General features: G+C 32.4%; 1 protein-coding gene across 2 annotated transcripts; it reads left to right on the top strand.

Moving 5' to 3' along the window:
- Positions 1-13,832: 13,832 nt before the first annotated feature.
- Neos (nuclear receptor coactivator protein neosin) lies at positions 13,833-65,182 on the top strand. 2 transcript variants are annotated; one of them, XM_035368804.1, is made up of 9 exons: positions 13,833-13,990; positions 22,612-22,752; positions 31,061-31,145; positions 33,265-33,360; positions 33,447-33,608; positions 34,868-34,981; positions 37,242-37,441; positions 60,381-60,704; positions 63,934-65,182. In XM_035368804.1, the coding sequence occupies exons 2-9, from the start codon at positions 22,626-22,628 to the stop codon at positions 65,052-65,054; spliced, it is 2,229 nt and encodes a 742-aa protein (XP_035224695.1). In that variant the 5' UTR covers positions 13,833-13,990; positions 22,612-22,625; the 3' UTR covers positions 65,055-65,182. The 2 variants fall into 2 exon arrangements, with proteins under 2 accessions (XP_035224695.1, XP_035224696.1); XM_035368805.2 differs by having other exon boundaries at positions 13,877-13,990; positions 22,618-22,752.
- The last annotated feature ends 5,359 nt before the right edge of the window (positions 65,183-70,541 follow it).

Raw genomic sequence — 70,541 nt, 5'->3', positions numbered from 1 at the left:
AGCTCAAGCTGTTAATGGCGAAGACGGTTTTCAATCAGTGCTAAAAGCAATAGCCAAAAGATTTCCGCCGAAAAAATAATTCTGCAACTTATTCAAATTCGAAACCGGAAGGGTTTAATTGCTATTTTATATTTTAAAACAAAATAATATAAAAAACTCTATTAAAAATTATCTGTAATTAATAAATGTACATTTTCTTTCTATTCATACTTTTTTACTCAAACTTACAAATAGCGCCAACCTGGTAATACGTAATACGTAAGTACCATCAGTAATGTTAAAAATCTGTCTAATAGGGGCTGTTACATTACAATCAACCACAAAATGCCTAGCATCACCATCAACCTGACAACTATTACATAATTTATTTTCCTGCAGATTAAATCGGTTGAAATAGAACGAAAACCTACCATGTCCAGTTAAAACCTGATTAACATCAATATTGTTCATACATTTTAATTTATTTGTGATTTTAATGAGTTCCATAAATCCTTTGTTTTTAGGTGAAGAGATCCACTATATTTTCCATTTGTTAACGTAAAATTTTTTCATTCTTCGAATTGCAATTCTTTTCGAACCTGTTACTTCAATATCCATTGCACTTTTGAGGAACATTTGAGACCGCCTGCTTGGCCAGGCTGTCGGCCCTCTCATTACCCAATGTAGCTTAATATTTAAATATGAACTTACGTTTCTAAATTACTCTTATTTCGAGGATTAATGGAGTGAAATTATACATTTGGATAGATAATAGTGCTCTGTATAAGAACTTGGAAATATAACTATTTTCATCACTTCAAAGTGCAAAAGACGCCTACAAGAAATAACGGAAATTAATACAATGTATCCTGTACAATAATAATCATCTCATTTCCCTGATAAGCCTTTTTCTCAATATTTTTATATAGGAAACAAGACGTTTAGGTTCACATACTTAGACCAAAAAATCACATTCAAAATTTATTTAAGAGCTTTTCAAAAAAATGTATCATTATTCTAAGGCTATGAAATAAGAAAATCATTAAGAAATTAAAATTAATAACAAGAAATTTAACTGCATGAATGTAATATGAAAAAAATGACATTTTTAATTTTCTTATACTTCAAATCAACAAATTAAGTAAAAAATTTACGCACTTTATGAGTACAATTATATTTTACGTCTAGTGGTACACTTACGTATTACGTACCAATAAATGTATAATTACAGGTATAACTGCACAATTACACATAACTGTATAATTACACAATTACTCACTTTATACGTACAACACTTGAACATTTCAATCGAAATTTTAATTTGCTACAATATTAATTTGGAAAAAGATATGGCGGTTAAATCTCTTTGAAATTCCATCTCTCATTAATACTAATAATTCTATCTGCCATCCATACAAATAACCAAACATTGTTTCGTTCTTTTCTACGTTTCGAGACTTGAGTCTTAAATGACTGCCTCTTTTTCTCTGACACATGTTAGTCTCCCTTGAAATGTGTAAGAGTTTTCTGCTAAATTTGTATTTGAAGAAAATTTTAATTTCATATGATTTTAAATCATACGAAATTATTATTATTTATGTAGTAAGTACAAATTGTTCTCTCTTTCTCTCTCCCCCTCCAACCCCTCTTTTTCTCTTTCTTTTTTTTAACGCTTTAAATAAAGAAAAATATTTTCATTATTTCTTTTATGAACACTGTTTATAATGCATTAAAACATCTTATTATTTCAATAGTTAACGGCTGAAATTAAATACAACTATAGAAAAAAAAAAAATCCGAAAAGTTTAGGATTTTAAATTACGTCCAAAGGGGCGTTTTTTTAACGTTTTGTCGTTTTGTGTGTTACCTTTATTTATTAAATATCATGTTCTTTGCACTTAAACCATAAAATTCAGTTCAATAGCAATGTCGCAAAATAATTTTAAAATGAGCCTATCTTTAGAATTTCCGATACACAGTTCCGTGCGCTAGAGATAAAAAGAGTTCCTCCCCCCGTAGAGTGTTGCCATCGCTTGCTTTTAAATCGTTAAGTTTGTTACTCGAAAATTCGTTAAAGTTTTACAAAATATGAAATCGATAATAAAACTAATTCCGAATTTCAAATTTGGTCTTCCACATGGCCATATCCGTAGGAGGATTACGTCATTGAAAATTCGATGGCTCTATGTACCGTTGTTTTATCACAATGCGAGAAATATACATACATTTGTGCAGACCTTTTTATCATTTAATTTCTTCAAATATAATGCAGGACACTAACATTTGGTGGCAACAGTTTGAAAAGTGAAACGGACATTTATAGGAGTCCGACGTAAAATGCCAAAACGAAAGTAATAGTCCTTCAGGGACAAAGCCCCTTTGGACTAAAAACAATGTTTGCGGCGAATTAATTCAATCATCATACAGCCTGTGAAATGTCGAATGTTGATATTCCCTGAAGCACTAAATCTTTAATTCATCATTCATGCAGCTTTGCAATTGTCAGTTCTCAACGATGGTGCATTTCGACTACACGATATATCATTGACTTAACTTTAAATTTCATAGTAATAAAGTTTGTGATTTAAATACTATTTACAGGAATCTTATTATACCATTATTTATTTTTTATATGAACTTCTAATGTAATTTATAATACATATAATTCACATAACTATTGACTAATCATTCACGTGTTTGTATGTAACTGATGATTTTTATAAACATTTATGTAATTATTATTAGTTCTAAACATTTAATGCTAATATGCTGCCCTAATGTCATTTTGATTAAAGGAGCCGAATCTGTAGCCTTTTGCCGAAGTTCAAATACGGTAGAAGGCACAGATGTTTGTAAGCCTGTAGTGCCTTTGCGGCATGGGGGTTCTTAAAATAACATGGGGCATGGGGGTATCAAGAAGCGAGCGGCATGGAAAAAGAGATGGGGTACCCATGAATCCGGCCCTCGGCACTGTCGCCATCGAAACTGTGACGAAGCTACTCATTTCGTCTTGTGGTGCACCCTGGCAACGTTTTTAGTGATGAGACAGCTAAATGACCGATGGATTTTGACCATTCCCGACGAATGTATTTAGTTGCAAGTGTTCGACCCTTTCAGATTGTAACAGTTATTATGATCAATAAAATATGTTCCTAAAGCCATATATTAAGCACTTCGGTATAGAATAAATATTTGCACTCCAACAACGTTTACTAATTAATGAATTATGGGCGACTAAGAGGTGACATTAAAAATTACGGTACTCTTCCGTTATAGGACCGAATTCAGAAATGTATGTATGCATGTATGGATGGATGGATGTGTTCATGTGTGCAAGCCTATATGTTCGTACATATGTATGTGTGTGTATACACCCATGTATATATACACTGCTGGCTATTAAAACTGCAATACCATGAAGGAAAGCAAATACAAAATAAGACATTTATTGTACGTAAACAGTATGGCATGAAGACAAAATGATTAAATTTGTAAGCAGTTTAGGGGTTTACAGGGATGTGCAATTAGTAGAAATAGCTGCCACTCCTAGCAGGTAAAACGGCCCTTACCCGGTTAGGCATGGAGTCGAACGGGGCTTGCATGACAGAAACGGGCAACTCATTCTATGCTGCTTCAAGTCTATGCCGCACTTCATCAACCGTATTAGCTGGCGATGAGTGGCAAGCTAGTCTCTCAGCAACCCAGGGCCAGATGCTTTTAGTGGGTGACAGATCTGGAACTCGTACAGGCCAGGGCAACAATCAAACCCCCTGTGTATCGAAGAAGTTCAGAACACGACGTGCAACATGCGGTCTTGCATTATAGTGTTGGAAGATGGCGTTTGGCAGTCCTCGAAGATAGGGCACAACCACTGGACGTGAGATGCCAGAAATGTACCGATCTATATTCAAATCATCATCGATCCGAACTAAAGATGTGCATGTCGTGTACCCATTGGCTGCCCAAACCATCACACCAGGTGCAGGGCCCTGTGTCGATATCGAATGCAAGCAGGCGACGTGCGGTCTCCACAGAGCCGAACATTAGAATACTGCACCAGAACCAGGACTCGTCTGAACATTCCAGCTTTGCAGCTCGGCGCACAATTGTCGCCGTCTCCCTCTATGCTGCATTGACAAGGAAAGACGAAGTAATGGTCGCCGTACTGATAGTCCACTGCTGCTGGAAACGTTGATTTACTGTATGAGCGGATACTGGGCGTGCTGCAAACATGCCCATTTCCTGACTAATGGTCCTGATGTGGTCACACAATTTTGCAGGGCTGACCTCACAATGTGTCTGTCCTGTCGGGCGTTAGTCATGAGAGGGTATTGAGATCCTGCATTCAGTATGACCCTCAGTAACCCATTGTTTCCATATTCGCATGACAGTGGTTGTATGTCAACCATTGCGACGAGCATATCACGGAACGGTAATCCGCAGGATCGTAGAGGTAGACGCAGGATCGTTGCCTATCGAGAGTGTGGCTACCGAATTCCAATACTTGCTTCTTATTATTCGAGGCATAACACGATATTCTGAGTAAACTCCGACCTTACAAAGCGCTTTCCGAACGAGAAATCCTCTACACAAATTTTCTTTTATGCGGGCTTCAAATGCCGTTTCTTCCTCCTGTACCAGCTAAATGCGCTAAAATACTAATTGTTAAAAAATTTTATCAACTTTGTACTATTAAAATTTTTTGATCATTAAATAGATAAGTGAAAGTTCACTTACCTTCTAAATAGGGCTGCCCTGAACTGCCTTCTTTCCTTCTTGTCGGTATCCGTCTCTATAATGAACTTCGATTCATTGCGAAACACAGCCATAAACTTTTTAAGAAATTTTAATTCATATGAAAGATATCTACAAAATATTTACAAGTTATAATGATTACAAGCATAATTTATACGGAGACGGTCTATCGTTATACATCTGTTAGACGCGTCAGCCGTTCAACTGACTACTTTTAGTCTCTTTTGCCAGAGGGGGTTCGTGGAAGTAAAGTTTTAGTAAGCAAACGCGACACTAATCATTTGCATATCGAAACCTCGTCATCCTTTCATGTGATGTTGACATTCATCACATCATTCCTTCCTGGTGTTGCAATTTTAATGGCCAGCAGTGTATTTGTACGCACATACATGCACACATGCAACATACATACACACACTCATACACACATACATACACACATACATTCATGCACACGTGCAACATACATACATTTCTGAATGCGACACCGGTAACAGAAAAGTACCAAAATTACTTCAGTTATTTTTTTGTTATGTGAATGTAAACAGCCAATAGCAAACTGAATATTGTCTTTTCAAGTGCGAAACCATCAGGAAATATGTTTCATTCCAAAATGAATATGAATTACAAAAATACTGGTTGATAGTATGGCATTCAGTATTGTATTTGTAGAAATCTAGAATAATGCCGATTTTTTAAGTATTTCTATTAAATAAAAATCTAAATTAAAATTCATAAGAAATATTTAAAAATCCTGGGAAAAATGCTTCATGCTTTTCTATTTTTACCATATTCAACAATACTAAAAAAAAGTACGATTAGGATACCATCATATTTTTATATATAGATAAGACAAACAAGAAAGAAAAAATAGCCGATAGGAAAACAAGTGCCAGTTCTTACTAACAATCTTACCGAGCAGTGCCGTATTAAGCCGAGCAGTACTTAGCCGAGCAGTGCCGTATTAAGACCATCAGAAGACCTAAGCACTTAAAAGATTTTGGTGCCCCCCACATATGTTTACGCCAGTTTTTTCTTCATTCATTCTCTCTCTCGGTTTTGGTTTAGCTGCATCATACATTTCATGGTAAAACTGGCGATTAACACCTTTTGGCGAATATTTAAACTGAGGTTTTGGGATTTGAGACAGACAGTATTTCTGGCATCATGTGCACCATGCGTGGCTGGTTTCCTGCCAGTTCTAATATTTGTAATTATTCGGCTTTCCTGCTTCTCGCTGGTGATATTTTAATTCTGAGCTCCGATACAGTTTCTGAGCTAGTTTCTAGTAGTGTATAATTGTGTATTCCTTGACTACTTTTTGACGTTACCGTTACATTGATGTTCTCTGCTAGTTTTTCGTTACCGTGAGTTGTGGTAATTGTTGCAGAAGAGCATACGCTTATGTTCCTAATTCTCTTTTAAAAAAACTTTTGTTTTAACCTTCTCAAAACATCATTGTTCACAGACGTAGGGATAATTCGCTTCACTTCTGTTAGGATTATTAGATTAAAATAGTATTATATAATAGTGTAGTAGTATTATATTAAAACTTATTATCCAAATATAACGAATTTATCAGATCTTAATCATTTCCTTTGCGATTTCGTAAAAAAAATAATAATAACTCTCGTTGAAAGAAAGAGAACAATTAAATAAACTCTCTTATGACACCGGAATTAAAATTCGCTTGTACAGTTTCTACAGGTGGCTAGATAAGTGGAAGAAAACATTGAGATATACAGCAAGTGTGATATATGGATATGTGGAAAAAAACCTTTCAGCAAATGATGACTCGTTGAAAAATTCAGAGATAAGTTTTATTAGTTGTTGGACAAGTAGCGCTTGACTGGTGACCAAATATTTAATTACAAAAGCGATGGGACTAAATTACAAAGTACTGCCTGCTGAAACACTCGCAGCTATGTCTGAGCACTCGGTTGCGAATGAAGTAAAGAACGAGTAACAATCCTTACCTGTAGTGCCACATCAAATCTTAAAAGGAAACTTACTGTTATAGAAAAATAAAAAAAGTCCAATAGCTTTCAAGAATGCTTTCACAAATGCTTATCTAATTAAATATTTTAACGAAAAAGTTCCAGGATGAATTCAGGTATTTTTAAAGAAAGGATGTTTTAATAACTGTACAACGGACCGATAAGTTTTGAAAAAGAATAATTTGCCAAGAAGAGCACTATTGCTTTTGGCTAATGCTTCTTTTCACATAAATGAAGAACTTGAAGATGGAGAAATAAAAGCCATGTTTTTACCTTCAAATGCCACAGCACTTCGTCAGTCCATGGATAAAAAAATTCCGCAGACTTTAAAACAAAATAATCGCAAGAATCTTTAGTCAACTTTTATTGATTCTAGTCATCGATGATAATATGATCGAGACTTTGCGGCATTGTAACTTAAAAGTCATTGCCTACTACTTAGCTTGTAGAGTCATTAGGTTAATTGGAAGCAGGAAAGATGAAAAATATGCAACCGCCTTTGCCGGGAATCGAACCCCGGACCTCTGGAATACCGGCCCAGTGTGCAGAACCACTACACCACGAAGGCTCGCTAAGGACGTGGCAGAAATACCTTATAAGCTCAATAGAGGAAAGTGTCAGCTCAACCTTAACTGAAGAATCTTGGAAAGTTTTGTTACGTGAAGGTGAGGGACAGGATGAAGAATCTCCAGGAAGAGTTGAATTTGAAAAGGCTAATCAGGAAGGCATGTTGTCTATGCTAAAAATAGTGCCTGGATATGATGAAACAACAGTGGGGGACTTAATGAATGGTTTTTTTAGATGAGTAAAGTGGCAGACGAAGGTTATAGTATGGTGCTGGACGAGAAAGATACAAAAAGTAATGAAATGGAAATACTGATGGCAGAAAGAGAGGACAGAATTTCTCACACCGAAGGCAACAAAAGCGAATTACCAACTTTTTCGTTAGTTTCGGTTGTTCTTTGTAGATAGTTATTTTCGTTGCGCACAGTATACATCTGTAGTTTGTTCAGGTTACTGACATGTTATTTTTGAAATAATAAATGTATTTTGTCAGATTAAAATGAGTACTTTTTTACTTTCGGCGTCCTCTGACTGGACCACAGCCCGATAATCGAGGCTGTACTGTGTGAAACTTGTCACTTTTAATTTTGTTTATTTAACTATTTGCATGCTTATTCTTTCAGAATCAGACTTAATAACTTCTTTTGTATTACCTGGGGGCGGGGGGCGTTCGGATCCCCGAGAACAAATGTCCAGAACCGACCGCATAGCGGGAGGAGACCTGGTGTTTGATCTAAGGCCCGAACGCGGGTTTCTGACCCGGGGGTCGGATGTCCGGAACCGGTTGGAAACCACTGTAGGCGGCATGAACCGTGCGCGGGAGATCGTCGTAGGCAGTGGCGGAAGACAGGAGACTCGGCGTTTGATCGATGGCCAGGGACTGTGGGTATGGCTTCAGGTTTGCCTGCTTGCGTTTCCAACAGCTCAGCGTCAGCCTCCTCGTGGCCGCGCTGGAAACTAAACGGTGCCTTGGTCCAGGCCCTGGCTCGTATAGGCTAATGACGCTGAGCAAACCAATCCCAGGGGATCGACTGGTGGGAATTTCCGAAACCGACCATTTATGGGAGGAGACCCGGGGTTTTCCCAGACCACTGGCTGGACTTGTGTCCTGCCAGTTTCGATGTGTTGGGTAAATAATCAGATTTCACAGGACTAGAACCATAGGTCCATCCTATGGTAGGCGCGGGCTTGGCAGGGACCGTACTGGTACTGTCGTGTTCCTTGCCTTCGCTGTGGGGACGCTCTCATGCAGATTTAAGCGCTGTGCCGGGGGGTCAGTGTGATGGATTGTGGCGATGAACATGAGAAGTCCCTGCGTGCTGTTTGGTGGGTTAGCACCCCACCGGCACAGTCAACCGAGGAAAGCCTCTGTATCATGTTAAGGCGCTCTAGAAGCCACCAGGTAATGTTGCCCGACTTGGAGTTAATGTATTACCTGGGAGGCAGTAGAACCCCTTTATATGATCGGGCATGTTACATTACTAGATGTGGATTACTAGATGTGTATATTACCAGATGTGGAACATAGGAAATGTTAAACACCGTTCTGACTCTAAGAAGATTAATATTATTTACATTTTTTGGATATAGAATAATACAAACAGAAAATCAGTCATTGTTCCCTTTCTTGAGGAAAGGGGGAGGCGGAGCATTGTCGGAGGCTTACTGTTGCCACTCTGGCGAAAAGAAAATTGCATGCGATTAGTTTCACAGCTGGCACTTCATTAACGCAAATGATGTCGCCACACACGCCCCTTACCAGTATTCCCCGTTATACCTCGTAATCTTTCAGGTATGCAGGAAATATCACCCTTCGTCCAGCTTTTGTGTTTCTAGGATCTTTGGAAGTATTTTCTAGGATTTTTTGGATCAATATCTTTGGAAGAATCGTTGTCTCCAGGAAGTGGGGGTGAGATTTTGGAGTTTTCAGCTTCACATCTATGGAGATTTGTTGTTTTTCATCTTTGAGACTGTATCTATTGATATCCTTTTCATTTTACCTGAAACTTCCACATCGAAAAATTTCTCAAAATGATTTTTAACTAAATATGATCCAAGATAGCGTGGTTGTAGAGAAGATGAAATTATGTTATTATAGATGAATACGTGTAAACAATTTGCTAAGTCCTTGTAGACGAAATTTTTTTTCATGGCTGGCTGTTGGTGTTGGTTTCAGGTTTTGGATGTGACTTTTGCAATTTTTGTATAAAATCTGAATGCGTAACAGTGGAGGTATTACTGAAAACTTCTCCAGGCAAACAGATTGGTGAACCGTACACAAGTTCAGCAAAAGAACAATGCAAATCCTCTTTAATGGCGGATCGAATGCCAAGAAGAATCAAAGGTACAACTTCAGTCCAAGAATTAGACGTTTGCAGGTGGGATTTAGGCTGTTTTTCAGGGTTCGATGTTGTCGTTCGATAAACCACTTGATTGTGGATGATAAGCCGTGGTGTTGTTAGCCTTGAAGCCTAGGTATTTGCTCAAGAATCTGAAGAGTTAGCTGTCAAATTGTCGACCTGTGTCAGATGTTATCTTCTCTGGAATTCCATATCTCGAAATCCAAGTCGCGACGAGCGCATTTGCGACGGACTCTGCAGTTTGGTCTTCCAAAGGTACAGCTTCGATTAACCTAGGGAATCTATCGATAATGGTAAGCAGGTGCCTAAAACCTTTGCAAGATGGTAAAGGGCCAACAATATCAATATTAAGGTGCTTAAAACGTTGATTGGGAACTTTGAATTCAGCAGCTGGAACATGGGTATGTTTGTGAATTTTGGCTCGTTGGCATTGCAAGCATGCTCTAGACCACAGCACGCTCTTTGTTCATGCCAGGCCAAATGAATCTTTTTGTAACCAACTTTGATGTTGCACGAATTCCAAGATAGGATAAGTTGTGTATTGAAAAAAATACTTGTTCGCGAAATTCTTTAGGAATGTATGGCCTCTTAAAATTAGTGGAGGTATCACAGTAAATTTTCTTATTGCTATCCAGAATAGGAATTTTTACTATTATAAAACTGGAATTTGATTTGAGAATTCTGAGGTCTTCATCCTCCTGGCAATCTGCTATAACTGTATAATCAATAGGAGCTGGGATAGCGATGGTGTCGATTCTCGATAAAGTGTCAGCTACAATGTTTTCATCTCCAGAAATGTAGCGTATGTCTGTAGTGAATTCGGCAATGTAGTTCAACTGTTGTACTTGTTTTGGAGATGCTTTATCTAAATTCTGGTGGAAGGCGAAAGTGATAGGCTTATGATCAGTGAAGATAGTAAATGATCTGTCCTCTAGAATGTGTTTAAAATGCTTCACCGCTAGGTAGATTGCAAGTAGTTCTTGATCGTATGCACTGTAATTTCTCTGTATTGGTGATAGGGATTGGGAGAAAAAGCTTAGCGATTATTTTTCATTATTGGATAGTTGATGAATTATGGCACCCACGGCAGAATCATTTGCATCTGTAGTTAGGGTGATTTGCGCCGTTTGATTGGGGTGAACTAACATTACAGAGTTGCACAGTGCGCTTTTGATATCAGTGAAAGCCTTCTGCGCATCTTAGGTCCAAATTAAAGGCTTTTTTGTTGTTTTTCTTCACTCCTTTAAGCAAAATTGTCAGGGGCTGCTATAGTTTGGTGCAGTATGGAATGAATGAAACGATGGTAAAATTTCACCATGCCCAAAAATCTGCGTAAGCTTGTGAAGAATTCTGGTTTAGGATATTTTTTAATTGCATCGACTTTCGATGGAAGAGGCTTGGTTCCTTCCTTCGATATTTTATACCCCCAAAATTCAACTTTTCTCAGACCAAATTTGCATTTTGCAATGTTTATGCACAGTCCATAGTTATTGAGTCTTTGAAAGATTAATTCAAGATGTTTTTGTGTGTTTCAGTGTCTGGAGAGGCGATGAGAATGTCGTCGAGATAGCAAAATACAAAGTCTAGGCCGCTAAGCACTGTGTTCATAAACCTTTGGAAGGTTTGTGCAGCATTGCGTAAGCCAAATGTCATATAAGAAAATTCAAAAAGTCCGAAAGGTGTTATAATGGCTGTCTTCGGAATATCAGCTTCATGAACAGGAATCGGTTGACAGGCTTTTATCAAATCTAAGGTTGTAAAAATCCTTTTTCTGTGCAGAATATGAGTACAATCCCTTAGAAAGGGTAGTTGGTAACGGTCTGATACATTATTTGCATTAAGGCCACGGTAATCTCCACATGGTCTCCAGTCACCGGATTTTTTTTAAAGTGAGGTGTAATGGACTTGACCAGCTGCTTTTGGATGGTCTGCAGAGACCTTCTTGCAGCATATAATCGAATTCCTTTTTCTCGGCAATCAATTTTTCTTGAGAAAGTCATCTGACTTTATAGGATACAGGGTTACCTTTGGCTTCAATGTAATGTTGCACATCATGCTCCTTAATTTTATTGTTTTATGAATTTAGGAGTGATGCTATTGTTACACAAAGTACCTTTAACCGTTAAAGAGGTGATGCCGTAGATTAATTTTCTGTTTTTACTATCGACTAACAAATTAAAATGTGAAAGAACGTCTATTCCCACGATAGGTTTATTAAAATCTGCAATGATAAAAGGACAGTTAAAAGAGCTGCGTAGCCCTAAATCTAGTTCTAATAATTTTTTAGCTTTGATTGTTGTACCGTTAGCAGCGAATAACTCAAGCTTAGCCACAGTTCTCTTTTTCCGATGGTGATGGTAGAATAACCGATATTTCTGCTCCAGTGTCAATTAAAAAATGGGTTACTGATGCGTTGTCACGAATATATAGATGACTCAGCTGTACCCCTTGACTTTCTGTCTTCATCGAAGATCGGGGATTCAGTTTTCCTGTTTCGGGACTTGGTAATTACATGGTGGGGTGCCTTTGTAGGCTCTCTCACCAAAGCGTTGATGAAAATAACAATTATTTGGGTCATTGTTATTTTTTAAACGATTTCTAGAATTCGACCTGTATCGTCGTCTTTGTGGATTGGAATTTCTACGTCTATTCATTTCTGTTATCTGCAGTGTCAAGTTTTATATCTGTTTCTATAAATCTTCGGCTATAATGTTATCAGATGGAGAAGAAACAATGCGAGCTACCTGGAGTGGATTGGGATTTAATTCCCATATTTTGTCAGCCATTGTCTACAATTTGGACAAATTATCACTGCTTACAGATAAAATGCTCCGCATAATAAGTAGTAGTCGTTGCATCCACAATGTTTTCAAAAATTCATCTGGTACTTTCTCAGCCGCCAAGTTACGAATTTCGCAGAGAAGTTGGGATGGTTTCTCATCACCCAGTTCTAATTCGTTCAGAAGTTTCTGGGTTTTCTGTGTTTCAGAGTCGGCACAAATTTCAATATGCCTCTTTTTAATGGCCGGATATTTGCCGTTGTCTGGTGGTTTGGTGAGAATATCAGAGATTTGTGACAATGTCCCTCTTTCAATAGAAATGACTACATAATCGTATTTTGTTTGATCAGCCGTAATTCCAGCATTGCGCAATAGGGCTTCAATCTGAGGAAACCATATTTTGGGGTCAAGTTTCCAAAAAGGAGGAACTTTGATGCTGACCTTGGCGACAGTTGCAGATATTGCATTAGTTTCGGTTTGTTTACTTTCATCTCCTTCAGCCATAGTAGAATTAGGCTTAACGGAAGTACAGCTGCCTTTATCCAAGTTTTTAATTTTATTTATAGCTTAAGCTCTTCCAACTAAAGTTTGCTTAGTAAAAACTAGTTAATTTATTCTTAACACATTTGATGCATTCTGAAAATTCTGATTGCATTTATTACCGCTGAAGACATATTGCAATATAGAACAAAATTAAAATTATTAAAGTTGACTTACTATTGCAGAAGTATTTCAGTCCCACGTACGCTCGGAGTTTATATTTCAAAGACGTATAAAAAACAATCAAACCATCTATTCTTGATGTAATCCATACGCACCAGAAGCACTTCGAACTCGAAACTATCACTCAATCCACTGTCGAACTCAGGAAAAGAACTGTGGAACTTTAAAATGGGTAAGTAGCTGCTTACGACGCTGTCCGTAACATATATTTGATACAGATGACTATAAACAGATACAGATGACTTATAAAGTGCGTATAATGTCAATATAATGTCAATGACATCTCGTTATATTACAAAAACATCGTACATTCTTTTTCCATCTTACACTTCATAAGTTGAATTGGATCGCATCTGGGTAAACCAGTGTGGAAGTCTGGAACATAGGAATTGTTAAACACCGTTCTGACTCCAAGAAGACTGATATTTATTAACATTTTTTGGATATAGAGTAATACACATAGAAAATCAGTCATTGTTCTTTTTCTTGTCGGAGGCTTACTGTTGCCACTCTGGCGAAAAGAAAATTGCATGCGAGAAGTTTCACAGGTGAATTCTGTGAACTTGCATTGCGTAAGAGATTGAGCTCATTCTTACTTATACAAATGCTTATAACTTCCTTTTCGATAGAACATTTAAACACTCGATTTTTGCTAAATTTATAAATAAAGCCCATTTTAAGTTTCATTCATTTCGCAAATTGACATTTTGGTATTTGTCAAAAATGAAGTGAAGTAACTTTCAACAACACTGTTCTATGGTGTTTTGTGGTGCTTTTACGCGGTGATGCGAATTAAATAAGTGTTTTGAAAAGCCGGATTTGATATATACAGGTAGTAATGAATAATTTTTCGATTAAATAATAAGAATCAAACTGTCTCCATATTATAACTGTGTATTTTTATAAGAATTCTCGCTTTATTGATAGTTATATTTTATTTGATATTGAAATGGCGGTTAGAAATGTTTTAGGCTTACTAATAGTTTCGCTTGTAAAACGCGTCTTTTACTGTATCAATTAATTTTTAAAGCCACCTAATGTTGCTGCAATATTTTTTCTGAACTTTCGAAGTAGAATAATAGATTGTTTAGGAAACGATTGTGAAATGATTTGATTTGATCTCTTTTGATACATACTAACTTTTATCAGTTAGTATGGCAGTTATGTATACTTTTTTAAAATGCTTTGGAATCAGTTATCATAGTCCTGCAATTTGTATTAATATTTCCAAAACTTCAATAGCTTCGAAAACAGATGTAACGGAAAATAATTATATTTTAGATTTTAATGTGAGCCTACCACTTGTAGATAATTTCAAGGTATGCAATTAGTAATTGTAAAGAATTCCGATATAGGCGTACTTTTTATTACCTTTGCGGAAGTGCTTCCAAATTCTTATTTACCATAGGATTTCATATGAAATTTCCAAATAAAATGTGAGACTTTAAAAAAATTATAATTTCTTTCATGTGTCAATGATGGGCATACTTAATTTATGATTACCTGTATTAAGTCTGTCTAAAAGAAACTACATAGATATGAGATTTAAAAGGAATAACTTATATTTTGATGTAAAATTTCATTAACTTAATTATTAAATTATGTAATATATAACTGGATGCTTTAAGTCTATTTTACTTCAATCCTGCAGCTATAGCGCAGTACAGTTTAAAAATTTTTTAAAAAAAATTTTAGCGTTATTTTGCTCAAGGCTTCAAAACACTTATTTTGACAAGCTCTGTTTAAGTATTAAACAAAGGAAATTAATTTTTTTTTTTTTTTTTGATATATACAGATTTCCTAATTTTTATATTTTTTTCTCTTTTAAGTGAAATTTTTTTATTACAATTTTGTAATTTAATTTGCATTTTACCAGTTTGTTTTGTTACACAGAGAAAATAGGATTAACCTTCAAATATTTAATACGGCATTTTCTTTTTCATTCTTGTTTGTGAGATTTTGATTTATTATATATATATGAATTTAATAAATACAATATCTCATTCATATAAGGTATATTAAAATTTTAGGTAGAACTGGATATTACGGTCCAGTTTGCCGAGTTTTCAAAAAATTGCTAAATCGGTTGTTTTCGTGCATTTTAGAAAGTTGCTAACTCATCGTATCACCATATTAGATGGTTGCAAATTTGAATTAATTCTGTAAACATGCAAAAATAGATCATGTAAAGGGGAAAGTGCAGAATCACTCACGGCTTGGTGCATTTTTAAGAATAGCATATACTCGGTATCCATGTACACATCAACCTATTTTCACTTTAAAAAAAATCTCAAAGTTGCACACAAATGGCATTGCGCACTCCTTTGACTTTATCCATGTACACATCGACCTATTTTCATTTAAAACGACAAAGAAAATTGACAAACATCCAGTTCTTCTTACTCTTGTAAAAAGTGCCAACCAAATAAGTGTGCGATTCTGCGCTTTACCCAAAGTATTTGAAAGCTAATAACTATGTATTTTATAGGATAAACAACATTAAAAGTTTTCATAATATCATATACCATTTTTAAGACAGTAGCAAAATGGAGTAAAGCGTTTCATCACGAAATTTAAGAAATTGTAATAAGCAGTAACTGAGCAATAAATGATCAGAAAACATTGATTCATATTTAAGCCAGATTTGGCACGACTTTGGTTCACTTGTTGACTAGATCATAATCTCCAGTCTAGCCAAATTTTAAATTATGCAAATTCAATTCCAAACAAAATAAATTGATTGAAAATTAATCGATAAATTGATTAATCAATGGCTGCAAACTAATTTGCAATATCATTAAATTAAAAAAAACATTAGTAAATAAACTGCAAGTATGTAAATACAAGAAAAACAAACCACAGTCCTAAAATTTTATCTAAACACATTTAAATTAACAAAAAAAAAAAAAAAGAAAAGAAAAATTAATTTACGTAAAGTGAATAATTGTTGAGCAGGCAGTAGACTGATCTTTTCAAAGAGAAGTTTTCCCAAAACCTAACTTTTCAATTACCGTTTCATAATCTATATAGGCATTGGTTAAGAAATACACAAAACAAAAAAGTGTGATATGTAAAAATGAGAAATTTCCTTGAATCTTCATGAATGTATTCTATTTTTCTGACATTGTGAAAAAATGACACCTACAACCCTCAAATTTTGAATAATGTAATCCTTCACCTGAACATGGGCATCTGGAAGCCTGAATTTTGAATTGGATTTATGATCTATTTCAGATTTTGTAAAACTTTGATGAATTTTTAATTTACGAACTTAATGATTTCAAATTGAGCGGTGGCAACATTGTATTGGGGGGGGGAAGTAATGTCCAGTGCACGAGATGCCTATCATAAATTTTAAAGATATGCTGTTTTTAAATAAGGTTAAAGTGTAGAATGAACCACATATTTGGTGCGGTGTGTTTAGCGCTTTTTACAAGGTTGATAAGTATACCAAATGTGGTATCTAAGTTGATTTTGCTGTTCTGAAAGGCAAATTTCGGAGCATTTTCACGCATGCGTAGTATGTATTTTAAATTGAGAATTTCTTTTGAGCACGAAATTTGGAGCATTTTTGCTCGTGCTCAGTATGTATTTTAAAATTTTGAATTTCTAATTGGTGTAGAAAATAATAGATGGTAGAGGTGCAGTTATTTTAAAGAATAATTCGAGAACATTTTGAGAATTCGTTACTTTTCGTTCATTGGCTTAGCGGTGCAGATTACCCCTTTTCAGGTAAATGAAAGTATTTTAAATATTCAATGTTTTGTAACGATTTTAAGTGTTTGAAACTTACTATGTTTTTGAAACGATTTTTAGTTTTTAAAATAATGTTTTTGTAAGGACTGGATTTTCATATTTTAAAATTTTTTGAAAGTATTAATTTTTCAGGGTTTTGTAAGGATTTTATGTTCTTTAAACTTATTATGTTTTTGAAACGATTTTAGTTTTAAAGTTACTAGGTTTTCTTTTAAAGGATTTCCAGTTTTAAAAATTTCCCACTTATTTGTTTGGCACTTTTTACAAGAGGAAGAAGAATTGGATTTTTTCAATTTTCTTTGACTTTTTAAGTGAAAATAGGTCGATGTGTACATGGATAAAGTCAAGCGAGAGCGCAATGCCATTTTTGTGCAATTCTGGGATTTTTTTTACTTCCTTGTATGAAGTAAAAAGAAAGTATTGTAATTGCGAAAAATTTCAGGCAGCATATTTCAACGAAAATATCCATTTTGACCGCTTTCAAATGCAATTTAACAATGTTTTTGCATGATATCTGTACGTAAGGACAGAGTAAAATACTCTTTTCCTTCAAAAAAATTATAAAACTGCTTTAAAATTAATTCTGAAAAGAATTTTTCGTGGCGTCTGTACGAACGTATGTACGTACGTGCGTACGTACGTATCTCGCATAACTCGAAAACGAGTAGCCTCAGAACGTTAAAATTTTCTATATAGGACTGCTATAACATGTAGATGTGCACCTCGTATTTTGGTTGCAATCGGCCGCACCAAACGTATATAAATATATTTATATATATATCCCTATATTACCCGGCTCAGTGATCTGTTTCTTTACTCTTATATGTTTGTAAATTGTACATTTTTTGCTTTAAAAATGATTGAATTATGTTGTTTTTATCATCCGGTTAAGGATTTTATGCCTTTAGTAAATCTGTGTGCAATATTTTTAGAATTATCAGCAATTTTAAAGTTGCTTAATTGCTGCTAAGCCTGTTTTTAATGGCGGCCATTGATGTTTGCATTTGAAACAGGAGACTAGTGGATTTGTTGCTAATCTAGAGAAACTTAGCTTCGCAACAACAAAGATAACGCTTTCATTTATTATTGCCAATTAAATCAGGCTTAATTCTTTCTGGAATTTTTTCGAGGAAATAAGCGTTTGAGATTAATTCATAATTTTTAATAGATATTTTGAGTTTTTATGTATTTTTGCTTTCTCGTGAAGTGAGAACTGAATTAATTAAATAAGAAATACTCAATCGTCTGTGAAAAACTGTTTCTTTTTTGTTGTAGTTGCTTAATTTGTTTTATACATAGTTCTAGCTTTATTATGGTATTTGAATAGAACATGTGGCAACGATTAGATAATTCTTTAAATGATATACATTTTGTGCATTCTGAGTTATAATATGAATGAAATATAATACTGTTAAGTAAACCTAGCGCCAGAGTGTCACTATGGTAAACAAAGTGAATTTTAAAGAATGCATTTATTCTATTGTGGTTTATGCGCTATCAGCGAAGTAGGTTTAATTCAATCTAATAAGTTTAAATAAAATGCAAGAAAAAATGCATATAATTTAATATTCCGTACAAGGAAGTCATGTGGTGTACACATCAGATTTTTTAAGTAGGTTGATGTGTACATGGATACTGAGTTTGTAAAATTCTTAAAAACACATCAAGCAGTGGGTGATTCTGCACTTTCCCCAATTTTTTTATAGGTGAATGTATTTTAATTCTTCAGGGTTTTGTAACGATTTTAAGTTTTTGAAGACTATTTTTTCTTAACCTTGTTTGTTTTTTAAAATTATTATGCTCTTTTTAAAGGATTTCCAGTTTTCAAAATTTTGCTTCAACTTTTATTTTGTATTTATTTTACTTGTTCGCCATTGTAAATGTCACGCCTTGCGTAGTGTCTTCTGGAGGGGTTGTAAATCCAGGACGTGAGAGCGCGCTAAGTTGGCGATTTTGAAAAATGCACCAAGCAGTGGGTGATTTTGCACTTTGTGACTTTGTTGTTGAATTGAATATTATGGTATAAGCACAAAGAATGTGATTTTTAATAAATAAACACACAAAACGTTAATAATAAAATGTTTTAAAAAAAAAAAAAAAAACGTTTTGAAAAGCCATCATAGTAAAAAAAACTGAACATTGATATGATGAACTGAGAAAAGACTGAGGATGGGGAACAGAAAAATGTATGGCAACACATGCTACATCTGGAATTTTAAACATGTACTTCTATGTTAGCTGACTGTTAAAATCTGAAACCTTTAAGATTATTTATTTATTTATTAGTATTTTGTGTATTTTTTAAAACCCAGAGACATGGAATATGGTAGAATAACATGGCTGTTGCCAGAAAGAAAAAGCAAGCATTAAATTTCACGTTTAAAGTGAAATAAAAGTAAATGGTTTCGGGATTTTATTGAGTGGGTTTTGAACTGCATTCCCAGACCAGAAAACCAAATCCCAGGATCCTCTTTGACTGTTCATTGTATTTCAGATTTAATGACGGTCTCTTTATATGGGAAACTTTAAGACAATTTAATTTTGATGAGTATAATAAAATGTTTTTGGAATCATTATTCAGCTATTTTAATCAAGATCAGCTGGCAGAGAAAATAATGCTTGTCAATTTCTGGCATAAATTGCGCTGTAAAATAAAATTTACTCGGTAATATATAAATTTACTCTGGAAATGTTTTTTTTTTCTTTGAAAACGTAAAGTAGTTTGATATCTTGTATTTATAACACATAACCCCTTTTTTAAAAAAATTTTATTGCTGAGCATTGGGACATTATTATCCTCTTAAAATATGGGAGCAAATATAAAAGAAATATTTGAAATATTCTGCCATCATACATTTAAAAATTTCATCTTCTCAAAAATATATTCCAAAACATAAGACTGCAACTACAATGCAATAACTTTTTTTGGTACTTTTCCGTTTTGCCGGCGCAAATCTCGCCAAGCAGACTTTATTGGCGAAAACACATAGTATACACATAAAAAATGTTGACAAATGTTAGTTCTAAGGATTTTTTATTTTGAAGGTATAAGCATTTTAATGTCGCTTAAAATTTAAAAAAAATCTTATAAATAAAGACAATACATTTGTAAAAAGACGTTAATTTAATGATTTACAATCCTTTCATCGTACAACATCCTGATTCGCCGGTTCATATCACGTGACCCCAAGTGATCTCATCTCATGTAAACTACGCTACAAAAATCTAATTCTCTCAGTAATTATCTACATTAATTTCAAATCAAATCTTAATTTGGAATACATGTTTAAATGCCAGAATTATTTCAATTCGTAAAAATAGCTTACTCAGAAATTTTGTAAAACCGCAGTGTTTTACTTCATTAGTGCATTCTAATTATAATTGATTAATTTAACTCTTGACTTTTACTTTTCTATATTTTCGCCATCGGGTGAGCGGTATGATTGCATCGTAATTGACTTCATTACCGCCCGTGATAGTCCTTAGGGCATAAAATTGAACTATCTGGTAAAAATTATATGTAATTTTATACCAGTATTGAAAGAAACAATCAATCTGATAAGAAATGGCTGCGACTTATTTTGAAAATGAGGCGTAAAAGGTTACCAGCGAGGATATTCTCTTTGGCATCAATTGTACCATTACTGGCGACTTTATCGCCTGCGCCGGCAAAACGGAAAAGTACCCTTTTTTTTTATTCATTTCATTATGAAGTTCTTACCAATCATATCATCTTATTTCAGTTACCAAAGTAACTGAAATACCAAAGTAACTGAAATAAGCAATATAAATTTCTTGTATGGATTCATATAAAGCTAATGACTATACATAGCATAGGCGGCAAACTTAGTACATTCGAAAAATTACAAATCCTGATAAAAGACTTCTCAATAATCAGTTTATCCTTATTTCACATCAAGAAGTTTATTTCAATATTTCTACATTTTTAACATTTCTGTAAATTCCTGACTTGTATTTCACATATGTGAAGTAGAGGAATTAAATAGGATAAAATTACTTAAAAATACTGTGATCATATACTGCGTATTACATGGTAGAATATGATCTCGTACTTTATTTATTATGTATTAAAATTTGCCTCCTAGGCTAGTTGTGTGTGCATTTATAATTTTCTTCATAGTAATATCATTGCATAAAGAAAGCAACTTCAATGGTTTTTTTCCTTGAGTGATGTTTTCACCGATAGTTTATGGCATAAATAATTACTGATTGTATACCAGATTTCCTAGATGTCCTAGAGCATTAGAATTTATATGATGCAATGAAATGCATCACTAACATTTCGTCATTTAATTCTTTTCTGAAGCAGATAATACATTCCTGATAATTTTAAGTTTTTATTTTCACAAATTAATTATATTTATCAGATATTTAGAAATGATAGTATACAACATTTGGACATTAATGTTTCAAAATTATTGGAATTTAGTTAATTCTTTGTAAAAGTGAATATTCTAAAACAGTTCCAAGTAAAATTTTAAAACAGTGACATAAATTATCCAACAGTATTTCAGCTACTGCTTTATAACTTATATATTGGCTTAATTATAACATCTTAGATAGCTAAAATATCATTAGAACATTAAAAAGAAAAGTGCAGTTAGCCTAAAATAAAGATTTGCCTGTTGCTGCACTTCATCATAGCTACATTATTATTTCTTGATGTATTCAGCCACAGAAGGATGAAGGACATGCATTGATCCCTGAAAGTATAAGAAGTTTAAATTGTCGTGTGGGCCTTTTACAAAAAATGTATTATTATAGTCAGTTTTTTGTTTCTTGATCTGCTAAAGATTGTTCAGAGGCTGTTTATGGAAGATGATACAATAATGAATAAAACTGTTCCAGAAAGTATTACCAAATTCATATTATTAAAATCACTGACTTTTCTTGCATTCAGGAAGCGAGTAGTGTGAATATAGGGATGTAATAAATATCGAATTTAATTAAATAAAAGTTGTCAAAATTACATATTTAGTTAAATTCATTTTTCAAATTGAACAGTTTTGTAAACAGTAATTTGACAGCGTTGGTTCTTAATTAATGTTTTTTTAATATAAAAGCCATATTTTAGGAGTATGCATTCAGGCATTCAATATAGAGTGCAGTATGTTAAAATGCATTGAAAAATTTTGTCTTTGAAAATTGTAATCAAATAAGGATTTTTCCCTCTGTCTTATTTGGCTGTGAAAGCTATTTTTCTCCTTGGCATTGTTTTTAAAAGAAGTTTATATGATTAGTGATTTATAAGGTATTTCTCATGCCTTCTTGACCTGCCTTGTAGTATAGTGGTCAGCACGCTCGGTGCGTATTTGAAAGGCCAATGGTTCGAGTCCCGGCGAAGGCATTGCTAATTTTTCATCTCCTGCTTCGAAATAACATAATGTCTCTACAGATTTAGTAAAATTCTCTGTGTTTTTGCTTTTGGAAGGGGAATATAGTATCTCAAATAGTTAAAATGAGTTATTGTGGTATAATTATTTTAAATTAGCTCCTGTTTTGTTAGAAACAAAATAACTGACTAATTTTTCATTTCTTAATTTATTGCCTTAATTGAATATTGATATTGTAATTAATTGTAGCGTAAAAATGTAAATAGAGGAATATTTAGATTTTTAAAATTATTGGTTATCAAAAGATAAGTGTTCATGAAATAATTACTTTCTATTATGCCAGTTTTAGGGTTTGCAATGAGTTTCCGTAGCAGGGATGATGAAGGGGGAAGCAAATTAGATGGAAATGAATCTAGAAGATTCGGAGGTATGGATAATGAAAAATCCATGAGAGAGGATTCCGAAGAACGTCTTTCCAGATTTGGTAAGTATATTTCCTTCATTGTTGATATAATTCTTTAAATTATTTTTCTTGAAATATACTGTATTAAACTTTCAGATATATTGATAAATCTCAGACTATTATAAGAAATCTTTAATGTTAAGGTTTATTTAGAATATGTATGAAATATTATCTTGTTTACTCCTATATGAAAGGTTTTACTTAGTTTCTAAAATGGAACAGTTCTGAAAAAGTCTTTCTGTCTGTCGTTAGCATAGTGTAGAGATGTTTAAAGAATATGAAAGAGGATGTCTATAAATTAGAAACTAGAAAAAGGGGCTTCTTTTCTTATATATGAGTTCAAATCATTCCTAGATGAAGATTTGAACATCATTTGTCTTTAAAAATCATTAGTCATAGTCTTTTCCCTCACTGTTACTTGCTATCCCTATTTACAAAAAAAAAAAAAAAAAAAAAAAGAAAGAAAGAAGGAGAGAGTTGTCTTCTCTTTCATAATAGTTAATTTTGCCGAATATTTAAATATTGTTGCAGATTAAATATGTCTATTTTATCTGTCTATTAAAACCAAAAGTAAAAATGAATTAAAATAAATGTATGTATTAAATTTATATTTATAAATTAAATATATACTTAAATTGTGCAAATTTCATTCAATTCAATAATTTAAATTGCGAAAATCTTATTTGAAAAATTAATTTCATTTTATGGCTAAAAAAACAATTACATTAAAATTGCGTTATTTGGTCATTTACAAGGAGACAAGTCGAAGAACAGGGAGCCTTCCATTAACTAGGAGAGTTGGCAGCTACAGAGCATAGGTTCCCAACAGAGGCAGTACTGCCCTGCAGTGGGCATTGGAACCTTCCATGGGGAAGAGGGCAGTAGCGGGTTCAAAAGCCCCATTCACATGCAACGCTCCTTCACACAGCTGCCGTTAGCAAGAGGAGAAAAAGGAGACATGAAAGAGTTTCGTCTTTAGGACCCGTTCAGAAGACCACCCTCTGACTTCCCCTTTACTCCTAAGCCCCTCTGTGAACAATCACGTCTCCGAATTGGCAGATTTCTAATACTGTTTACACATTTTTAACGTTGTTTATTTTTGTTAATTTTGTAATCTGTACTTTCGCAACTAGTACCTGAACTTTCGTAATGGTTCCTGAATAATATATGCTTTTTAATTATTATTATTATATTTTATAAGCTGTTATCTTGGTCCTTGTCGCTATGGTTAAAAGATGGTCATGGATTTTTAAACTGCTTCCCAATAAGATATAGAACTCAAACTTTGTACATACACTACTTGTGGATGTGGTATCACGCTTTTGATTTTTAGAGGATTAGATTTTTTTCAAATTTAAAGTCGAAAAGACTTTTTGCAAATACTAACAAATAAACTGAGAATCTCAGAATATTATAGTTTGCACCATAACGCACTGTGGAGAAAAAAAATTAACTGAAATTTTTAGCGTAATTTTTTTAAAAAATATTTTGGGAGAATTTTTAAAAATCGTTCATATTTTTAGACTTTTTGACGCCCATTAATTTTAAAATTTCATATCTAAAAATATATCGGTTACAAACTTCGACGTTTTCACAGCTTATAAAACAAACTTTTCGCATTTAAAAAAAAAAGGATAAAGGAAATTAATTGGAAGATTTTTTTATTTTTTTGAAAGATATGCAATGAAGCAGAATGGGAAATATTGGTTCTTCTTGGCATCAATTCGAAACATCGGTTTCAAAGTAATAATCTCATCATACCACACTATTTTTATGACATTATTTATGCTATGTAAGTTGTTATTGTTGCCAGTTGTTAGTTCAGCGTGAGATTGGAGATATTTCTGAGTTAACTTTCTCTTAAGATGCGCTTTGCATTCCGTTGTGTTTAACGTTCTTATTAGATTGAAGCATAACTACTGATTATACTTAGTGATATTCTAAACACTTGTACGAGTATTTCTGTGGAAAATTCCAGAACTTTGAAGTGTTTATGTTGATAAAATAAATTTAATTAAGCTATCATCGGATTTGAGTGCAATGACAATCATTTACGAACTATTATCAATCTATTGCAAACCCGTACGCACGCAACAATATTATAATTAATTATGTATTAAAATTGTTTTGAACGTGTTTTACAAAACAAAAACAGGTAAAGAAAAATTCTGCTTGCGTTTTATAAGTTTTTGCAATTTTTCTGGCCGCATAAGGTTTTAAAAAAAGGTTTGTAATTTATGTTTACATTTACCAATTGAATAAATAGCACTAGGTTTGATTTATATACATATGTGTCTATTGAAATTCAGTAATAAAATTTTAAAGATTTGAAATGATTAAATGTCTATTTAGACAGTTTGTATTCTTTAAATTAAAAATGCAAACTGAGAAACTTTTTGCATTTTTTTCAATAAATCCTTTTACTTAAAGTCCTAAAACATATACAGGTATGGACTAAATTTTTTATTAATTTTACTGCTTATTTAAAATTATATACTTTATAGAAACAAGAATGGGTTTTACAAAATACTGAAAGGAAAAATTATTTGAAATCAAAATGTGACTGAGATCATATTTGTTTTAAAGATTTTAGATAAAAGTGTACTTTTATTTTTTCTCAGAAACTAATTCATTAACTGCAAAATCATTCCTTGAAGTTATTAAAAACACTCTAATAAATACAACAAAAAAAAAAACCTGGGGGGAGACATTGAAAATTGTAGGAGAAGAAAAACATTTTAATTGTAAAATTTTTCTTCAAAAATTTAAATTAAAAAAATTACTAGCAAAAACTTTTTTTCAGCTTAAAATTATTTTGTCTCTCAAAACAATTTAATAATATTCATAAAAAGTAGATGAAAATGCTTAAATTTTTTTAAAAAAAATCATTCAAAAGGTATCGAGTTCCTTGTCGCGTTGAAGCCGATATGCACTTGTCTTAACTTTAGATTTAATTTGAGCGATATTTCTGGAATACCTAGCATCAGATAACCTTGTCTGTATTTGTATATAATTTTCATATCTTGTACAATTCTATCTAATTTTTTGGGATATGCTATCGCATCCCCAGACATCTATCAGCGCGATTGTTTCGCTGACAGTCCAGCGAGCAGTAACTAAAATTAAGTGAAGCGCGCAGTATAGTACGGGAAATCTCCCCATTTGACCTGCTCCCGAGAGGTAAGGAATATTCAACCAAGTTCTACCTCCAATTCGGCGAGGCAGTTAATGCTTGTCCCATGTGAACGGGACACGTTGGAAGAACCGGTTTTCACTACCGGTTGAATCTGCTCTTGTGAATGAGGCTAAAAAGAAACCAGAGGTGTTAAAAGATAGTCAAGAGAGTGGCTGTCAAATCTATCTATTTAGGAACATCTAGGAAGCTAAACGAGAATATCTAAATAAATTTTTTAATGCGGGTCCCGATATAACAGAAGAGTACTAGAAATTGCTTTTTAAAAATAAGTTAACAATTTGTTATTTTGGGGTTCTACTTTCGTTAACATCAGTCACAAATTGCTATGTTTAGTAATACTCAGTCTGTTCCTTTTCTTAGACAGTAAATTAGCTACTGTATTAAGTCCATGCTAATCCAAATATAATGAAGAAAAAGCAATTAAAAATTTCCATACTCTTGCCCACAATCCAGGTAGATAGCTGATATTGATTTTAAAAACCAGAAATCTTGGTATCCATTTTTAAATTTAATGAATATGCTGTATCTGCATTCGTGAAAGAATCTAAAACCCAACTGTGTACAGTCATGTTTAAATTATCCTGAAATCACTTCATAAAATCAGGATAAAGAATGTCTAAATGTTAGCAGAAAGTAATTAAATCTTCCGGTTTTGCAGAGACTGCTGATTATGTGGGAATGTAGTTGTATTCACTTTTACCTGGATTTTTTTTAATAATAGATATTTTCCACAAAAGCGGAATGACACTATGACACTTTCTGTTATAATTAAATTCAGCTCATTTCGTTGCAGTTGTAAATTGACTTCATTAAATATTTCAGACTGGTCTGTCAAACAAGTGATGTCATTTTGGGGTTTAATCAAGTTTTTGCAAAGTTTTTCATCTTTATTTTTAAGAAAGTTGGGTAGAATAATAGATTGGAAAAAAAAAAAAAGATTCAGACATTATCTTTTAAGAGCCATCGAATTCCTATATGCAACAGCAGGTGATTGTAATTGTCATCGTTTTCACATTGAAGTTGGTCAAATAATCCGTCATACAAGGAATTGCTTTGAATCTTATTGTTACTGTAGTAATGTAATAAAATGACTTATGCTGGCATTCATTCAAGCTTTTTGCAAGCAAATGGTGGTGATGAATAACAGTGAACAGTGAGTACATTTTGTTTATTTTATTTCAAATGGACTACAAAACCCTTATGATACTCCATCATTGCTGGAACACCATCAGTAGCAGCCAACAACATATTACAAATAGGAATTCCTTTCTCTTGAAAAGAATTGCTCGCAGTGTTAAATATTGATTCTCCCTTTGTATCAGTTTCCAAATTTTTAGTAAATAATAGTTCTTGACAATTTTTTTCAGACCAACATGCAAAGACTTGTAGGACAATACTAAACCAAATTTGATTTATGTTTATTTAATGCCAATTTAAATTTCATAATTCTTAGTTATGCGATAATAATTTTAGATAATTGCTAAAATGTTTATTCATAAAAACAGTAGATATTTTCAAAATATTTTATTACATTAGTTTCCTAAATAGATAGATTTGACAGCCACTCTCTTGACTGTCTTTTAACACCTCCGGTTTTCTTTTGAATCCGCCAGTGCCCACTACGGGGCAGTACTGCCTCCGTTGGGAACCTATGCTTTATAGCATAGCTGTCAACTCTCCTAGTTAATGGAAGGCTCCCTGTTCTTCAATTTGTCTCCTATATGCATATATATGTTACGGTGAAACACCGAAATTTGAAGAATGTCGACTTTCACCGGTGAATGTCAGCATTCACATAGTCGCTTGGTGTATGTCTGAAATATTTTCAAATACTCTTATTTCTGACTTATACCGGTCAATGTCGACATTCACCATGTGCTAATGGTGAATGTTGAACATATAAGAATATCATATTTTCTTCTCCGTAATTCAGTCACGAAAAACACACTTGAGACTTAAAATAAGAACTTAAGAACATAAGTACTTAATACACACAGTATATTCAAAAGGAGAAAGAAAAATAATAGAAGTTAAAAACTTACTTAATTATACAGTACATTCTAAATGAGAAAATAAAATAAGTCATAAAAAACTTTCTAAATTATGTGATTCAAATCTTATTTATTGCAACAACTTAAACTATTATGACACTACTTTGAATTGCACGAGGCCCTTGCTTTTACAACTGCATTTATTTGTGGAACACTTCCTTTTGGAATGACAAGCATGTACATATACTCCTCTATTTTCGACCTACACCAGAGCGTATCTGTGATTGTTGCCATATACTGGTGAGGGTCCGAATTTACAAGAATTTAATGCAATATTTGATCTTTCACCAGCGTATTTGGTGAATGTTGACATTCTCCGGTGAAAATCGACATTCTGCAATTTCAGTCTTTCACGGTAACATATATATTAATGACCAAATCACGCAGATTTTAATTTGTAGCCTTTACTAATGAAACTGTTTTTTTAGCCATAAAATGAAATTAATTTTTTCAAATGAGATTTGTGCAATTTTAATTATTAAATTGAATTAAATTTTCACAATTTAAGTTTTGTTCTCCACCTATAGTGATCTTCAACATAATTTTTTTCATTAAATTTTATTTGATCTGAATTCTCTTAATCTACTGTAGACATTATAAAATTTTATATGATGATTCAGTCAAATGTTTTATCAGTAAATATTTGCATTTAATTTTGTTCTGTATATATTGCGCTACTACATTTATCCACACAATAATATGTACCTTAATTATTAATCTGTTATTTATGTATGTATTTATCTTTGCTATTGAGTATTTTCTGATTATGCCATTATAAAAGTGTAAGAAAATTGCAAAAAATTAAACAAAGAACATACACTTTAGAATATGTAATTAAATAAATATATTTTATGTCAAAATAATGTAATAAATAGTTCAGTAAGTTGAATCATGCATTATAAAATTAATTGTGAGTTCTTTTTAAATGATGCCACACAGAACAGAAACTACTACTCCTTTTTTTTTTTTTTTTTTTTCCCCCCTGTATTTCAAGATTGGCTGCTGTGAGAAATATGTCAGCTTAGCTTAGATGCAAAGAGGTAAATGATGGTGTAGCATCATCTATGTTGACCTGCTTTTTATCAAAGAAATGCTGCATCAATCATAAATGGTAGTATTTGCTAGAATTCTCTAGAGAATAGGCTGGCTATCGCAACCATGCAAAAAGATTACTACTGTAAAAAGCCGTTGAAAGAATGGAATGTTGTAAATTAGAAGCAGCTAAAAGGAACTATTCATTTTACTTACAGACAAGTGCAAAACAATCTGATGTAGTGTTTCTGTCATTGGCAGTGGCCTTTTCTTTTTGTTTGAATAACTGTTGTATGCTGTCTTTGCAAAAACATGTTAGCTTTTATAAAGAAGTAAATAAATGTTTGCTTTATTTGTATTGACTTGCAGTTCATCCGGAGATGCTTTGTTGATCATAAAAGTGATAATTATTAAGAGTAATATCTAGCGTTCTGGAGAATAGACTTACAATAGCAGCAGTTCCTAGAATAAGTTCTTGGATCTTATTGCAGGTCATTTTAGCAGTGTGGGTGTCACTGCGTCTTGCTCGTAAAGTATTCATGTGTACAATTTGAAATATCTACAACAATATTATTCGGGCATTCTAAAATAGAAATCAGGGAAGTAATAATCACTCCCTTTCTTTTGTTGTAATATGTCATAATCAGAGGGCATAGTTTGTTATCTTTACTTCCATCAGTACTTAGAGCAGATGATATATTGGACACTGAATTTACAGTATTGACAACAGTACTCTCTTCGACTGCTGCTAAATGTTTTGCTGTGGCACAGTCTGGAAACGTTGCATCGAAAAACAGTTTCGAATGGTCCGAAACAAATTTGTTATTCTTTAGATTTTGCAGCCATAAATTTATTATGCTTTTGAGAAAGCATGTACCATATACAGTCATCCTTTCCATCCAACTGAGAAGTCTTTGTTGCATACTCTGTAGTATGCATGAATCAAAGAAATTTCAGATGCTTTAATGCATGGGAATTCTGTAGAATATAAATCTTTAAATTTCTGATTTGATAATTTTAGCTAGTTTGAGGCTGCATAATTCAGCTGAATCACAGTTTACAAGATGCACATGCTGCACTCTAACCTAAAAGTAGAAGCACTGTAAACAAGTCCCTCATTGTAGAGAATTCGGTTACAGAGTTTAACAGTCAGGATTTACTGAAATCTTCAAAATCAGCAATACTATTAACACATTATAAGATATCTCCACCTTCCTTTCTGCATGCCTTTGTGGTGTAACGGTAGCACATTCGGCGTATTTGAGGGGGTCCCGCTTTGAGTCCCGGCAAGGGCATAGCTCATTTTTTTTCAAGTCTCCAGCATCAAAATAACTTAATGACTCTGCAGTGGCACCCAAACTAAAAGGTGGTGAACGATGATTCTTCAGCACCAGGATTTGGTGATTCGGTCCCGTAATCCCCAGTAGCCCTTTGAAAGGAGGAGTATATAAAGTGTTATCTCCCTTCTTTCTGCATGCCTTCGTGGTATAACGGTAGCACGCTCTGCATATTCGAGAGGTCCAAGTTCTAGTCCCGGCAAGGGCATTGCTCATTTTTCATGTCTCCAGCATCAAAATAACTTAACGACTCTTATGGCATGACACATGATGTCAGAAGTATTCAACCAGTCCTCAGATGAATTAGTTTATTCCATTTTGCATACTATATCTTTTGTCCTCTTTCTGTAAAATCCATTGATTTTTCCATATTTTCTGTAGTTCATAGTTTTTCAGGAACTTCCGTAGAAACTACAAAGGATCAATGTAGTAGTTGGAGTTTGTTATTATTAATGTTTTTCAAATAATAATATTAAAATTATAAAAAAAACTTAAGCATTACTACATTTTAAAATTATTTATTCTTCAACTATAAGATCTCCATCATATACTCATTAGTGTGATAGTTTCCTACACAGTTTTTCTCAAATCATAAAAATTCATTCATTTTGTGAAATTATATAGTTTCTTTGAACCTCATGCAAAGTGCAGATTTTTTATTAAGCAAAATTTTATTGTTTTATCTTAATCATCTGCTTTATTATTCTATGCAGATTCCAACAGAGGAAGACGGCCTCCATTTGGCAGAGGCAGACGACCATCACCAGGGAAAGAAAAATCATTTAGCGATCGATCCAGGTATTTGGATGTCATTTATGTTATATATGAAAATTCCTTTAATAATTTAATCGCTTCAAAGTTCAACTAATTTCGAGAAAGCCTTTGTCTTAACAAATTGCTGGAAATGTGAAAAGTAGTATCCAAAAGAAATCTTATGTGTCATAGAAAATGAAATGAATAAAGAATTTTTTTAAAAAAAAGTTCGTTTGATAATTGAGTAATGTCATTTATGAATTATCAAAAAGCTAACTAATAAAAATGAAAATCATAATCAAAATACAAGCTTTAAAAATGAATTCCAAATTTTGGCAGAATGACATACATACAGGTAAAAATATTAATTTTTAATAGTTTTTATAATGGTAGGAAAAAACTTCAGCTTGCAGAGGCCTTGAACCATATTTGAAATCTAAAATTAGGCAAAAAAGCACTGATTTCAGGGCTAACTGTACAGAAACCCCCCTTCTTTAACAGGAAATTTTTTTATTAATTTTAAATTATGGGTGTAAGATTTTATTAGAAAATTTTTAACCTGAATTGTGAATGTAGACATATGTATTATCATTATAAATGCAACCTTCATATAAATTCAGATGATCCAAACAAATATCTCTGTTGCCTCTATTTTTCAGAATATATATATATAGAATATCTCTATTTTTCAGAATATGTTGCAATTTAATGATTTTTGCTCCATGCTGCATTAGAACATACAAATTATTGTAATAATATTGGAATGATACCTACATTCTTTACATTCATAATTTATCTTGACAATTTTTCTAATAAAATCATAACACCTGCATGTGATCAAATGATAATCTAATAGTAATGTTTCCCAATCTTATCTATCAATTATAATAATGATATAAGCAAATCTGCATGATTGAAATGAACTACTTACTCTGTACTAAGCAGAAAATTTGTGTATTAACTTCTTTCGAAAATGGCTAAAATTTTAATGTTATTCATTTACTTTTGATTATTTTTAGAATTATAATGAAGATTTTTTTATATATTTATGTGGTGTGTAAATAAAAATATGGTGAAATTAATATAATAATTCAAATTCTTCTGTCTGAATGTGCTTAAGTACATATAACTTTGAATAAAGGTGCCTCTTGTTTATGGAGCAGTATTGTTGGAACCTATGTATTTGTTAAAAGTCTGTACTTTTGATATATTTCAACATATTTTTTAAACGTAATATTGGATCTATCAGTCTATCAAAATGACTGATGTTTTTCCTTGTTATAATAAGTTCATACATTAAATGCCAATTATTCTAGTGTTAAAGATAAATGGTTATTTTTTTTCTTTTACTGTACTTTTGTATGTGTAAAATATGTGATGTATGGGTTTTATGTGGATTCACAAATGAAGTATAACATAGTGTTTACGTCTTCTTCAGATCAAAATACATTTAAAACTAGGGGGAAAAAAACTATCTTTGGAATTTATGGTTTCCAGTTTTTGTCAGTATTGTGTCGCTAACTTTTTAAAGAGAGGGAAAGACGTATGCTGTTTGCCCTTGAGAGAGAATTGCAATATGAAGCATGCTAGGAAAATTCAGTTTATTTTATAAAGGGGAAAGAAATTGTATTAAGATCTTTCATTCATATGTGTTATGAAACCTTTTTATGCAGTAGGTTACAATGTTTTTAGAAATGAGCATTTCTCATTTAACCATAAAAGTGTTTCAGAGTTATGCTATCCATGGGCAAACAGATTACCGACTCTGATCGTAAGTTTCACTAGATGATTGCATTGTGTTTTTTACTGTTGATCGAAGTAATATTTATAAAAAAAAATTCAGTAATTGCGTATGTAGCAAAAAGTTTACCTAATTAGGTAATAGCATATTATGTAAAAATATTCTGTGTAGTATTTGAAAGTAATCATCTTTCCCATGTACAAGAATTCTACTAGTTTAGTGGGGAGCCTCTGTGTTTATTCATTCTTTTTAGTTTGCAGTTTTTTTCTCTTGTCCATACATGAGGTACTTAGAGAATACAAGGTTTTGGTTATTTCAGACAGCCTATGCTAACAATGTAATTTAAAATGTGTATGTATTTTTTTTTTTTTTTCAATAATCATTTCATATGTACTGCCAGTAATTTGTCTTTACTTTTTGCAGAGACTATGGTTATGGAAGAGATGAACCAATGAGAGACAGATCACCAATGCGTGGTCCAGATGATCGTTTTTCTGACAGATTAAAGAGGGATGATGGGTAAGAATTTCATAAAAAATCATTTATTGTCTATTAAAACTTTATATTTTTATTTTGGAATTTTAATTATTGTTTAAAATTTCTAGTTATCCATCAAGGGATGATATTCGTAGAAAAGAATCTGGGCGATCATTTTATGAAGATTCTCCCAGAGATCGCTTTATGGGTATGGAAGGAAGACCAAGGCTTGAAGGTCCTAGAGGCTACAATTCTCGTTTTGATGGACCTGTAGATCAGTTCAAACCTAGGTAATATCATTTTGAAATAAGCATATCATGAAAGAAATATGCGGTTTTCAAGAAAATATGTAAAATTTTAAATGTTAGAGCATATGTTTTAATCAAATTCTCATCATGAAATTTTCCATTAAGATGTGTTTTATTTTTGCCGCCTTTTGTAATTTGTTGGTATTTTTTAAAGTTATTATTTTTGATTTGGGTTATCAAGTGAGATATTTAAATTGAAATGTGTTATGAGGCAACATGGTACATAGTACATTTAATTTTAGTTAAAAGTCAGTAATGATATTGTATGCCATCAACAGCTTTATGAATATGGATGACCTGATGAGTTGCTTGTAAAGTGCTCCAAAATAGTTTTACGGTAAATTTTCATTTTAATGATCCAAGCATTCCCTACTGGACACTAGCCATTTTTTCTATAAAATAGTTTTAGATGAATCTAAGACCAGCTTTCTTTGGGTAATTGCACTATATTAGTAAATACAGTGGTTGAATAATTATTCAAGTTAGTCCTAAGAAGTTCTGTTTAGTAATAAAATGGCAGTTCAGCAAAATCCTAAAATTACTTGTTTGAGATGCATTACATTATTATTTACATCCATGGTAACAAGAATTTCTTTAATCCAGATGTAGCACTTATTTTCTAATGTGCTTGTTATGAGTACATATTACTGCCTAAATTTTAAAATTAGTTTTTATATACTCTAAAAACGAATTCCATCATTATTGGATTATTTCGTTCATTTACCACAAAGATGTTCCTTTGAGTTCCCAGTGGACCTGGGAAAGGACTCTGTGGTGATTAGCCATGGAACTGATGATAGATCTTACATTGTTGCATATAACAATGTTATAGCAAACCTAAAAAGGAGATTTAAGAAGGGCAGAAAATAAACAAATCCCATTTTTGAAACCTGTACATTTAGTCTTTAAATATAAATTTTGTAATGTGCATAGAGTCAGTGAAATTCTTGATGACTAACGCATGAAACTATGCGTTATTACCATAGTGACTACAGTACTGTCTAAATTAGCAGTCATTTTCAAGATCAAATTTTATTAATTATCAGCTAATGCTTAAATTTTTAATGTGATATATTATTACTATTATTTCTCCAATTTTTATGGTAAAATTGCTTTTTTATGAATTTATAATTTACTATCTGTAATAGCAATCTTTTGGGGGGGGTTGTTCATAAAATGAAGCATCTACTTTGCTTTGAGTTTCAAATTACAAAGAATTTAACTCCCCACTTTTTTTTTAGTTCTTTCCCTGATAATCCTATGAGTTATCCAGGTGCTCCTCCTAAATGCTTCTACAATGAAGGATTCCCTAAACCGAATGAATGCGAAATCATTGCTGTTAGTAAATCACAAAGGTATGTGTCTTACTTTTGCTTTGATGTATGTAACTGAAAAATAATAGTAATAATTTTTTTTAAAAAAAAAGAGAATATTTTAGTTATGGTATACTTTCTTCTTTAACTTTGTGTGCATATTTTATTTATTTATTTCCTTTTAAAAAACTGTTATTGAGTTTTATTTATTTCCTTTTAAAAAAAACTTGTTGAGTTTTATTTATTTATTTCCTTTTAATAAATTGTTGTTGATTACAATACTGAGTGAGAACTGAATTGATTGAATGAGAAATATATCTGTAACAAAATTTGAGGAAATAAGTTTAAATGAAATGCAACAAAAAATATGCATAATTTAATAGCTGTAACCGAGACAATCCCTAATAAAATTCACAGCTTCTATCTATAGAGCAATTTGTTATGAAAGAGTGAGTTTTTTTTTTTTTTTGTTGTTGTTGTTCTTTAAAGTGTCTGAAAGTTAAAATTTTATTTTATGTTTTTAATCATCGGTGGGGTGAAGGATGCAGAGTTCCTCATTGTTTGTTTTGGGGAGCCGTTCCACAAAAATTGGATTGAAGCTAAGCAATGTAAAATTTCCTTTACTGTCTATGAAAAATTTGTGTATCACAATCTTATAATATATATTACAAGATATATATTTTATTTATTTAATTTTTTGTCTGATAAATGATTGCTATTTTAAATTTAAAAAAGTAATGTACCAAGGGAATTTTACGATAATAAACCTCGACAGTAAATTTTTGTGGAAAATAACAGTCGTTCATGTAAACATTTTTAAATTTGTATTCTAAAGCATATGCTGAATCAGTTAAAGCTAGAGTTCTCACTCAGTATTGTTGTTGACTTCAATAGTGAGTGAGAACTGAATTGATTGAATGAGAAATATATCTGTAACAAAATTTGAGGAGATAAGTTTAAATGAAATGCAACAAAAAATCTGTGTAATTTAATAAGCCGTAACTGAGACAATCCCTAATAAAATTCACAGTTTCTATCTATAAAGCAATTTATTATCAAAGAGTGAGTTTTTGTTGTTGTTCTTTAGAGTGTCTGAAAGATAAAATTTTATTTTATTTTTTTAATCGTCGGTGGGGTGAAGAATGCAGAATTCCTCATTGTTTGTTTTGAGGAACCGTTCCACAAAAATTGGATTAAAACTAAGCAATGTAAAATTTCCTTTACTGTCTATGAAAAATTTGTGTAAATGGAAAATGGGAAAATTTGTGTATCACAATCTTATAATATATATTTTATTTATTTTTATTTAAATTTAAACAAATTTAAATTCTTAACAAATACGTATAAAAGTAAAAAAGCAAATTTAAATTCTAAAAGAAAAAAGTCAAAATAATTTAAAAATATGCAAACATGTAAAAGATTTAATTCTCGAACTAATCTACAATATCATTTAAATTCAGAAGCATAAAGCAAATCAAGTGCAAAATCTATCCATTTTTTTTTATTATTTTATAAAAAATTTAATTTTTAAAAAAAAGTTTAATTCTTGACTTTACTTGCTTGTTTCTCAAAAGACTTAATTAGTATTTTCCTTTTTGAACTTTAATTATTAAATGTTAATACTTAAATTCTAAGGGTACCACTTTATTGGAATTACTTTTGGTTTTGACTTTTACCCTTGCTTGCTTGAATGACAAAACACGAATAGAATGATTGGAGAGTTAGGTTTGGAGGCAACTTCCCCTTAATAAGTCTGTCTCCTGCCTACTCTACGATCATACACATATGCATTTAAAAAAAAAAAAAAATTGTTTAATTTAATTTTAATTTATTAAATTAGTAGATTTATTTTCATGGATAGATTTTGCACTTGATTTGCTTATGCTTCTGAATTTAAATGATATTGTAGATTAGTTCGAGAATTAAATCTTTTACATGTTTGCATATTTTTAAATTATTTTGGCTTTTTTCTTTTTTTAGAATTTAAATTTGCTTTTTTACTTTTTTACTTTTATACATATTTGTTAAGAATTTAAATTTGTTTAAATTTAAATTTCATTCCTTGCAGCAATGGCGCAAAGAATATTTAATTAAATATGTATTTAAATTTAATTTTTTTAATTAAACTCAATTTATTCTTATGAAACTATTTTATTTATTTAATTTTTGTCTGATAAATGAGTGCTATTTTAAATTTAAAAAAGTAATGCACCAAGGGGATTTTAAGATAATAAATCTCGACAGTAAATTTTTGTGGATAATAACAGTCGTTTACTTAAACATTTTAAAATTTGTATTCTAGAGCATATGCTGAATCTGTTGAAGCTCGAGTGAAAAACCTTGGAATTCTGGTGGATATTCTTTTTCTCAAAGATGAAGCATTGCTTACCCAAACTATAGATGATATTGCTCGCCGTGGAAGTCTTTATGCCATGGTTATTAATCCTCAGAATGAGCAGCACAGATCAGTGACAGTCAATATTCTTCATGGTACACCACAAGGTAAGTATTGTGGTTCATGTGCATTACATAACAGAGTGGTTGCAGTCTATTTTAACATTAGAATTCTTCATTGTGCTTTAATTGGCTATTAAATCATAAAAAACTTGCGTTGTTTACATAAAGCATTAAGATATTGCCAGTAATGCTTGAGCATTAATAGAAAAGGTTTACAGATTTTCATTTCAGTTGTATGAAAGCCATGTCAGAAATTTTAAATTACTGCAGTGATATAAAAGCAGCAATTAAAAACTAAGTGCTGTATACATTATATGTTCTTTTAAAGGAAAAATCTCAGATGGTAAGAAATGTTTTCCTCATTTATAAAATTTAGTGAATTTTCAATAGACTAGTTGTTAAATTATTTAAACCCGTTCAAGTGCGAGAATTTTGTTATCATAATTAAAATAGGTTTTTTTTTTTTTTTTTTTTTTTTTTTTTTTTTAACGTTCAGAATTTGCTTAAAATGTCCACTTAAAGGCACTTATCTACATGAAATTTTTTTATAACTTGAAATTAATAATTACAAAAACATGAAAGTTTAGCTTTTAAAATAAATTTTCATAAATGATGAGTTTAGGAATTTAAAGAATCAAATTTATAAAGGATTTTGCATAATCTGCAGTGCTCAAGGTTTAATCTTAGTAAATAAGATAAAGTTGTATTTGCTGTAAAATATTAGATGCCTCTGCCTTCATTAAATAGTGCAGATATTAAATTTTGTGTTTTATAACTCCTAATGTAATAGTAAAATTTTAGCATTTCTTGTTAAAGTTTGTTCAAATTCATTGCCAATTTTACAACGTATTTTTAATCATAGTAATTGTTTGCATAGAACATTTCATTATTAGAAATGAATGAATTATTTTCTTTTTTATTTTTAAAAATATTTTAATATTTCTGCATGAAAACATATCAAAATTCAAAACCTCAAGTTCTAAATACAGTTGTTTCACTAAAATCTAGCATGCTTGAAGGTTGCCTGTATTAAAACTGTCATCATTTGAAACACCATTGGCATCTAGGACATTTCTAAAAGTGGCAGTTTTATTTGTGTATTTGCATCCCAACTGCTTGGAGTGGATTATATGTGTAATAAATTTTTCTGTACTTATCAATATTCAAAATTATTCTGCCCCCCCCCCTTTTTTTTGCGAAGTTTGTTTGTTAACCTTTTGTTTTAAAATATCCCTAATTTCCATATTATTTAGATTACTGCTCTGAACTTCCTAAAAAATATTCTTTTTTGAAAGTCTTAAATTGCCTGTTTAAAGCTGCAAATTCCTGCAATTTTAATTTTGTTAGATGGCAGGAGAATTAACTGTATTTCCTATAGCATCACTACTCTGTCTTGCTTACTGATTTTGCTGATATGAGATTTATCTGTAATTGCTGTATGACTGTTTTAAGTTAACCTTTTATTCCAAGCACAGTTAGTTTTTTTTTTATTATTATTGCTTGAATTGGTACATTCTATTGAAACAAAAGAAAATTTTGTTGCCAGAGTTATTTTAGTTGGTAATAATTTTAATAGCTTAGTACCAATGTAAGTAAAAATGTCCTCAAAGCTTTCAACATCAATAATAATTTTAGTTGTTCAACAACCAATATTATCGAAAGAGTACCTCTCTACAAACGAGTTCATCATTCTAAATCTGTTCTATCTCCATGCTATTATGCCTGAAAACGATTTGTTACCTAACCTGCTTCATGAATTTTTACAGAGGTATGAATCATCATTTCTTTCCGAATAGGTGCTTTCTCCTTCATGAAGTATTTTCTTAAGTAGTGTGAATCATCATTGCTTTTTCAATGAGTGTAATGTTGTTAAGATTAAAAAAGTATAAATATATCTATATGTTTTTAAAGTATTATATGAATGCAGAGTAGAGAAATGTTATAGATGCAGGTAAGAAATAATAGTATTCTTCTAGAATGTTAAGTTGTCGTTGTACTCACTATGCAGATGATATCTTTGACTTCCATAAGATTTGATTTTAGTATTCAATAATATGCCTAAAATATTTCACAAGTATTTATTTTCAGATTGAAGTCATTCATATGGATTGCTAATTTTTGCTAGAGCTTATCTTTTTTATGTACATTTTTTACGTAAATGCTGTTCAGAACTTGTATAATGTTATAATGAATGAACCTGGACAACTGTGTGTTTAGTGTTAAACTTGGAAATTATATATTCCTAATTTAAAAACATTTTCTTTTAATATTTCTAGGACTTGATAGTAACCCTCCCTTCCCACCAATAAAGAAAATTATTCATAGGGTTTAATATTAAATTCATAAAATTACCTTTAATTTTGAATTTCTTTGATAGATTTCAGTTACATAGCTGTTGAGAACTTGTCATGCAGTTTTATTAAAATTCATTTTTTAAATACTTTATTTCTCTAATTTTATTTATTTTGAATAATTTTAATTCACTATCAAAATTTTTAAAAAATAAATAAAACACCCCAAAAATTATATTTTATATATTACCCTCTCTCAAAAAATTATATTTTTGGAGTCGTCGTATGAATATTTTCATTCATATAGTTGAGTTGTTAAATCTTGAAAAGAAATATCTTTATTCAAATGCATAAGTTAAGTATTATATTTGAAGTTCAGTGTAAAAAAATTTTTAGTAATATGCCAAGTCAAAGTTCCCATCAACAGAATTTCAAAATTGCATATTAGTTCATGTGCATAGAATATGATACCAAATTTTTGCTAACTTACATTTTTCATGTAATTATATAAGATCAAGAACTTTAAAAATGAGATATAAAGATGGTCATTATGGTTATGCAGGTTTTAATGCAAATTTCATTATTATGAACCATAATGACATGTTGAAGTTTTTGATAGACTTGCTAATTTTTCACTTTTTATGTTTAAACAAATATCTGTTCTATATTACCTGCTGGTACTTAATCCTGCAAATTTGGCATTTGCTCCTACTTTTCCTGGTCCACTGGAGTAATAACTGTGGAAAAGTGTTATTTTATTTCACTGTGTTGTTTTGATTTTTAAAAAATTCTATAAGATTGTTATAGTAAAACATACATTCACTATGTTTTAAATTACTCAGCTCTTACTAAGTATGAAATATTCAAATATAGAAGAAGTACAGGGGGATTATAAATGATTGATGTGGTGTTAAGATGCTATTTAAAAAGGAAAAAAAATTCTTACATGTGTAGCAAAGAATGATTCATGAAAATAAATGTAAAATATCCAAAATTTTATTTTATGAGTACAAATTTTCAATGTAGCATTTTCTGGTTACATGATGCACATTTGTGTAGTGTCAGGAGTTTGATCTAAATTTGCTCTTCTAATGGCCATAAATGCATTTTTAAAGTTATGCTGAAGTTCAGCTGTCAATTATTTATTTTGTCTTTTATGTTACTTTTGTTTTTACATGGTTGGGTGTATTAAATTGCAAAAGATTTCTATCCTAAGGTCAAATAATCATTTGCATGAGGAAATGAAAGGGAGTAGGAGTATGTATTAAAAAAAATCAAAGGTGATTATTGTTATTAATTGATGTGTAGGTTGGTTTCCTTCTCTCATAATGAACAGAGACTTAAAAACCACCTTCAAACAAATATTTTTGCATTACACTTATTAATGATCTAAGGAGTCCAAAATGTGCTGTTTAATAGGATGGCTATACAAGATAATACTGAATGACATGCCCGATTTTAAAACACTATATTTCGAAAAATATTGCACATTGAGTATTGACAATGAGAAACAATATCTGAAATATCCAGGTTCGCATTTTCAGTTTTAAAATTCATGTGGCTGCCTCAACCAAGAACTCTCAAATCCTTGGGTTGGGCAGTGCATTAACAATTTGATGCTGTTCGTATGGCCTCTACTATTTGTAAATCGTATGTGTTGTAATGTTTTTGCCTAAAGTTATGTTAAAGAAAGATTTTGTTAATATGATGCGTGTGAAACTTGTATTATATTGTAAAAAATTTTATTTCTTTTCTACTGTAGACAGTTAGGGAATTAACGCTTGTGGAAACTTCGAGTTGGGAACTTGATAAATGTCTGACAAATATTTTACTAGTTTTCTGGTGATTGAAAGAGGAAGAAGATAAGAATTTGAGTTGATGATACTACAGATTGATTTAAGCCTCGTTCACAAGAGCAGATTCGACCGGTAGTGAAAACTGGTTCTTCCAACGTATCCCATTCACACACGAACAAGCATTAACTGCCTCTCAGAATTGGAGGTAGAACTTGGTAGAATGTTCCTACCTCTCCGGAGCAGCGCAAATGGGGAGATTTCCCATAGTGCATTCCACTGTTCACTTAATTTTAGCAAAGAACATGGCTGACGTGCAACTGACTGCTCACTGGACTGTCAGTGAAACAATTGCATTGTTAGATATCTGGGGATGCGATATCATCGAAAAATATTAGATTGAAACGTATGAAATAACAGAAATTTGTAGCGACTAGGGGAATCAGTACCTTTTGAATGATTTTTTTATTTAAGAAATTTCATCTACTTTTTATGAATATTATTAAATGGTTTTGTAAGACAAAATGATTTTAAGCTGAAAAATATTTTTGCCAGTAATTTTTTAATTACAATTTTTGGACGAAATGTTTAATAATTAATGTCTTTTTTTTCTCCTACAATTTTCAATGATTTTACCTCAAATTTTCACATTGTATTTATAATAGTGTTCTTAATAACTTTAAGGATCGATTTTACAATTAATGAATTAGTTTCTGAGAAAAATTAAAAACATATTTTTATGTAAAAACTTTGAAACAAATATGATCTCAATCATATTTTCACTTCAAGTAACTTTTGTTTTCAGTATTTTGCAAATCCCATTCTGGTTTCTATAAAGTATATAATTTTAAATAAGCGGTAAAAATATTAAATAATTTAGTCCATATCTATATAAGTTTCAGGACTTTTTAAGTAAACAGATTTATCAAAAAAATGGAAACTGAGAAAAATGCAGTTTAAAAAATATAAACTGTCTTAAATGGTCATAAAATCATTTCAAATTTCATAAAAAAGATGTTTAAAAACATAAATTACGAGCTTTTGTTTAAAATCTTTGTAAAACAATATATAGATATTACTATATATTTTCTAAAACATTTATAATCAATAATTAAACATTTATAATTAATATTAATTTGTCATTTTATTTAAAACCCATTCAGCAGCATACATGATTTCTTTTCTTCTTTTAACCAATTGATCTTGTATATAAATTGCATTTTAAATTAATTTAGGTGTATTTTAATTACTTAAAGCGTTTAACTCCGATGGGTGGCGTACTATAGCAATAGTAAACAATGTCAAAAAAGATGTAAGCAAACGTTAGAAATCCGCCAATCCGATTCGCATTTGTGACATCATTGCTCGCAATGGGTGAAGGTATGGAAGACGATGTGCATCTGAACCGGTCCTTAAGGTGAAACTGCTTCATATCCCCATTTCTCCCTAATTCAAACAAACGGTGGCTGTGTGAGAGAGCGTTGCATGTGAATGGGGCTTTACAGTTGACAATTCTCCCACCTCCCCCGGATTGGGGAGCATAGATTTTTAAAAGTGTACAAGACTGATTTGAATTTTGCCAACGATCGTTACCATTCGTTTGCTTCAGAGATTGCTCTTAGAACAATCATGCTTTTTGTATTTATGGATATTTTAAATTCAAAATTCCAAACTAGAAAGGTTATATGTAACAGCCAGCTCTCCCAGTCGATCACCGAACCTTCCGTTGTTTATTTTGTAGTCTCTTTATTCCCGCTACCGATTGCACCTTGAATTAGTTGAAGAAAATCACAAAAATGTTCTTATATGAAATATGCTTTCATGTCAAGTAAAAGTGAAACGCGGGAATCGTAACGTAATCAGTATGAACAATTAGACGAAGAAGAATTGTCCATTTTTCTCGTAATGAAACAAGCCTTTAAAATCGACTCCCAAACAAAGATTTTGTGTTAGATTTATTAATGATTTAAGGAGTCCAAAGTGTGCTGTTTCATTGAATGGCTGTAAGTACAAGACAATGCGAAATGATTTGTCAAGTGTAAGACAATGCATTTCGAAAAAGATCACACATTATGGCCATAAGTATGGCACAATACTAAATGATTTGTGTTTTATAACACTGTATTTTGAAAAATATTACACATTGTGGCTTAAGGTAAGGACTAATACTAAATAATTTGTCTGGTTTTAAAGCACTGTATTTCAAAAAATATTACAGATTGAGTATTGACAATGAGAAAAAAATAACTGAAATATCCGAGTTTGTATCTCGGTTTTAAAATTCATGTGGCTGCCTCAACCAGGGATTCGCACACCATTGGCTAGGGCAAAGCACTAACATTGATTTAATGCTACTCGCATGTCCTCTGCAATCTGCAGAACCTATGGTTACTAATTAGTTTTTCTTTAGGGTTATGTTAAAGAAAGATCTCGTTTATGTGATCACTCTGCAACTTGCAGTATCGTAGAAAGTTGGGAAATTAACACTCAATGCAAACTTCAAATTTGGGAATTTGATTAATGTCTGATGAATTTTTTACTAGGTCATAAGCTTGAAAGGGGAAGAAGATAAGGATTTGAGTTTAATGATTCTATGGATTGATTAACAGTTGATAGTAACCCCTTCCTCCAGATGGGGGAGCATAGATTTTCAAAAGTGTACAAGTTTGATTTGAATTTTCCCAGCGATCATTACCAATCGTATGCTTTTTCTAGTGTTTGTGGATATTTTAAATTCCAATGTTAAAAGGTTATACAGTAAAATTCCAGAAATCCGCAAAGCTTGGGACCAGAGGTTGTGCGGATTTCAGGAAAGAAAAGATAAAGTATAATATTCGGACTAAAAGTGCAAAATGAATAAGGCGTATTAGATACATTTAATTAAATTATTATATACATTATTGCAATAATTTATTATATGCATTGAATTATTACATATATAAATTGATTATATTATTCATTGTATTATATGTACACAGCATCGAGGTTTGCTGATTTCGCCTCATGCAAAGATTTCCGTTTTCGGATTCCGGTATATGATGCACAATTCGTGTTGCAATTCCATGCCATACTGCTTTAAATCGAGGAGTAGCACCTGCTTCCATCTTTTGTAGAATTTGCGTTACCGTCAATGCAACGTGTTTACGTTTTTCAACGTTGCAAGCAGTAAAATCATGAGTGCGTTTCTTATCTGTCATTATATTAAAAATGGCTGAAATTTAAAATATTTTTAACTTATCCACAAAATATCCGGATAAAAAAAAGGCAGCACTAAACCATGTCGTGAAATGAAATAACAAAGCTCAGAAAATATAACTACATGAATCGTGAACTTAGCAAAGAGTTGGGTGAATCGTCCGCTTTTTTATCTTGATGCAGATTAGAAGGAAAAAAAACTTATTTTTTAAACTTTTTTATGTCAATAATTTGGTAATTCCGTTTTGACTCGTTATTATTCGGTAATTATGACATCATTATTCAATAAGTATTTTTTTCTTGGATATTTCATACTCAGTGTTGCGGTTTCCAGAACCTGTAAACTGAATGTTTATATTCTGAAAGGCAATGCGGATTTCAGGTTGGCGTATTTTCGGTATTTGACTGTACTTAATTGCGAGCTCTCCCAGTAGATCATCGAATCTTCCAGTGTTTAAGATTTTTAGTCTCTTTATTCCCACTACTGATGTGTCTTCGCCTGAAAAAGGAACGAAAATATACGAATCACGAAAAGAGCTTTAAGTTCGCTATGACCATGCCTTGAATTAGGTGACGAAAACTGCAAAAATTTTATTATATGAAATTCGCCTTCATGTCAAGTTGAAGTGAAATGAGCGAGATCATCGAATCTTCCTGTGTTTAAGATTTTTAGTCTCTTTATTCCCACTACTGATGCGTCTTCGGCTGTAAAAGAAACGAAAATATACGAATCACGAAAAGAGCTTTAAGTTCGCTATGACCACACCTTGAATTAGGTGACGAAAACTGAAAAAATGTTATTATATGAAATTCGCCTTCATGTCAAATCGAAGTGAAATGAGCGAATCGTTAATGAACGGATCCTTTAAAATCGACTCCAAACAAAGATTTTTGTACTGCATTTATTAATGATCTAAGGAGTACAGAATGCGCTGTTTCGTTAAATGGCTTACTACAAAATGATACTGATTTGTCAGGTTTTAAAATACCATGTTTTGAAAAATATTATGCATTATTACTGTAAGTCCGGGGTAATACCATGATTTGTCAGGTTTTAAAACACTGTATTTTGAAATATCTTACACATTATGGCTTTAAGTATAGAATAATACTAAATGATTTGTCGGGTTTTAAAACACTGTATTTTAAAAAATGCTACAGATTGTGTATTGACGATGAGAAAAAATAATTGAAATGTCTGAGTTTGCAACTCAGTTTAAAAATTCATGTGGCTGCCTCGGGCAAAGTGCTAACGATGATTTAATGTATTTTGCATGGCCTCTACAACTCACAGATCTTATGCTTGTATTTTTTTCCCTTAAGGCTATGTTAAAGAAAGATCACTCTGAAACTTACAGTATCACAGAAAGTTGGGGAATTAGCACTTGTGCAGACTTCGAGTTTGGGAATTTGATTGATGTTTGACAAATTTTTTTACCTAGTTCAGAAGCTTAAAAGAGGAAAAAGATAAGATTTTGAGTTTAATGTTACTACACAGTGATTAACAGTTGAGATTGGGGAGTATAAATTTCTAAAAGTGTACAAGTTTTATTTGAATTATGCCAAAGATCGCTATCATTTGTATACTTTAAATCAGTGTTTCTCAACTGGATTTATTCCAAGGACCGGTAAAGTATTTCAGTACGTTCTCGCAGACCGTTAAGTTTAATAATTCGATCCATTGGCACAGTTTTTTCACATAAAAAAATCATGAAAACAAAAATAACTGGCAAATATTTCTTGCAGACCACCGGTTGAGAAGCACTGCTTTGAATTATGTTTTTTGTAACGTTTGTGGGTATTTTAAATGCACAAATGCCAGCTCTCCTGGTCGATCACCGGATCTTCCGTTGTTTAGTTTTTGTCTCTTTATTCCTGTTACTGATACATCTTTGTCTGAAAAATGAACGAAAATGCGCAAATCACAGAACGAATTTTGAGGTTGCCGTGACCACGCCTTGAATTAGGTGAAGAAAATCACTAAAATTTTGTTATATGAAATACGCCTTCATGCCAAGTTGATGTGAAGTGAAGAAATCTTAATGTAATTAATATGCAAAGCATTAGCGAAAAGCGCAAAAGTATTCTTACATCAAATCAAAGTGAACACGATCGTAACGTAACCAATATGAAACAAAGACACTTCATCTGCAAGTACAATAAATAATGTTTTCAATTAGCTGTTTGTTGTAAACTAATTAATTTTACTATTATTTTGCATTAGTTATAAATCTTATTCTCGTAATATTGTTGCGTGTGTACGGGTTTGTAGTTGATTGTGAATGTACAAGTCCAATAAAAAATTAATAAAATTTATTATTATCATAAGAAAGATAACAGAATGCTGCATTTTCATACAATATCATGCAATATGATCAGTAGCTATATTTTGAGCTACTAAAATACAAAATACAACGCAAGAGAAAACTAATCTGATCTTGCTGTGAATTCTCTACAATCAAGAACAACAACTACCAAGTTGAGATATCTCTCTCCAGCTTTTTAATTGGTTGTGATAAAGTTCTGGTAATTTCTGTTTTCTCTAGATTTTTGGAAAGCAAAAGTATAGAATTACGGTTACAGCTAACAAAGTAGTCAATTACATTTATTCAGAATAAATATAAAATATGAGATATCTATTTATTAAATGTTTGATTATGCTCTTGTATTTTTACTTTTCCGGCATAGCTTTCTCTTAAAATATGTCTTGTGCTGCACTGCACGGGGATATAAAGCAGTTTTAATTATAATTCTACTAAAAATAGCTAACTAAATACAAAATCCATAACAAAATTTAAGCATATTGATTAAAAAGGTTTTTCTTTTCTGAACAAGATTTTGTCAGTGTGAAAACTTGGAAAACATTACAGAATGAAATAAATTTAGTGAAAAAACAAACATTTAGAATATTCAATTAAATATTAGTATATATTATCAAAATCATATTGTCATTCAATAACTCTAATCATGCATGAAGTAGTACACCGGTTTCATTCCAGTGTATGGGAAGTAGGCTGTGATTACATCCTCAAGAAAACGTACATCAACAGCCAATTTTTTAAGCATGTAATTTTTGTGGTTGATGAATTTTGTAATCATTTAAGGTGTTTTACTTTCGTATGTTTAACGCCTATGAAAATATGTCAGCTTTTTCATGTATATAAATCTTCCATTATATGAAATGAAAGCTTCTGATTGATATTCAAGTGCATAATAAGTAGATGACTTTTTATAACGTAGATAAAAAAATTTTCAGTTTATTTGGCTATTTTATCATGAATTGCATTTTTTATGCAGAACTATCTGAAATTTTGAAGTACAGTACAAAGTCCGTAATCCGATTTCAGATTAGGGGTTTTTCCAGATTGTAGATCATCAATTTAAATATGTTAAGATGGCATGCAGAAATTATACAATTAAAAATATGAAACCATAATTTATGAAATAAAGAGCAATTATGATCTAAAGGGTATCAAAATTTACACAAGTAAAAGCTTAATATTTATTTGTTTACTTTATTAAACATTTCTTTCAGTGTAAGTTGTTTAAGTTGTTTCATTTTTTGTGCTAATACTTTCTCTTTAATTTTATAAACAGACATAATTTCTTGTTCAGTTCCACTGTTCAAGTCCTGTAATTGCTGTGTCGAGAATACCGACTAACTTGTGAATAGAAATTTTTTCGTTTTCAATAACCTTTCACTATCGAAAGCGGCACATCAAAACATGCTTTAGCTTTGTAGATCCTTTGGCAGCTTCAGAATGGGAAACTCTTTTTGACATAATCAAAAGTTCAAACTTAATTTTGATAAGATTGCTCTACCAGTCTGCAAAAAATAATAAACCGGATCCAATTAGAAGATTAAGGAACAGCGCAATCTGCAACATTAACTGAAATGGTTTAGAATCAGTAAATATAATTTTAGCATGTGGCTTTGAGGTCCGGATTATAGACTTCCGATACTGTATCTGACATTCATCATTTTCTGAACATTCTCGATATTTAAGTTTGATTTTTTTTTTATTGCACCTCACAGCAATGCGCCAAGGATTTTCAGCGTTATGTGGAAGAACTAAGCTGATAGTAAATACAGTGATGTACTAAATGCAATTCTTGTGCAAACATTTTAATTATTTTCTTCAAACAATGCTTGTTATCAGAATAAGTTTATCCCTGAAGAGTTAAAGTTGACCTTGTCTGGTCAGGAATTGTAGCATGAGAAAGTGTATTTTAATTTTTTTTAATCTTTTGTTTAGTTCGTAGTATTATAAGTACCGTAATTTCGCACGTATAGTCCGCAGACACGATTTTACATAAAAAAATTTTTTTAAATTGTCAGATAGTTCGCGGACTATACGTCCGAAATTACATTTTTTTAATACGGCAATATTCCCATGCTTTTTAAACACATCCTTTTGTTTGCGCAAATTTCTCACCACTTTCTTGTCCACTTCAAAATAACGGAGTAAAATCCTAGTATACGGTGCAGCATTGGCGCGACTTTGAAAATTATCGCCAACACCAAAAATGATCCAAAGAACGTCTATATATATACTATACACGCATAGTATATATAAATAGTATATACTATGTTTAACTATATATTTTCTTTGAATGACCCATTAACTACTCATCGTACATGTCCTGTTTTCACTGCTCATCATAAAGTCACCAAAAGTAGTCAAATCCCGTGTGCACCGGATACTAGGATTAAACCATTAATGGCCCGCTTCTCTATATCCATCTTTTTCAGTTTTCTCAACTACCTCTCAGCAGTAAATCTCCGGCGATGTTCCATCAACGTTATCGAAGATGAAAGACAAAATACGAAAACAAAATAACGTGCTATCCTCGTGATAAGTGGTAATGAAATGTGACCTTCGACCCCACTCACTCGGTGTTGCCAAACCATGCTGTAAGTAAACGAATCACGCTTTTTTTTCGTACTCCAGGTACTTGCTACTATGGTTCCTAAAAACCGAGCTGATGCATCAACTACTTTTCCCCCTCACGGCAATTGTGCTAAAGCAGTGCGAAGGATACTTGGAATCTCACGCTTTTTTTATATTTGATCATCGGCAGTTCACAACAGCGTGTTTTTTATTTCAACAATTTTAGCTGTGAACAACCAGCGTATTATCCGCACTGGTGGATAGTCCGCAGCTTCAAAAATTCGCATTTTGAACACAGATAGTCCGCGGACTATACACACGAAATTACGGTAATTTGGTTCGGGTTTGCCACGCTACCTGGAAAACTGGAAAAGTCAGGGAATTTTAATATTTTAGTCAAAATCTTGAAAAGTCTGGGAATTTCGTATGATGATCCCCCCCCCAAAAAAAGAAGCGTGTTTTGCTCCAACATTGGGGTGATCACTTGCATCATTCGGGCAGCAAGCATAGAGCCAATTTTTGCAGCTCGAATCAAATTGTCAAATTTTAGAAGGCAAAGCAAGTTTCCAGTAACCTCAAGAATCGAGAGACTCGCATACACATGTGCAGTGCATGTTGAACTAAAGGAAATGCCTTCCCATTCACGTATAAAACAGAGGGTTTGTCAGCGAGAATTTCTCCCTCCACGGATTTGTACAGGAAAGTGAGGAACATGTTGAAAAGACACGTTCTTTAATACTTTTTTCTTTGACTTTTCATGATAATTTAAACTCTGATTTTTGTATTTTTTGGCTTAAAATAGCTAATCCATTAATTAATTTACTTGCACAAAAAAATATTTGATATATTGAAAAACTATTATAGTTATAATAGTAATGCTTTAGGGATTATTTTATATGTAAGTAATATACTTAAATTTACTAATAATACTGTAATACGCAAATTTTTGTGTTTTCAAGTGGTACCATAATTAATTTACTTCTCAGCACAGCCAACTGGCATTTCACGGTTAGACTGGAACTTTCGTAAAACATGCCTGGAAAAGTCAGGGAATTTCATTCTCCTGTTTAAATGGCAACCCTGTTGATTTTTTGTATGATGTAATATCCATTTGTGTTGAATACTATCCCTGCAGTCTGGTTAATGCATGTGTCATTTTGAGTATTACTAATAAGGGCTAATAATTAATTCTGTTAAGTGTTACTGATAGCTGTACTAAAAGGTTGGTATCTGTTACAATATACTTCATGTCCTGCGTATAAATATATGGGATTCTGATATTTTATCCTAATTCTCGAATGCTGGCAGAGTGATGAAATGTGTTACAAAATGTTTCAGTGGAGGGAAAAGAATAAAAATTCTTTTCTGGCTTAAGAGGGTATAAATATTGATGTATTGGTCTGAATTGTGTCTTTGAATCTGGGCTTATTGTTGGGATTGATTACATATTAAACCACATTATGGTCCGTTTTCATCTGATTGCAATTTTGTAACTTACAGCTTTATTAGTTTAATTTGGAAAAGGAAAAAATTGGCAAATTTAGAATTGCCAACTCCCTATTTCCCACCCTATTCCTGCCAACCTTATTTACAACATATATCTCCTGGCTTTCACTTATTCTTAAAATTTCTCATGATTTTTATGTAACTTCATTTAATACTTTCTTATTTGCACCCCAAGACGTGTGGTTTTTATCATTAAAAATGATTGATTTTTCTCTTAAGTTATGAGTGAAAGGAAACCAAAGTAATTTCATTAGTGAGACGTAATGGTACGTTTCTGCTTTGTGTATGAGAGCATACGTATGTCTGTAAACTTTGAGTTCCAGTTCTCCAATTTGCATCAAGTCCGCTGAATGCTGCGAGTTTCATGTGTTTCGAGAAATAGTTTTAAGAATGTCTTTGTCATGTGTGCAAAAAGGGTAAAATTCTCGTACGTTTCAAAAATCGTATACAGGTGACTTTTCTTCTATTATTTCATCAAGAACATATAATACGTTTGCCATTGCGACTTTTCGGTTTGGCACAATAAGTGTGCTGATGTTCTTAAACGTGCGTGTACACAAAAATACAAGGACAATATGAGTTGTATTCGAAAAATTAAGTTTTTTTGTAATTTATTGATGCGACAGATCATCGTTTGTCAAACATTTTTGGCCTGCAGACTGATAAAATTTGTGAAAACATTTCAAGGACCAGTGGTTCGCTCACTGTCTTTAAAGCGCATGGACAAGCAAAGAGCTGTGCTGGGAACATACCTTTGAATGTTCTCTGGAATGTTTGCCACATTTTCCAACCATTTCATTTACACAGCTGGCCACAATTTACTTAAGCATAGTAGAATTGCTGTAACACATTCTCTGTTCTGAGCTGTCCTTTCGGTTTAAAAAAAAAAAAAGGATGCAACATGTGAAAAATGTACGTGCATGCTAGTGTTTCCAACCTAAAGACAAGATTTTCAACCTCTTTGTGTCGCTTTTCCTATGCTCAAATGGCAACAGCTGAAGTAATCAGAATTGTTATTCTGTTTTCTTGTTAATAAAATTATTTAAAGAAGTTCGTTCTATTTATTACTTATAATACAGGCTTAAAAGAATGATTAGCGTTTCTTCATTGAAAACAAAAATATCATTTAATATGAGTACTCGTCATCCACAAATACATGCTGGTGTCACCACGATAGGTTCCCTAATATTAGTAAATCTAAATTAAACAGACACACTGAGAAAGCTAGAGCTATTGCATTGCACAGTATTCATAATAACACATACAGTTGTCAGATTTTTAATATTTTTTTCGGAAACGATGGTAGGTATATTGTTACAATACTTCTGAGTTTGGAAGAAGTAATGGATAGTGTCTCTGGACTGGCAGTTGAGAAACCTGCATTAGATCATGATACAGCTTTATTTAGAAAAATGTTTCCTGATAGCAAAATTACTAAGAAATACTCAAGTGCAGGGGCAAAAGCTGCAATTGATAAAGAAATTGGTATGAAAAATAAATCTTCAGTTATTGATTGCACCGAGTATGTAATTACATAACACATAAATTTCCAATCAACAATGAAGTGATTTCACATGCATTTTTGCAGATGTATCTGCTCTAGCAAATGCATCTTTTTCTAATATAAGATTTTTTTTTAATAGATCTCCAGTTTTACTTAATTTAATTTTAAAAGACGATGCTTATGTTGCAACTGATAAATTACAGTCGCAGTTTACAATTAGAAAGCTTGGGCAATTTTTTTGTGTTTGGGATGGTATTTCTTTGGGTGGACACACAGACCTTCATGTCTTTCCTCATGAGAAAATGAATGCTCAGGCCTATAGAGGTGACATCCTTGATCCCTATGCACACCCTTACGCCATATTTCAAACCTTATTATGTGTTGTATGCTGCAGGTTAGTTTCATTAATTCTACATGTAAACTTTTCGAATCATTTTTTTTTTTGTGATATTTCCTTAATGATAACCAAAGTATATGTATACATGAAAGTAAATGAAAAACTTTTAATTTGCAAAACACATTTACTTTGGCTATTAAAGAAAGCAAAGTCAAGTCTGTTGTCACTATTAGCAGTTGTATTTTTTCTTGTTAAAAAGTACGAATAATACATTTTTAGATGTAAATTTTGTATTGTTTGGGTTTATGAATTTGCGGCTGCTCTTCGCTGAGAAAATTTTGATTTCTTGAAGAAATCGATCAGTTTTTTAGTTTATTAGATTAGCACTGTTGCGAATGTATTTATCAAAAAAAGAAAGAAACTTTATCTTCGTTTCACGTGATAAAATGCAAACTAAAATTTTATACGATGCCAAAAGTGATACAACCATTCGAAACACTTGTGGGGGCTTTTCTGCCTTACTCTGCCTTTATTTTTACAGTTGTTAAATCATAACTATATATTTTGGATTACAGATATGTTTAAAATGACAGAAATATTCATGTTTTGGCAGCGTTAAATTTTGGGGGGAGGAATATATTTATATTTAAAAAAGATATATTTGAAAAAAAAATAAAAGATATAAATAACAAAAATCTAATGCAATCTCCGGATTCAAAGTTTTATACTTGTTATTAAAAAATAAAAATGCGAGAAGTTTGATTCCTGTGTAACAGAAATTAACCTAAATATCTAATTTCAAAAACTTCAACTTGCCTTGAGGAATCGGTTAATAAAGTTAGAATTATTCAAGGAAATAAGTGTAAATGAAGTACAGCGAAAAATGTATGTGATTCAATAGGCCGTACAAGCAAATCATGAGGTTTTATTCGATTTTTTTTAATGGAAAAAATATTCTCTTTTGTTTTGTAGTACGTAGTTTTCTTAAGTTAACCCACAAATGTACACATTACATGGTTGTAAAATGCATCTCATTTGTTACACTCAGTAAATGGAAATGATAATAATGCATCATAAATTCACAGTCCGTTTCATTTTTGCTTGATCTAAACAAATGAAGATAAAATGGTTGTGTAACATAATTTGGTACTTTTCTGCATAAATTCTTCCAAATTTTCGAATTTTGTGTTCAACATAATTGCATGCTACGCCTAATCATAGCAAAAATCAATGAAGTGAGGAAATCCATCACAAGTGTATTATATTTTATCTTCATTTGAGATAATTCGATGCAGGAAAAAACAATGTGGTCATGAAACATTCCTTTTGCGTTTTCAGAGTAATTATTCTTCCCCTCACTAGAGATTTTCATAACAATGTTAATTTGCGCTACGTATATTTCTAAAAGCTGTTTAGTGCAGGGCTGCCCAGCCTGTTCGTGAGCATGTGCTATTTTTCCTTGTTAAGTGATATGGGAATGTACAGCAATGAAAAAAAGTACAAAATTATGGTATTATAATGAATAGCTTGTGATCGACTTAAAATTGTTGTGATCTGTTGAACATTTTTAGTCCAAAGGGGTTATTTGCCCCGAAGGGCTATTAAGTTCGTTTTGGCATTTTGCGTTGAAAACTATAAATGGTGAATCACTTTTCAAATTGTTGCCACCAAATATCATTGTCGTGTATTATATTTAAAGAAATCAAGTACCAAAGAATCTGCATGAATGTATGTATGTGTCTTGCATTGTGATAAGACAACGGAAGCCCTAATTTGAATTTTCATATTTTCTTAAACTTAAACGAATTTTTATGAAAAAACTAAGCGATTTCAGAGCAAACAATGTACAGGGGAAAAAATTCCATACAAAAAAAAAAAAAAAAAAAGTTATTTAGTGCCAGTAATGAATTAATGTGTCATCGCAACACAGGTGTAACATCTTCTCTTGGTTTGTAAATAGTTATATAAATAAACTGCTATTTATTTTTTTCACATCGCATTTTAAAGAAATGTAAAATGTGAAACCTGCTTTGTATGGAGCAGCATACATTGGAGTATTTTCGAAGTTACCGGACACTAGTATAGAAAAAAATGTACATTAATGGGTAGGATGTGCAATTTTTTTCCAAAATGGATAAACAATGACGGTGCAGCATGAAAAATTATAATAAGGGATTACTTTTTTGTGCAATATTCATAACTCGTAATTGTTGAATATCTAACTAAATAAAAGAGCAATATGTTGTTTAAACTTTTACCGGAATAATTGGTACAAATTTGTCTGAACCTGTACGAATATTCGTTCTTGGCGGGATTTCATCGTCTAATAAAATGTTTTACTTTGTTTAAGACCTATGAAACATATTTACTTTTATGTCTGAAATGTAGGATTGTGATATTTAAGTTGATAAGATGACTGATAATTATTAAAAAATAGTTTTAGGCCACTCATTTTTTTTCTCTCATTCATTTGATGTTTCTACCACGATTAGATTTTTTATATACTTGATTATTCGGAATTTTCGTGTAATCGTCATTCGGCATTCCTTGAACTTTTACCGTATATGTAGTTGCAATAGGTATCTAATGTAAGTTTTGTTTGTCTTTTCGTACGTGTAAGGCTATTTTTCTTTCTGTAGGCAACGTCACAATCTAACAGTGCAAAGAGAATGCGTAAAATAACGATAATTTACATGTGACTGAAAACTATGCTGTGATAAATGGAGTAACCGGTCTCGAACGTATGTAATCGTTGCGAAGGAACATGTAAATTAGAAAATTACGTACTCTTGCTTGAGATCATGAAGTGCAAAATAAAATTTATGCAATACCAAAAAAATAAGACTGTTTGAGATTCTTTGATTCTCTTGCAGGCATGAAAGGCGAATTTACCTACTCCCAGAACGAACGGGGAAGTAGCGACGGAAACATATTGATCAGTGAGCTGAGTGAGCCACTGCTCAAAGTTGTCATTTTTATCGGTATGGATCCCCGAGTGGTTCTGTTTGCATTCGAAATATGTGAAATAAATTACTCCCCTTTCGAGGACATCTGGGGTTCGGTTCTGTTTGCGAAAAAAGTCGTACGAGGTGACTGAAGTCGTGAGCTCCACGTAGTTTGCCAGGATATCACACCTGTGAGGCGGTACTCTTTGAACCTAGCGTCTTGTCCGAAAATCCGACACCTTCTTTTCGTTGTAATGCGACCGCGATTAAAGTACTAGGCACCTCCATGTGTGTACGAAACCACTTGCGATTTCAAATTCGAAATTTTCTGCGCTTAGCTTGCCGCATAGTGGCAGGTAGCACGGGGAAGGAAGGCGAACCTTCCTCCTTGAGTTTAACCAACGTGTTTTCCCAGATAAATCTGACCATCGATGATGATCCTTCCGCAGTACGGTGCATTTCTTCAGAGTAAATGCTATTTTCATGCAGTGTGGTAATCCGCATACAGTAATATCCTATAACGTAATGCATTAAAAGACTTATTGTGTTGATAATAACAAAGCTTCATTAATCAGGTATTCGTGAAGCATATATAAAAGCAGTCATGCATAATTTATCATCTATGAATTAAAAGATATTGCCGACATTAAGTGTACTTCGTGTATTGTATTGCCATTTATACATACTGTATAGAAATTATTAGTATTATGTGGCATATTACAAAATAAAATAATGCAAAATATACCATACGCTACTGTATCCATTTCATATATATAAAGGATTCAAATATTTGTTCTAAATTGCAAGAGTGAAATGAAGAAATGTATTTTAGAGTGGTGTTTCTCAGACCATGGTTATTAGTTATTATTATTTATGTACCTATAAATGTAGATGCTAGTAATTATTCATAAATGGAGCAACGGTGGCAGGTCAAGAGGGTGCCCAAGTAAGGGAATTTTAAGGAATGCTGTTGTAGATTATAATACACTACCATGTATAATAGAATTAAAAATGGAAAGAAGAAATTAATTATGGAGTCCTTGTTTCTAATTGGTTTCATTTTGAATGTTATGATTTTATGTAAACCGTATAATGTGTAAGCCAGAGGATTACCATATAGACTTGGTGTTGACCAACATAATATGCAAAACATAGAATCTTGTTAAAAATTTCCCAGGTATAAAAGAGTTTAGAACTTTAAGTGTGGGGAAAGATCATTAAAAAAGTAGCTGAATGGTTTGTGAACAGCATAAGTAAAAGGGGCAGCATAAGTATCAGTAAAAACAGCGTAAGTATCAAGATGGGCAGGTTTCAATTTCTTACAGTGCCTACCATTGGTAGATGCAGTATAATACCTCTAAATGTTCATATATCTATCCCCAGCAAATGGGCTAGTTGCAAAATGTTTTCATCGATTTCTAAATGCATGGCATGAGTATTTCTGTAAAATGTCTTCTGAAAAGACATTTACATACCTCTTCTTTGTCTCTTATGGCAGATAGCTCCCATATTCACTTAACCTGTCAATTTGTGAAGTAAGTAGGTTTTGCAGTGAGTTTGACTAACTCGCTATAAAAAAATCTTAACCTTTTGGAGTCTCAAGATTAAGCAATTTTTTCTTTCCACATATGTGCTATATCTGTCGGTCATAAATTCGTAATGCGATCTGAGCTCATTGATGACTATTCAAAGGTTAATATGCTGCATATAATTTACCACAATTCCAGCAGTTTTCTGCTGTACAAGATTTAACCATAACCTGTACAAGATTTAACCATAAGTAGACATATACAGATATTAGAAGCATTAACATATATAGATTGATTTTGTTGACTTGTTGGCTTAACTGCAAGCTGTTCTGTCGCTGGAAACTGCGTAAAATCTAATCCTGTAAATGGAAATTGCTCATATGATGGCTTATAGCTACAGTTTAGTTGTCAGATGGCAAGAAATTGGTCAGTTAATTGATTTAAAAATTTTGTTAAAAAACTTTGAAGAAAATAAAGTGTTTATATATATGTCTTTAAAAATTAATAAAATTTAACGATGTAATAGAATTTTTAGATGGTAAAAACTTCATATCCACGTAAAATTCATATATACCTTTTGAGCTTTAATTCAAAACATTAGAATTCAGATATTTTAGATCAGAAATCTTAGATCTAAATTGCAAGAAATTAGAAGTAAGTTTAAAAATTTTCTACATATATTTTACTTCTTATGCGATTTATGCACACATTATAAATTATTAAAGTAGGTTTTGTTTTAAATGTTTATTCATGCAAATTTGGCAGGGATTTAAGGGTACTAAAACAGTTGTGATGAAGTTTATAATAACCATTGATAACTTTTTGAGGGAGTCATCTGTGAAATTAAAAATTTGTCATATGCTGGGGTCCCTTTTAAGTATAGGATTGAGAGCCAATGAAATATGTTATATGTGCAGTGTTATATGTTGCTAAGAGAAACAATTAGTGGTTTGTATAAGAAGTCCAGTGGGAAGACCAGATGGGTCTTGTGTTGAGATTGCTATCAAAATTCAGATTTTTGTAATATCATGTATAGAGAAGAACCATTTCAAAAGCTTTGAAAAATAAATCGGTATTGTTCATGTTTTATTAACCATTAAATGGTTAAATACTCTCTGTAGCAAAAACAAATTGATGCATTGAACATGCAAATGCCCCAGGCCTATGCACATCACTAAACATGCACAACCATTAAATGCAGAGGGCATTTGCATGTATACTGAAATAGAGCAAGCTGGCAGTTAGAAAAAGTCTAGCATTTTCTCACCTTATAAGTTCAGGTGGGTTTTTCAAAGTATAGTGCTGTAGATAAAAAGAAATAATGCCTTGGATTCTCCCTCCAAGGCATAATTAAACAAGTTCCAAAGAGGACTTGTCATTTTCTTTCGAGAAGCATTAAGACTATGCTGTTAACAGTGGTTCCAGTATGCCCTTTGTCATTGGACTGAGGAGAGCAACAGGCATGGAGGATCACTTTATGCATGTTACCATAACCACACTGATGGCTACATTTGTCACTATTCAGTGGCACCTGCTCAGATTTATAGTATATCTAATGTCATGTAGAACCATTGAAAAATGACTGATGGAAGGTGGAATGCATTGTTGACACCCGTTTTATCCGCTGTTAAAACCAATCGTGAGTAGCAGTTTGCTGTCGTGCTGCAGTCATGTCAGGTGGAACTTAGTGGATTGGAGTTGTATCATTTTCTGTGTAAAACCAAGTTCTAGCTTAACCTTCACAACCATCATCTCCATATGTGAAGGTGGTCATGCCAACCGCTTGCTCAGTGTACATCACCGTGGAGTGGTATACTTCCATCATGCCTAGAGTTACCAAGTGGGATGCTGTTACATACCCTATCACCATTATTTATTCTGCTCACAACCCTGACCAGCCAGTGTCATGTTCAGGACATCCTGTGGCATATTGTAGTAAAAATGCTGGTGGACCTGCATGGTGCTATTTTGCAACATGATAGTGCTTGTTGACATTCAGCATACATTTTTGCAGACTTTCTCCACACCATGACAGCCTTCCCATAGCCATCTCAATGCCTGTCCGATTTCAATGCTTGAAAATGGTGGCCACTAACTTCAGCTGTTACAAAACATGTTTGACCTGTATGCACAGTTAAACTGAACTCGCAAGATATCCCTCAGGACAACATTAAACATTCATACAAACTTTTAATATTGCCGGAATGTAGCATTGTCTAAATTGAGTGTTTGCCATGTTAATGTGTAACAGTTATAGGCCTGTGTTACTGAAATAAATTATGCCACTGATTCTCCAATTGTTTTCATATTTTCCTCATTATCTCCCCCATGTGTCTCTCTGGATGGTATAGTCGTTAGCAAAGCTGACTGCTGTATCATAGGGCTGGGTTTAAATTGTGGAGAAGGTATGGATGTTTCAAGTGTATAGTGCCTGTGTGGCATGGGAACTTTTAAAATACTGGAAGTCCACTCCTTTCAGGTGATCTGTTGATAGGGAAAGAGGTGGAAGATGGATCCATTCTCCCAGAGTGTGCGCCATTGATCAAAGGACTATTTGAAACCTGTAAGATCATTTGTGAAGTTTTGGTGAACCAAAAAAAGGGGGGTTCCCAAAATTTACTTTCGTGTTTGGTTGCTCTCGGTTGACCAGTTTCATCACTATCCACCTTTCTGCCTACCGTGGGTAGGTGTTTTTTTCCCTACAGAGTATATAGGGAAAAGTGTGTTGAGAATAATTGAGTTTTAATGCTCTTTTGATATTATGTTTTTGTAAACTGAAGTTTAGTATTTTATTTGAATCATGCATACTTGAAATTCATGACTTTTTTTTTAATTTAAGACAAATTAAATAAATACATATTGATCAGTGTCTGGTAGTTGAAAAGTTCTAAATTCCTTTGGGTTGTGTGCATAATATGTTTGCTTTTATGATGTGTAAAATTTCTTTGCTTCATGATAGATTTTTGCATCTTACATTTGTATCTGTTTGCAGAGCATCGTAATATGCCGCTAGAAGACGCATTAAAGTTGCTATCTCGGAACTTCCACGAGCATATACGTTTGCAAAAAGAACATATGGAACGCGAGCGAGCTGAAAGAGGTCCTTACGTTGGAGTTGTGTCAGCAGATCGAGAAATCCAATTTCTTCTTAGAATGTTAGCGGATGGACGGTGGATTTCTCTTTCGGAAATCAATACAGTAATACGATACTTGTGTGAAAGGCGAGATAAAATGCAAGGCGGCCCAGATGAAAGGGCTCATGGTCGCCTTCCCATACCCTCTGCGGACTTAAAATTAGAACCTTCTTTTAAGCCAAGTGAGTAAATTCACCACTTTCTCATACTTCAGTAAAATTGTTTTATTTTGTTATTTGTTTTCTATCTTAGTTGATTTCTGATTTTAACTGACAATATGAGGAGAAAAATAGTGTTATTTATGTTCTATATGTTTTAATATAATTTAGTGTATTATAAATTTTTACTTTTATTTTCTGTTATCATAGTTGATATTAAACTAATCTGTATTGTTATTTCTTCTTAAAACATGGTAGAAGCTAAAGTTGTGTACTACTTGTTGTTTATGTAATAGGCATATGGATATATCTCCTTTTAACATGTATAGATAGTTTCATCCTTAATGCAGTTTTTTTTTTTTTTTTTTTTTTTTTTTTTTTTTTTTTTTTTGAGAAACTGGATAATTTAACTTTGAGAGGTGTCTTTAGTCATCAAATTTTTATGATTGCTCTTTGCTATACGAAAGAAAAAAAAAAAAAAAAAAAAAAAATTAGTGTAAATTCTGAGCAGTTTATGTGCTCTCATTAAAGTATTTTAGTTGCACTTTCTACGTTCAAACTGCATTTTGTAAGAAGTTAATTGTGTCGTAATGACAGAAGTGAAAATTATGTATTTAAAATAATTGCATATGGAAGCAAAACGTTCACCCAGAATGTGTATCAGATATCTTATTTGTAAAATAATGGTTCTCTCACTGACATATATGAGCTTCATGTCTAGAGATGCATACAGTAGCCGCTCTTTAGGGCCATCTTGGAACTATACTTAAGGCGTAGTCCCACATGTATGTTTAATTGAGTTTAAAGTAATGAAATTTAAAAAATATTAAAATGTTTATAAATTGGCCAGTAGTTAAATGTGAAATAATATTGAAATATTTGTAAATTTGTATCACTTTGAAACTTCTATGAATTATAAGAAGAAAGATTAATGTGTAATAGAAAGGAATTTATTTCTGTAGTTTGAATCCTCAGAAGAAGAATCCTTATCATCCATATTTCTAGTGCATATGTTAAAAAAACTCGTATCATTTTGTGTATTAAAAATTAATTTTATAATTATTAATTTATCACATATGTGCCTCTCCAGTAATGCTTTTTACGTTTGAAAAAACTTGCAATCCCCTTTCAGGTCTTAAAATTTTAAAAACCACTGATTGAATTTAAAATTGGAAACTACCCCAATTCCATATCTAGAAAGTGATGAATCTTGAATGTAAATTTCCTGGTACTGTGAGAGGGACATTAGTTAAATAAATAATATTTTATTTTTGTGCTTTTCATCTGTTATTCATTTTTATAAAAAATATTGAAATAGTATATCTTCTCCTGTGTGTTATGTATTGGCATTAATAATGAATATTTTTTAATAAAATATTGAAAAGCATGAAGATGTATTCTGCCAGTTTCTCTTGCTTTGTGAGAAATAGAGTGCTGATTTGAAATTCTCAAGTCTTCAAAAGAAAAATTTTTTAAATCATACCAAACCTAAAATAGTATGGAAAAGAATATAATATGATAAATACACTGTGCTTATATGAATAGAAGTAATATGTGTAATGTAGTTTCACCATTCATAATTGAAAAGAGAGCAGGCTAATCAGTAGATTTGATGTTGATATATTAAGCGAGCAGAGATTCATCTCCAAGAAATTGAGGGCCTACAGTGTATGAGAAAGAGGTTAACCCAGTGTCAAAATTTAAGGTTTGTCATGTGCTCTGGCTGATGTAAAAAGCTTGAAATAAGAGATTTTGCAAGTCAGGTATCGCGAAAATTCTGGGCATGTATACAAACTGAAGAGTAAAATATTTAAATTTGTACATACTAAAATTCTTAAATCAGTTTAGAAATAATCTTAACTTTGTGTACATTTCCCCAGTTTGTATAATTATATGAAGTAATAATTTATATTTGTTCTAAAAAATAAAAGAGAAAAAATTTTAAGGAAGTCATGCTTCCTTAAAAATTCAGGTCATTTACACAAACTGAAGAGTAAAATACCAAAAATACCAAATAGTATACCAAAAATCTTAGATTTTTTAGAAATAATTTTAATATTAATATGGTAAAACTAGCATCACAAAAAAAAAAAAAAAGCTCGGACGATGTGTGGTGTCTTGACTTACGAGCACGAGTTGGCAACTGGTGATTTTCAGAGGTATTTTTAAGTAACTTTGATGGAGAGTTAAAACTCAGGACACACACAGAAGTATGCAGTTTTACAGCCTTATATGAAGTAAAGGAAATATAATTGCAAAAAAATTCCTATTTCAACAGAAATATCTTTGATTATTTTTTGTATGACGTCTGTACATGCAGACAATAAAAAAACTCCTTATTGAAAAACATATTTTAAAATAGATTTTTTCATAATGTCTATATGTACATCTTGCATAACTCAAAAACAATTGTAGTAGAATGTTGAAATTTTGTATATAGGAACAGCTATAATATCTAATTGTGCACCTTTCTTTTTTATTGCATTCAGCAGTACCAAAGTATGGGCACACACATATATTTGTGTATATATATGCACGCACACACACACCTACCTCCTTAGCCTGCCCATTATTTTTGCAATTCTTGGTCATGGATATGTACTTATAAAAGTGTTTTAAATGACAAAAATATTCAGGCTTTTAAAATTTCAAATTTAAGGAAAGAATAATTTTAATGCGGTCTCCCTGTTTCTATACTTGTATTTTGGAAAGTTGTATATTTATTATGAGAAAAATTTGACTCTCATACAACAAAAACTGACCAGGATGTTTAATTTCAAAATTTACAATTTTTTATATCAGTTTCAACTTGTGTTGAGGGGTTTGTTTATTAAATATGAATAATTCAAGGGAATAAGTTTAAATGAAGTTCAGCAAAAAATATGTACCATTTTAATAAGCATATAAGGAAGTCATGGTGACCACATATTAAAATTTGATTTTTATTATAAGCCTATAAATACATTTGTATTTACAGTAGATAATATATCACTACTACTGCTGTTTATTAATTAGCAAACTGGTAGTTTTATATATTATTTTTAGTTTTAATTTCTACATTATCAAATGTATTTTATCTAAGATGCAATTGTTATATTTCTTTTGAGCTAGCTTTCATTACTTTTTAGCTAGACATACAGAAAACGTATAAAGTATCTTAATTGTTTTTATAATGTGATTTATGTTCTCAGATTATATTTTAATTTTTTTTTTTTTTTAATTCACAATAATCAATATATTTTTCTTTCTGCAGAAGATGATCCTGATGTGGCCCAAAAAGAGCAAGATCTTCAGAATCGTATAATCAACATAATGAATCAAGGTGCACCTCCTGCAATTGGTTTAGGGAATACTCAAGCTGGCAGTTTAAATCAAGGCTTAATGCCAAACATAGATATACCTGCAAATAGGTCTAATCAACCAAGAATGAGTCCTGGCATAAATAATATGCGACCTCCTTCTGCAGTAGGTTCTGCTATGCCTGCCATGAAGTCTGGTAGACCTGCCCATTCATCTGTGGATGAAAATGTGACAAATCAAACAAGTCTTGAATCAAGTACATCTACATCTGAATCAACCAATCAGCCGGTCTTTACTTCTGCTGTATCTGGGCCAAACTTACCAAGTGATCCTGCTGCGACTGCAACTTACATAAATTTTGATAATCCTAGTGTGCAGAAAGCACTAGATAATTTAATGCAGAGTGGTCCCAATTTATTGAAAAGTATTTCATTGTCCAGTTCTAATATGCCAGGTTCACAGAGTACGCTTTCTGGCAGTGCATCCAAAACAGGTGCAGGCAGTGGTTCTGGAATGGGAGCACCGTCTGATCTCATGGGAGGAAAATTTAATATGCCGCCACCTAGAGGTCCAGGTGGTATGTCAGAAATGGGAGGAAATATTCCACCCAGAGGTTCAGGAAATGTAGACATGGGCCCACCAAGGGGTGGTGTGAGTATGGGAATGCCTGGACCTCAGAGAGGCCCTGGTAATTCATCTGATATGATGGGTCTTCAAAGAGGAGGATTTGGTGGCATGTCTGATATGGGAAATATGAATCCCCAAGGAAATTTTGGTGGTGGAGGCATGGGCGATAGTAGTATGGGGCAGCAAAGGATGCCAGATATGGGACGTATGGGATCTCAGAGAGGTAGTAATATGGGACCTCCCCAAAGGCAAGATATGGGCCTTGGAATGGGACCAGGTGGTAATTTTCATGGTCAGGATCAGTTTAATAAATATCAAGGCCCTGGTCAACAAGGTAATTTTCCAGGTTCATACAACTCTGGCCCAAATATGGGAAACCTGTCTCGTCAGAACTTCGGGAACACCCAAGGAATGGGTGGCATGGGAGGTGGACCTCGACGTTATTAATTATTTTCATTCTGTTTTTTTAATTCATTACATGCAAATTGTCATTGCTGTTACTTTGTAGCATGAGTTTATATCATCTTACTTCATTGTATGTGTTTGTGGGACAATAAAACACACCAAACCTAGAATTGGTATTTTGTCTTATTTTTTTGTTTTGTGTGTCATTATACCAGCACAAGTGAAAGAAATTCCTTATCTTAAATGTAGAGAATAAGTAATTCTTTTTGCGTTGCAATATGAGAAGAATCATATATTGCCCCTCACACGCATTGCAGTTTCAGCTGTAACGAAATAAGACAAAACAGTACTTTAAATTTTCATAGTAGAAAAGAATGTAATTAATGGTATCAAAATTGGTTCAACATCATCAGATGAAACTGAATTTAATTATTGTAAATTTCTGAAGCAAGTAATTTTGACAGCGTCTGAAGTTAAAATTATAGTTCTGAAACTGAGATGGGTATCTTATTGGTGACAAGCAAAGAATGTAAGTTAAAGGGGGGTAGTTTAATAAAAAAATTATTCCGTCTTAATAGCTGAAAACCATATGCTTAACTCACTCTTTCGACCTAAATCTTATACGCCTGAAATGCATTTCCGTGCTAATATAAAGACTAGGTATGCAGTTCTAATTTTCAGCAGTAATGTAATCTGTAATGTGTTAAGTATGGAATGTCTATACATTTTATTGTAATATGTGGTTTCAGGATTTCTTAAAATAAATGAAGATGAAATAATTTTTAAGTGCTTGAATTTTTATTAGTAATTTGAACCAAAAAAATTACCTTAATAGGAGATTGGAAAAAAAAAATCAAGAATTATTGCTTGTACTAAATGGAGAGATGCAAAATACATTCTTTTAAGAAAATACTTTGTGGAAAGGTAAGCGTATGCATGCTTTTAACTCTTTACAAAACAGCCTTGAATTCAGCTCTCCATATACACAGGCTTGAATAATCTTAATGAGAATGGAGTACATAATAACAGAAAACTTATAAATTCTCTCTCTCTATATATATATGTATATAGTATTTTGTTATATCTTGCACATATATATATAAATATGTATGTGTGTGTGTAAGATATAACAAAATACGATAGCTGCTTTAAGAATAATTGGCGACCTCAAAATTAACTACAGTCAAAAGTCGTTAATTCGGACATCCGTAATCCGGAATGATCTATAATCCGGACCTCAAAGCTAAAAACTTTCTGCGCATGCGCAGCGTTGGCACATGCACACAGGCGTTTTACGCGTGCGCGTAAGACCTTGACTACTGCGCATATGCGTGTGCGCAAGTGCAGAATACGTTTTCGCGTGCGCGTTTAATGCATAACGGACGGTATAAACTAAAATTATCTAATTATCTATTTCAGTTAATGTTGATAATTGCGTTGTTCCTTAATCTTCGAATTGGATCCGGCTTATTATTTTTTGAAGACTGTAAGAGCAATTTTCTAAAAGTAAGCTTGAACTTTCGATTATGTCAAATAGAATTTCCGATGCTGGAGCTCCCAAAGGATCTAGAAAACGAAAGTATGTTTCGATGTCCATCAAACAAAAAACGAATTGCTACAAAAAATGGATAAAAGCATATCCTTTGTTTATCTAACCGTTCCGAAATCTGTTTATCAATTTCACGCTGCTCTGCGCGGGGGGGGGGGGACGTCGCGGCGCGCAATGAACTGGAAGTTGATCTGTCAACACTATCGTTATCTTCAGGGCAGATGTTTTTATTTTATTGTGCTTATAATTCCTTACTAAATGTAGTATTTAATTTCGATGTACTCCGTCTTTGATATGATTTAAATCAAATTCCTCGTCATTATAAATATCACGAATACAAATCAAATAGTTTTCTGGTTGCAATTTTCTAATTTCGGCTATGCGTAAGGTATGCTTTACGCATCCGCGCGTTGAAAGAAATGTTTAATAAAGTAAACAAATAAATATTAGGCTTCTTTTTTTTGTAAATTTTGATACCCTTTAGATCATAATTGCTCACTATTTTATAAATTACGGTTTCATATTTTTAATTTTATAATTTCTGCATGCCATCTTACCAGATTTAAACTGATGATCTATAATCCGGAAAAATCGATAATCCGGAATCGCCGAAGTCCCGACGAGTCCGGATTAAAGACTTTTGACTGTATTCTAGATTTGGTGCTTTCCCCCTAAATTCATCTCTTCTTCCAAATTCGAGATCTTTCCATGTTACATAACACTGCTTGGAAAAAAAGTAACTAAAATTAACCAATCATAGCTTGTCTCTACAATTGCATCTACTTCGGTATAATTACGCACACAACTAACTGCCTCATTTTCGAACCTGCAAAGAACTCTGCGCCACTTATGTCGTCCTATCTAAAATGCCTACGTCTAACTTAATCAAACTAAATCTAAAATCAGTGTACATAGGATTTACCGTATTTTATTATGATTGGATCTACTAAGATGGTTTTATGTGCGTGAAAGTAAGGATTAGGACTTCTTCAAAATTTATTTATTTCAGTGTCATCAGTTCGTCTTTCCACTCGGGCAGCACGACTATGCATCAAATTATTATATACAGTACAAAGTCCCAGACCCGAACTCTCGTCGGGACTTCCGTAATTACGGATTTGGGACTTTTGTAGATATTAGATCATCAATTTAAATCAAGTAAGATGGCATGTAAAAATAATAAAACTTAAAAAATGAAACTGTGATTTTTGAAATAATGAAGCATTTATGATCTAAAAGGGTCAAAGTTTACAAAAAAAAAAGGGGGGCTTAATACAGTACAAAGTCCGTAATCCGGAATGATCTATAATCCGGACCTCAAAGACACAAACTTTACACATGCGCATACATTACGTGCATATGCTTTGGGCATACGCACATTGAAAGAAATGTTTAATGAAGTAAACGAATATTAAGCTTTTTTTTTTTTTTTTTTTTTTTGTAAAATTTGATACCCTATAGATCATAATTGCTTTTTATTTCACAAATTACGGTTTCATATTTTTAATAGTATAATTTCTGCATACCAGCTTACCAGATTTAAATTGATGATCTGTAATCCGGAAAAACCCCTAATCCAGAATTGCCGAAGTCCCAACGAGTCAGGATTACGGACTTTGTACTGTAGTTATTTTTTTACTTTAATAAACATTTATTTCAAGTTGCTTCATTTTTTTGTGCTTTTGTTTCATTTCTTATTCAGTTACAAAGCTGTTGAAGTCCTTTAATTGCTGTGTCTAGAATTCTGACTAAGTTGTCAATTAAAATTCTTTCATGTAGCGGTATTTTCTGGATCTAGAATCATACTACAGATTTCGCCATCTGGTAATTTATTGATGATTGAGGAGCATTGTCACCACAGTAAAAAACTTCTTTTATATTCTCTTAACTTATTACCGCTTCTCCACATTTCTTTACAAAAACCGCTAATTGGAAAATTTCACCTTTGATTTGCAAATATCCGAAAACCTTCAGGAAAAATCTTCCGACTCGCAGCTATCAATACATATTTGGCTATGTATTATGAGATTGGAGACTAAAGACAAGTTGTTCCGCTAAATTTTATCTTGCTTCTATCACTGTTGATGATTGCCTACATAGCAGTAGATGCCAGGAAAGCCCGAGACATGCCTGCAGTCTTCCAGAATATTTATAATTCCATTCATTTGATAGGCGATGCATGCCTTTCAGCTTTTGAAGGGCACTTAGATCTCTCCCTATTTTACGAATATAATTATTGTAAGGCGTATTTACTTACATGATATTTTTCCACTTCTGATGTTTTCTGTGTACGCTGCTACATGCACGTGTCATTTCCGACTGTGCTTTGCTATGTAATTCATACCTGCCAACTTTTACGAATTTTTCGTAATTTTTATGAAAATGCGTTTATCTTTACGATTTTACGATCGTATTCCATTTTTTACGATTTTTTTCCTTTTTCAAGTGTTTTTAGTAATTTTTTCGAAATTTTAGAATTTTTCGCCAATTGCATCGTGTTTTACCGACTACTTCGAATCCAGTAACCTGCGGTTTCTCCCAACTCGCTGCTTAACCAGCCAATCCAATGCGCTGAACTTGTTTCTCCCACTCTTTTCTTTGTGGGCGCCAAATTATTTTTTTCGCGTTCGCTTCAGCAGCAAGGGAATTACTCAGCGAGCGTGGATTGTCGCATTCTTTTTTTTTTTTTTTTTTTTTTGTTGTTGTTTTTTTGTTTGTTTGTTTGCACGTGCTACGAATTTTCTTAATACGTCGTTGTTACGAAATGAGTTAAAAAAAAACCGTATTTTCAATATTTTCGGCTTGCCTACAAAGCCGAATTTCATTTCCAACAATTAAAGAATCCTTCAAAGGAAATAACTATGCATTTTGCAACGTGTGCGTGTGACTTCATAATAAGTCACAGTGGAAGAAGCGACATTGTGAACAGGGTTGCCACGCTACCTGGAGAACCGGGAAAAGTCAGGGAATTCGAAAATTGACCAAAATATTCAGGGAAAAGTCAGGGAATTTAAGTATTTTTGTCAAAATCTGGAAAAGTCAGGGAAGTTCATACAACGTTCCCGCCAAAAAAAGCGATTTTTGCGCCGTCGTCGGAAGAGGTAACTTTTTTGGCGAATTATGTATCAGGTGAGTGTCATTCGGGTAGCTGGCATAGAGCCAATTTTCGCAGCTCCAATTTGATTGTCTTTTAGAAAGGCAAAGCAACTTTCCCGCAACTTTTGGTTTCCAGTATTCTCGAGAATCGCATGTGCAGTGCATGAACTAAAGAAAGTACCTGTTCTCGTATAAAACAAAATGGGTTTAATCCTAGTATACGGTACTATGGAGATTAGAATCAAAGAATATGTATTGTAAAGAAGGAAAACCTCTCTGCAACAGACGTGGCTGTGGCTCCGTTCCATCATAGAGGGAAACAGCTGTGCATGTCTGATATATCTGTCACCAAAGCTCGAAACCGGTGTCGAAGTTCGAAGGTCACGTTATCAAGAGTTCATAAAATGAATATCGTTTAAAATTTCTTTAACCACTTGCGCTAAAAAGACGTGCCACGCACGTCAAGATGCTTTTGTCTCAAACCGCGAGCGACGTGAACACCACGTCGATAAGCATTTATCGCAAAAATGAAAATAACGTGGTGCACATGTCGCCTAACAACGAGATTGTTTATTTCTCGAGTTACAGCTCTGGATTGCACTCGCAGATGCGGAGCGGCGTAAATGAGACACTTTACCGCTTGTTATATTGTAGCGCACGGCACCGCAACCGTGAAGTTTAGTCTAAGCGCAAGTGGTTAAACTCTAAAGGAAAAGAAAATATTTTTTGGCGCAAGTAAATTAATTCATGGATTAGTTATTTTCAGAGAGGGAAAAAAAATCCGTTTTTAAAATTATTGCGAAAAATCCAAGAAGAAACGTCCTTTGATAAAACGTTTCTTCTTGGATTTTTCGCAATAATTTAAAAACGGATTTTCGTAGTTT

This window comes from Stegodyphus dumicola, chromosome 4, assembly GCF_044657685.1.
Source record: "Stegodyphus dumicola isolate Sdum_Otavi_A_Nest chromosome 4, ASM4465768v1".
NCBI classification, from domain to species: Eukaryota; Metazoa; Arthropoda; class Arachnida; order Araneae; family Eresidae; genus Stegodyphus; species Stegodyphus dumicola.
The sequence above is the reverse complement of the archived record's forward strand: the minus strand, read 5'-3'. Positions and strand labels throughout refer to the sequence as shown.

Coding starts and splice junctions, on each gene's coding strand:
- Neos (XM_035368804.1), top strand. CDS start 22,626: ATGAGTTTCCGTAGCAGGGATGATGAAGGGGGAAGCAAATTAGATGGA. Junction 31,146..33,264: donor TCATTTAGCGATCGATCCAG/GTATTTGGATGT, acceptor TACTTTTTGCAG/AGACTATGGTTATGGAAGAG. Junction 60,705..63,933: donor AGAACCTTCTTTTAAGCCAA/GTGAGTAAATTC, acceptor TTCTTTCTGCAG/AAGATGATCCTGATGTGGCC.